Here is a 72,089-nt window from a genome sequence, read left to right on the forward strand (position 1 = left end):
CTCCCATTACTAACATCTGCCTTTTCCTAATGACTGGAGATCCCTCCCCCGGAGAAGTAACCTCAGTGTGAGAGGATACCCCAACATCATCCCCATGTGCCTGGAAAGTCACTGGCACAAAGATGGAGTCTTAGATCCCATGTCCTTACATGCCTGGTTGAGTCCTGGGGCAGCCATTGCCTGAGCACTCTCTGAAATGTCTCCAGGAGGGGCTCACTGGGTGAGCTGATTGTACTTGATGGGCCAGCAAGTGGGCTGGCTAGCCTCCAAGGCAAATCTGTCCAGGGGCATCACCCAAGAAAACATGTTGGAGATACAAACATGTAGCAAATATTCATAACTTCATACACAAAACTACATGGATTTAAACAGGATAATAATACTTAGCAGTCCTACTTTTCCATTGATACCTTACAAGGCATACTTTGTACAAGATTTATCACAATTGTGCAACAGCAGTGATACATCAGGGATTATACATTAGTGTAAACATAGTCACCTTTCTTTTGTGCAGCTTTATACCCTGATAGCAGTAAAAGTTGAAAAAACTGAATTTGATACTGATGTGGAAAGATTCCTTGCACTGATAGGTTCATATTTGTGTGTGTAGAGGCCAGGCCTTACTGGAGACAAAGTCCTTTCCTCCCAGCTTGCAGGTCAAAGGCAGTATGGAGAGGGCTGGTGAACAATATTAACCATTTGATTGTGGCTGAACATTACTTGTCCATCCAGTAGCTATGCTGCTGAGAGCACTGTGATGATATATGTGGGTGCAAGGACCTGGGCAGATACCACAGCTATCATGACAGGTTTCAGAGTAGCAGCCGTGTTAGTCTGTATTCGCAAAAAGAAAAGGAGGACTTGTGGCACCTAAGAGACTAACAAATTTATTTGAGCATAAGCTTTCGTGAGTTACAGCTCACTTCATCGGATGCATTCAGTGGAAAATACAGTGCGGAGATTTATATACATAGAGAACATGAAACAATGAGTGTTACCATACACACTGTAATGAGAGTGATCACTTAAGGTGAGCTATTACCAGCAGGAGAGCGGGGGGGGGACTTTTTGTAGTCATAATCAAGGTGGGCCATTTTCAGCAGTTGAGGAGAACATCTGAGGAACAGTGGGAGGTCGGGGGGGGAGAGAAATAAACATGGGGAAATAGTTTTACTTTATGTAATGACCCATCCATCACATCAGCCACCCTATCAGAGGCTCGTTCACCTGCGCATATACCAATGTGATATATGCCATCATGTGCCAGCAATGCCCCTCTGCCATGTACATTGGTCAAACTGGACAGTCTCTACGTAAAAGAATAAATGGACACAAATCAGATGTCAAGAATTATAACATTCAAAAACCAGTTGGAGAACACTTCAATCTCTTTGGTCACTCAATTACAGACCTAAAAGTTGCAATTCTTCAACAAAAAAACTTCAAAAACAGACTCCAACGAGAGACTGCTGAATTGGAATTAATTTGCAAACTCGATGCAATTAACTTAGGCTTGAATAGAGACTGGGAGTGAATGGGTCATTACACAAAGTAAAACTATTTCCCCATGTTTATCCCCCCTCCACGCCCCCACTGCTCCTCAGACGTTCTTGTCAACTGCTGGAAATGGCCCACCTTGATTATTACTACAAAAAGTCCCCCCCCCGCTCTCCTGCTGGTAATAGCTCACCTTAAGTGATCACTCTGGTTACAGTGTGTATGGTAACACCCATTGTTTCATGTTCTCTATGTATATAAATCTCCCCACTGTATTTTCCACTGAATGCATCCGATGAAGTGAGCTGTAGCTCACGAAAGCTTATGCTCAAATAAATTTGTTAGTCTCTAAGGTCCCACAAGTACTCCTTTTCTTTTCACAGCTATCATGTAATAACATAAATGCCATGTAGCAAAGTCAAAAGTAGAGCTGGTTTGAAAAAGTGTGAGGGTGGTTTGATTTTTCCCTATGGCAAATTTCAGTTTTTTGGGTGGAAAAACTGAAAACCTAAAACCTGAAATTTTTGGATGTAGAGTTTTCTGAAATTTTTCAAGGAAAGCACTATCTTCAAAAAAAAACGTCATTTAGTCCAAGTCCAATTTTTGGTAGAAAGTAATGATGGGAAACTTCCAGCCAGCTCTACTCACAGTCTTTAGCTCCAGAAACATACTCCTCTCTATTGGACTAAAGGACCAGTCCTCTAATAGAATGGATAAGAATGAGTATTTTGCTAGCTGAGGCCCAACAGTATGGCCAGCCTGTCACAGGACATAAGCTAGAGAGTCACTGGGAACATTCTCAGAAGCAAGCACTAAACCTAGTAAAAAAAATGCCTGCAGGTTCCATGCTGTGAATTGTTTATAGTCTATAATAAACTCACTTCATCTCACCAGTGACGTGAGGATGTTCCAGTGAGGGGTAGCTTTGTTCATCTTGTGGGAGAAGTGGGGTTTTGTGAGGGATTTGAATGAGGAGAGTGAACATTTGAGTAGAACTGAGTTTCCATTTAGTAAATACACATAATTAGCTATGTAACCATTCATTATGGATCTGAGCTGGAGCGCACTGAAGTCAGTGGAAAGATTTTCACTGACTTTAGTGGGCTTTGGCTCAAGCTCTATAGTACCGGATGTACCTAATAGTGCATTGACCTCAGTGTAAATGACTAAAGTGAGATCTCCAGCACATTCCTGTGAAGGGGTGGGGGAGGGCGCAGCACTGTATGTTATAAATAAGGACATTAATTTTTAGGATTAACCTGATCTGTGCCTTTATTGGCACTTCATCAACATAGGCCATTTCCCCTATTGGCCCTAAGGGATCTGCAGCTTTTGGTCACTTCAGTGAAGAGTATGAGTACAGAATGTGTGTTTCTGGTCTCTGGTGGGTCTGAAGATGACAATGTAGCACCAGGATGGAATGGGTATTGAAAATGTAACTTCAGAAGCAACACAACTCATCCCAGTAATCAATTGATGTATCTGAAAAAGGCAGTTCAATTTTTCCCCACTGATTATACCCTAAACATTTTGGCCAAGACCATTTAAAAAAACCATTAAGATCCATATTTAGGCACCCAAACAAGATTTTTCAAAAGTCCTAAGCTCGTGTGGGCTTCAATGGGAGCTGTTGTGTTCTCAGCAATTCTGGAATAAGGCCATTTACTTAGGTGCCTAAATAGAGATTGAAGAGATTAAATTTAGGTGCCTTTTTATTTTAATATCAGCATTTAATTGTAATAACAACAGACTTTCCACACACGTTGGCTGAAATACGTTCCCATTCTTACATTTGATTGAAAAACTAAACATTGGGGGTGGGAAATACTATCCTTAGTTGCACCTGATTCTTAATTGTGCTGCTGTGATATAGCTAAAGAGGAACTCAGATTATGGCTTATTTTCTCTGTTTCTCTTGAGGAGCTCACCTTTCCCTAGAGCCAAGGACATGATGCCCTAGTTTTTTATAAATCTGATTGCATTGTCATTCCAGTACGGTACCCCAAACAGCTGGAAACTTGTTACAGAGAGTGTGAACTTGGGCTGTTCACTCGTGCCTTGCATCCATTTCCATGATATTTTATCATTCCATTAATCAGGGTAAAGAAATATTTTCCACACTTCTTAGAGAATGGAAAATGTTGTGATTATAAATGAAGCCAGTAGGAAATCCTCCTGAAGCTTAATGATGATAGTGACATTAGCCCTTTTCTGCTGAGAAGAACATCAAAGGTGGTAATGAAAGAAAACATACCCTTGTATTAGTCAGCATACAAAATAGATTACATCAGAAGATGACAGGTTTCAGAGTAGCAGCCGTGTTAGTCTGTATCTGCAAAAAGAACAGGAGTACTTGTGGCACCTTAGAGACTAACAAATCTATTTGAGCATAAGCTTTCATGGGCTACAGCCCACTTCATTGGATGCATAGAATGGAACATTTCATAAGAAGATATATATATACATACAGAGAACATGAAAAGGTGGAAGTAGCCATACCAACTGTAAGAGGCTAATTAATTTAGATGAGCTATTATCAGCAGGAGAAAAAAACCTCTGGTAGTGATAATCAAGATGGCCCTATCACTACAAAAGTTTCTTTTCTTACTATATCTTCTTACTATATGTTCCATTCTATGCATCTGTCAAGGTTTCTTCCCCACTCTGAACTCTAGGGTACAGATGTGGGGACCTGCATGAAAACCTTCTAAGCTTACTTTTACCAGTTTAGGTTAAAACTTCCCCAAGGTACAAACTATTTTACCCTTTGCCCTTGGACTTCCACTGCCACCACCAAACGTTTATCTGGGTTAATTTTATTAGGAAAGTATTGTTTGGAAATGTCTTTCCCCAAAAAATCCTCCCAACCCTTGCACCCCACTTCCTGGGGAAGGTTTGGTAAAAATACTCACCAATTTGCGTAGGTGACCACAGAACCAAACCCTTGGCTCTTAAGAACAATGAAAAAAGCATTCAGTTCTTGAAAAGAAGAATTTTAATAGAAGAAGCAGTAAAAAAGAATCACCTCTGTAAAATCAGGATGGTAAATACCTTACAGGGTAATTAGATTCAAAACATAGAGAATCCCTCTAGGCAAAACCTTAAGTTACAAAAAGACACAGACAGGAATATCCATTCTATTCAGCACAATTTAATTTCTCAGCCATTTAAAGAAATCATAATCTAACGCATATCTAGCTAGATTACTTACTAAGTTCTAAGACTCCATTCCTGTTCTGTCCCCGGCAAAAGCATCACACAGACAGACATAGACCCTTCGTTTTTCTCCCTCCTCCCAGCTTTTGAAAGTATCTTGTCTCCTCATTGGTCATTTTGGTCAGGTGCCAGTGAGGTTATCCTAGCTTCTTAACCCTTTACAGGTGAAAGGGTTTTTCCTCTGGCCAGGAGGTATTTAAAGGTGTTTACCCTTCCCTTTATATTTATGACCGCATCTGATGAAGTGGGCTGTAGCCAATGAAAGCTTATGCTCAGATAAATTTATCAGAAGATGAAATCTCTAAAGTGTGAAATCAAAATGCTACAACTTGCCTCTTTCTCTGACAAAGACATTCTTAGCATTGCTATGGCACACAAAAGGGCAGCTTCCTCTTGGATAGCAGGAATGTAACAATCTTTACAACAACTGTAAGCATGGCATGCACAGGAAGTAGCCAAACTATTGGTCAATCAGTGCTAAAAGGTTGGGTTGGACACCTGCTCCAAGGCAAAACAATGACTGGCTTCTCAAACATTTCAGTGAGTGACGACCCAAGCATGAGATTGAACAAGTTGTGCTGTCTTTCCTGGGGTTTGGCCTTGAGCCTCCACCCCCTAGCCTCTCTCACACCCATGGTGGGTTATAATTAGACGCATGCTCCTGGGGAAGCATGTGAGGTGCCAGGCACTCAACACACTCCCTGCTGACCAATTCACAGAGCAGCATATCCTGTGATCTTCCAGTCACAGGCAATTCATGCCTCTTGACAAGAGAAAAGTCCTTTTGATTGGCAAGAACTACAAAGGATCAAAGGGGGAGTCTGGGTACAAAGGCAGCCCCCAGATAAAAAGTTGGGCAGTGACCTACATGTGGATGCCAGGGATTTGTCACAATGAAAGAAAAATAGTGAAACAAGAGAGATTCTTGAACTGGCCATGGTATAAAACAGCTATGAGGACATCTAGGGTGTGGGTCCTGATGAATGTGGCCTAGAATAGACTATAACATATCAAAGCTGACCTATAAATTGTATATTGGAAAGATGTATTTGCTTTTTCAAAAAAAATTCTTATAAGATGAAAGGGCCTTGAATTCCCCTTATCTTTGTAAAAGCAGGCCCAGATTGAAACCCGTAGCATGTTTGACATTGGGGCTAACAAAGCAGCCATATCAACTATGGGATTTGCTGTCAGCTTTGGCCATATTATGGGTTAAATGCAGGTTTTCACCCAGTCCAAAGGTGGCTGGCTAAATAAAAAGCCTAAGACTCTAAACCCATTCAAGCAGAGAGAGATGCATTTTCATCCTGGGGAAAGTACATGTCTGACAACCCACAGAGAGATCTGAAGGGTAACACAAGATGTGCAGGTCGATCTCAGGCTGGCTGGCTGGCACTTAAGGCAAGCCAGGGTCAGCCTTGCCTGGGACATTGCAGCTAGCCCCCAGCTGAAGGTGGCATGGCAATTTAAGGATATTTAGTGACCACAGCTGGGAAAGGACTAGGAAAAGACTATACAGAGTGGAGAGCTTGGCTGAAGGGGGAGAGACTGCAGAGAAGGAAGGACTCTCCTACAGGTAGAAGAACCCACAGGGAACAGGGTCAGGCTCCTATGGGTGGAACCCCTGAAGTAGGGCTTAAACAGTCAGGTAGGAGGGTCTACATGAAGCAGCATAAACTCCTGTGGGGGAAGCCCTGAGCTAGGGCCTACCAGGAGCAGAGAGAGCCATAGGGAAGCTTCCAGAGTCCCTGAGGGAAAGGAGGCAGTGAGGGAAAACCTGGCAAGACAAGAAGTGACAGAGGAGGAACTCTGCAGAAGCAGAGTAGGCCCTCTCTCTACATCATGGGTCATTAGAAAAACTCCATTTGAAAAGATTGGCCGCACAACTACCCAAACATTTTCACCAACCAGTGAACACATTTGTAAGAATCATTATCTATTTATAGATAATTCACGAGCAAAAAAAGGTTACATATTCAAAGTATTTATATGGCGCAACTATTATAGTATCTGAGCATCCACAATCCACCTAGCCTCACATCACCCTGTGAGGTAGGACATTGCTGTTATCCCCATTGTCACCAAATGAAATTAATAGGCAGCAGGTTTCAAACAAACACAAGGAAATATTTCTTCACACAATACACAGTCATCCTGTGGAACTCGTTGCCAGGGGATGTTGTGAAGGCCAAGACTATAACTGGGTTCAAAAAAAAACTAGATAAGTTCATGGAGGATAGGTCCATCAATGGCTATTAGTTCTGTTTGCCAGAAGCTGGGAATGGGGGGCTGGCGATGGATCACTTGATGATTACCTGTTCTGTTCATTCCCTCTGGGGCACCTGGCATTGGCCACTGTCGGGAGACAGGATACTGGGCTAGATGGACCCTTGGTCTGACTCAGTATGGCCGCTCTTATGTTCTTATGTACAGATAGGGAACTAAGACACGGGGCCAGATTGTCAAAATTATTTAGACACCTAAAGATGGAGCTAGGTACCGAGGCACTCCTGAAAAGCCAACTGGTGCCTAACTCCCATTGATTTCTGTGGGTGTCTGTGGCAGGGCAAACTTTTGAACCCGGGTCTCCTCAGGCCCAGAACCTAATCATTGGGCCATTGTTCCTTTATGTAGTCACCAAATTAACTATTTGTGGGAATTGTTCACCAACCTATACTCTTTAATCAGTTCAAGGCATGTTTCAGTTGTAAAAAGGAAAGAAATAAGTCATGCTTTTTTATTCCTGCTTCTGTTGTGCTGTTGAAGAATGGAAAGCTTAGCTTCTGAAGCCGAGGAAACCAAATTCAAAGGCTGCCCTCATCTCACCCAAATAAGTATGTTTAAATGAATGTTGTGTGGCTCATAAGCCACTCTGTCAGATTATCTGAATGGCTAGTAAATTACCCTTTATCATCCCACTGGAAGGATCAGCTAGATCCGGGATACAGCAGCCTCACAATCCTTCAACTATGCTGGACAGAATTGGAAAAGCAACAAAGTGTTGGGGAAATGGCACACAGGGACACTAATGTTATATTGGAAATGTTTCTCATCCTAATAGTCATACTTTGTTGTTACGTGTCGCACATGACTGGCAAGATAAAGCTTTGTGAAAATACTTATCTTGGCAATAGATCATTCTAGCATGTAGCATTTTTAGATCTCTCTTAAAGTGTTTATAGATTGACTCATATCTTTTGTCTGGGTCAGCCCATCTGGTTGAACCATATCCATAAATTCTCCAGAAGAATTCTTCTCTCTGATTTGGTTTCAGTTTTTGCTTTTTGACATTTTTCAGAAAAGCAGAAACTAATCCTTTGTCTAAAAAAAAAAAAAGTGTTTCTCCTGTTAGTTAAAATGTAAATTATCTTGTATTTATTGGCATGCAGGTCCTTTTATCCCAAAAGATAATGTGGATTTTAAATAGGAAGAAATATAGCTATTCCATTATTATCTGGCCAGGAGACTGGGGTTAACATTTGACTTTAAAGACACTTAAAGGGAAGTTTAATGATCATGAGTGGTCAAGTTGCTGCATCCTGTAAGGAGAGCACTTTAATAGAACTGTGCTCCCTGGCACTATGCTGGGGTCTTGGTTCTGTAATGACTCACCAGGCAGAATTCCACCTAGCGACTAGGTCTCATGGCCCCATGGGTTTCTCATGCAAGCCTCATGGGAAGTTCTTGGCTCTCAGCAGTTACAGGTTCAAGCCTCTACTCTGTTACAGGCTTCCTGTGTGACCTCAGGTAAGTCATTTGGCTTTAGATCCACAAAGGGGCTTCATCTCAACATGGTAATACCTCACTTTAGGCATCCTGCCACCTACTGGAGTCCACAGACTTGAGTTAGGCACCCAGACTCCCTATATGATGCAGGGGGAGAGTTAGCTACCTAAAAATGGGACTCACCAAAACCAGAAAACTGAGTGGGGAACTGCCTAAAAGATAGCCACAGGAAAGGGTGAGCAGAGGGGTGTGGCCTAAGCACTCAAAAGGAGTGTTAGATGCCTAAGTCTGGACCAAGGGGAGGCAACTCCCTTTGGTTGGGATTCACAGCCATGAGCCTTCTCCTGGAGTTCGACACCTAAACCCTGTCTCACAAAAAAGGAGTAGGCCCTACTATCACCCCCTTCGTAACCTATAGTCCACTGGTTAGCACACTTACCTGGGATATGTGGGAGTCCTGGGTTCAAATCCTCCCCCGGCCTGATGTGGCAGTGGAGCAGCAATGTGAACCCAGGTCTCCCACCTCTCAGGTGAGCGTCCTAACCAGTGGGGCTAAGGCTATTGTGGGCTGGGTCCCTTTGTCTCTCCCATTGAAGCTGTTCCGTTTGGTACAAATAATTAAATAGGAGTAATGTAGGTGTTCTACTGATTACTACTCAAAGCATTAAGCATTTGTCGCCAGCACCTCAGCTTTAGCCTGAGCAAAACTAGGGGGAAGCAACTATGTCTAACATCAAATAGAAAATTCCATTCTACTGTGACAATTTCATCTCTGGCTTAATTTTACCTTCTGTCTGTTATCAGCAGAAGCATGCTCATAGCAAACAACTTGAAAAGAGATGAGGCTGGAGCTGGAACCTGATGAGAAAAAAGCGAGATACTGTCCAAAAAAAAAAAAAATTCTGGCTAAGTGGGGAAAGCTAAAATGGTGTAATTTTCTTGTTTAAGTATTTTTCAGTGGTCTTTTGACCAAAACCTTCTGAGAAGATGCCGGTGTCTTTGTTGAGGAAGACCATGAGTTGGGAAGAAAGAGAGGGGTATGTGGATTGAAGAAGTATTATGACTTTTCGAATAATATTTTGTGGCCAAAAGTAGGGAAGATTCAAAAGGGGATCAGAGCTTTATATGGATTTTGAGAACATTCACAGTTACATTGCCAGAATGATTTTTATAATGGTATAGGGATACAAAATCTAACACCATGCAAAGGGCTGATTTAAAGAGCCACACATAGGAAGCCATTTGCAATGCACAACAACAATTTTTTGTTGGTCTGCTTTTTACCTGCACTTCTATTTTGCTCTCATGTAACTTGACGTGTCCTTTAAATCAACTGGAGCTGCACCAGTGAGATGACACCTATTTTGGCAGATATTCACATGAGACTTGGACAAAAACTGGATGAAAATCAGTAAAACTTTCACAGAATAATTTTTTTTTAATTGTTAGAATTTCACAGTATCAAAATGTTGACTGATTTTTTTCAGTCATTGGAAAAAAAATTCAACCAGCTGTAGAGCTTGGCTTTAAAACAAACAAAACCAAACATTTTCAAGAGGGGGGGTAAGGAGCTTGATCAAAAAAATAAAAATAAACTTTCAACAAAAAATGTCAACATTCAGAACACTTGAAGCATTTTTAATTCTCATATTTTAAGGACATACGTTGTCTCCTGAGCCTTCTCTCCTGCACACCCTGATAAAAAAGATCCACCAAGGTCCATGCAGATAGAGTGGTATAGAACAGATGTAAGTGAGACAAGGATCAGCCTAATTATTTATTTAAACTTTTTTTCCTTGGTCATCTTTATGTCAGCTGTACTCAGAGAAAATGGCTTCCCTCTACAGAGACTCCTACATTGTGATCTAAGGCCTGGTCTATACTGGTGGGGGGATCAATCTAAGATACGCAACTTCAGCTATGAGAATAGCGTAGCTGAAGTCAACGTATCTTAGCTCGACTTAGAATCACTTACTTTGTGTCCTCGCAGCACGGGATCGACGGCTGCTACTGCCCCATTGACTCCGCTTCTGCCTCTCGCCATTGTAGAGTTCCGGAGTCGACGGCAGAGTGATCGGGGATCGATTTATCGCATCTACACTAGACGTGGCCTTAGAATGTGAAACACCGAGACCATCATTTCCCTCAATTGTTGGATTCTTTTTTGTTCCCCTCTTTGTTTTCAGATTTAGCCAACTTCATTCAGAAACTTCTTTGACAAACACACTGAGGAGCCCTATTGCAAGGCACCTCTAATGAACACCTTTCAAACAGCACAGTTATAATCCAAAGAGGAAAAACAGCAACATAGTTGTTTTTTCAGGTCAGTTTTATTGACCCAAATACTTTTTGATTGCCGTTAAGCCTGACTGAATCAGTGCATAGTGCTACAAGATGAACTAAAGTGACGTGTTCTTTCAACTGAGCACAACTTCCAGAGGCCTCAAGACCAATTAAAAAAAGCCTCCCTGCTCTCTTCTTAGCAAAAACCCAAAGAAAGCCAAAGTGCAATACTTCATAGAAGTGACAGTGTTGAAGAAACCTTACTCACTTGCAGTGTTTTAAAGACTTGGGAATACTTTCAAGTCATTAGGTATGTTCATGGGCTTGCAAATTCTCCATTGAAAATGGTTTTCAACACACTACACACTTGAAAAGTTTGTTCTTATGGATGATGTCTAAGAAAACTACTCTGTAGAATATAAACTCAATCAAAAAATTGTCTCCCAAGAAGTAATCAGCTGATGATTTATTTGGTCTATTCTTAATTGCAAAGCCGTAAGACCAGTCACATAGTGGATCAAGCCATCTGATTAATTAAACGTGACTTTTTAGGTGCATTGTTTGCAAAAGACTGTTACTGATTTAGTTTTGCAGCTTAGTAGGCAATATGCCCCAAAGGGCCTTTAATATCAAGAGACAAACTTAATTTGAGAAAGTCCTGTCTATGGCTCATGCAACTTTTGAAATGATGAATATGTTCTCAGAATGGGAGGCTGAACAATAAACCAACATGCACAATTGCAAGAGAAGTGCCAAACCTGCTTTGTTTTTCATTTGTCATCTCTGAGAGCAAATGAAAGTAGGAAAACATTAAGCAAAAAAATTGCACAAAGTTATTGGAGAAAAGATGTGAGAATACTGAAAATACAAGAAAATGACAGCCTGGGTCTCAGGATTTTTTTCCCTGGATAGGTCTTTATACTGGGAGATTCCTAATAAACTGCTACATTGGACTTCTGAGTGCAGAAAGATGTCACAAAGGAGTATGCTGTATTGGTCTCTGGTATCGCTGCATTATTTAGGAAAAGGAACCATTGTAGGAAGTGAATTTTCAAAAATAGATGTCTAAGTTACATCTACAATATATTCACACATCCAAACAGGTGGATGCGCATGGAAACTCCATGTGGCAAACAGGTAAGCTTGGAATAGAAACACGGTGGCACTCTGGAATATGTTCTCAGAGCACTGCAGTAGAATCTCCATGATCGCGGTTTCCATACAGTCATGGCTTTTTGTTTAGAAATGTGATCCGGCAATGCTTGTGCAAGAGAGAATGCAAATGCACGTGAAACAATGGGAACTCTTTGTAGAATTTCACCTTATGTAATTATTTATTCTAATTGGACAGTTATTGGTTTGTATGGAGCAGCATCATAATTAATATACAGGGTTATATGGAATGAGTTGACTGCCTTAGTCCAATTCCCAGTTACCAAGCAGGAAAAAAAATCACCACTACACTTGTGAGCAGTGAACCCATGTGTCATGTTGGGTCCCTCTCGTTGTTGTTGTTGAGTTTGGCAGAAAGAAGCATTGAGTTTACTGAAATATTCAAAGAGCAATTTTAAGAGCTATACGAACAGCTTCTGAAAATGTGCTCCATTTACCCAATGGCCTGCATGATACAGACAGAAAAGGGTTTGGCTCATTAAATTATTGTCAGTCTATTGGCAGACATCCAAAAATTATTCAGCAGGATAATGATTTTTCTTAACCATGAAGACAGCACGTTTTTGATGAAGCTGCTGGGAGACTGAACGTGGTGTAAAAGTCAAACAAGAGATTTCCATTAACAAGTTCCAGTTGTCAGGAAAGATTCTAATAACTCCAGAAGAAGCACGGGGGAGGGAGGGAAGCCACACACATAGCCATTTCCTTAAACAAAACTCATAGGCCGCCATTGAATCTCAAAATCACAATATTTATTTTAAAATATCCTAGCTCAGTATTAAATGGAAGAAACAGAATAATATTCTTGATGTTATTCATTGGAATTATCACACACAACACTGCAGAATCCCAGTTACCACTAGAATAAATGTGAAACAAGGAAAGCTCCTACCAACCTCTCTGGAGTCCCACACTTGAAGCTGGAAACTGACATCTCTGGGTTTGCAAGTAACTAGTGCAGCAGGCTACCATTCTTATTAAATGTTTCTTGGGGCTCAAACTGAATGACTTCACTGGATCAAGCTCCCCTCAGCTTTAAAAATAATGAATCGTTTCTACATCTGAGAGCAGAGCTGGTCTTGCCAGCAAGTTAAAAAAGTATGGTTTGGATGAATGGACTACAAGGTGGATAGAAAACTGGCTAAATCATCAGGCTCAACAGGTAGTGATCAATGGCTCGATGTCTAGTTGGAAGCTGGTATCAAGCGGAGTGCCCCAGGGGTCGGTCCTGGGGCCAGTTTTGTTCAACATGTTCATTAATGATCTGGATGATGGGATGGATTACCCCCTCAGCAAATTCGCAGATTACAGTAAAATAGGGGGAGAGGTAGATACGCTGAGTCTATGCTTTGTCTAGGGTCCAGAGCAACCTAGACAAATTGGAGAATTGGGCCAAAAGAAATCTGATGAGGTTCAACAAGGACAAGTGCAGAGTCCTTCACTTAAGACAGAAAACCCCCATGCAGTGCTACAGGCTGGGGACCGGCTGGGACCTGGGGGTTACAAGGGATGAGAAGATGGATATGAGTCAACATTGTGCCCTTGTTGCCAAGAAGGCTAACAGCATATTGGGCTGCATCAGTAGGAGCATTGCCAGCTGATCAAGGGAAGTGATTAGTCCCCTCTATGTGGCACTGGTAAGGCCACATCTGGAGTACTGTGTCCAATTTTGGGCCCCCCACTACAGAAAGGATGTGGACAAATCGGAGAGGGTGCAGTGAAGGGCAACAAAAATGATCAGGGGGCTGGGACACATGACTTATGAGGAGAGGCTGAGGAACTGGGATTGTTTAGTCTGCAGAAGAGAAGAGTGAGGGGGTATTTGATAGCAGCCTTCAATTACCTGGGGGTTCCAAAGAGGATGGAGCTCGGCTGTTCTCAGTGGTGGCAGATGACGGAACAAGGAGTAATGGTTTCAAGTTGCAGTGGGGCAGATCTAGGTTGGATATTAGGAAACACTGTTTCATTAGGAGGGTGGTGGGATCTCCATCCTTAGAGGTTTTTAAGGCCAGGCTTGACAAAGCCCTGGCTGGGATGATTTAGTTGGGGTTGGTCCTGCTTTGAGCAGGGGGGTTGGATTAGATGACCTCCTGAGGTCTCTTAAAACCCTAATCTTCTATGATTCTATGAAATGGTTACAAAACCCAAAATCCTGATTCCCAAATGTTGTTGTGTCTTTCTAAAGGATGTGTTCTACCTCTAGAAGTCTCGCCCTTGATGTAGGAAACACTGGGTGAAATTCTAGGTCACACTAGGTGGTCATAATGGTCCCTTCTGGCCTTAACATCTTTGACTCTATTAATTTCATCCTTGTGTAGCTGGCCAGCTCAAAGGCTGTGCAGCATTAAAATGCCATTTAAGTGCTTCTTAATAGGGTTTAAGTGGGACTTGAATGGTATTTAGGGCTTGAGCAGGAATTAGGCACCAGGGAGACAATGTAATAAAAGCATGCTGTATGATTTGCTGTGGTTTATGAGATCATATTTGGTTTATGAGATCATATTTGCCATCACAGGGGATGGGGGTGGGGGAAGACCATTGCTGCACACAGGCTAGATGCATAGGGGCCAAGGCAGAAACCACAGGCTTGGAGAAGACCCTGCCTTGATTCCTTGCTTACTCTCAGCAGCGAGATATCTTCCATAAGGATCACCTCCTGTGGAAAGTGTGGGGACAGGAATGATTATCAGGCCCACCCTACAGTGCTGGCTCTCCCCAAGTGCCCAAGAGCCACATGCCCAGTGTATAGCAGGGTCTGGGAACAGTGATTTACCCTGCCACTGCAGCTACACACCATTCTGGGGGTCTTGTGGCTAATCTGTTCTTGCCTGGGGTCAGCCAGGTAGTATCAGGTATGTGAGTACCGGCTGTGCTTTAAAGCACTGAAACAGTGTTGTCTGTGTTGCAAACAATACTGCTTCCGTAAAATGTTGCATTTAAACGTCACAGAGATGACCTTGGGAGCACAGCCTCCCTCTTTGTTATCAGCGGCAGAACGGTTATGAAGAATTAGGAAGCGTCCAAGAAGAACTAAAGAGGACTTTATGCATGAGGTTATGATGTACTCCGCTGCCGAGAAAAAGGAATTGAAGGAGTGGCAGGACAGCGAGAAGAGGGAATGAAAGGAGAACATGGCACACCAGAAAGAAGCCACGGAGTGGCTTTTAATAGTTATAGAGCACTAAGGAGACACGCTCCAGGCGATACTAGCTCTTTAAACTGAGCAGCTCTGCACCCGCCCTCTCCTGCAGCCGCTGTCGCAAAACTCTTTCCCATGCGGCCCCCCCCCACCTATCAACCTCCTCCCTGCAGCATTCCACTCCTCCCTCCTCACAGTCCAGCACTGTGGATTCTCACTACCCACTGCTCTCAATACCCATCTATCTGCAGTTTGGCCCCGCTGAAGTCCCGCACCCGCTGCCTCGTACTCCAAAGGAGAAGGTTGAGTATGATCCCTGGACATACACAAACCTGTAGCCGTCCTGGGACTCCTCCTCCTCTTGATACCTTCCCTTCCCCCATTCCTTCCATTCCCCTGACCCCCTCCCTGCTGATGATTTTTTTCGTTTCATAGAATCATAGAATATCAGGGTTGGAAGGGACCTCAGGAGGTCATCTAGTCCAACCCCCTGCTCAAAGCAGAACCAATCCCCAACTAAATCATCCCAGCCAGGGCTTTGTCAAGCCTGACCTTAAAAACCTCAAAGGCAGGAGATTCCACCACCTCCCTAGATAACACATTCCAGTGCTTCACCACCCTCCTAGTGAAAACGTTTTTCCTAATATCCAACCTAAACCTCCCCCACTGCAACTTGAGACCATTGCTCCTTGTTTTGTCACCTGCTACAACTAAGAACAGTCTAGATCCATCCTCTTTGGATCTCCCTTTCAGGCAGTTGAAAGCAGCTATCAAATCCCCCCCCCCATTCTTCTCTTACGCAGACTAAACAATCCCAGTTCCCTCAGCCTCTCCTCATAAGCCATGTGTTCCAGACCCCTAATCATTTTTGTTGCCCTCCGCTGGACGCTTTCCAATTTTTTTCACATCCTTCTTATAGTGTGGGGCCCAAAACTGGACACAGTACTCCAGATGAGGCCTCACCAATGTTGAATAGAGGGGAACAATCACGTCCCTCGATCTGCTGGCAATGCCCCTACTTATACATCCCAAAATGCCATTGGCCTTCTTGGCAACAAGGACACACTGTTGACTCATATCCAGCTTCTCGTCCACTGTAACCCCTAGGTCCTTTTCTGCAGAACTGCTGCCTAACCATTCGGTCCCTAGTCTGTAGCAGTGCATGGAATTCTTCTGTCCTAAGTACACGACTCTGCACTTGTCCTTGTTGAACCTCATCAGATTTCTTTTGGCCCAATCCTCTAATTTGTCTAGGTCCCTCTGTATCCTATCCCTACCCTCTGTGAGGGGGCTTATTCCTTCACCCACTTACTTCCCTGGTCTTTCACGCATGAACAGAGAGCAACAATACCCGAAGTCCAAAGGTGCAAACAATTCGATGTTTATCGGGGTGAACTTCCAGCAAGCATGATTCCAGTTTCCTTCCTTAGTGTCCCCCTTCCCAGCTCTGACACCACAGAGACTTAGACCTGTGTCCCTGTTCCCATTCCTGCCCTTAGCCAAACATGATTCCAATTTTCCCACCCCCATTCCCTGTTCCCATTTCCCCCACCCACGCACCCATTTCCTGATTGACTGCAGTCTATATAGTAAAACTTGAGTTCTGCTTAGCTATACCTTAACCAATCATTTTACTGAAAGTTAACTAACCAATCCTAACATATTGTAACATGATTATTTAACCAATTATATCCCACCACCTTAATTAGTTTACACCCAGCAAAATTAATTATACAGCAGACAGAAACAATCACAGAACCAGACAGAGATTGTACAGACAAACAATGGGGAAATGGGGACTACAGTGTTAGAACAAACACAGAAATGAGGATTTCACATCCCAGCTATTGATAAGTGAGTTCTTGCCAGACAGGATGCTATCAAACGAAGTTTCCTTTTACATTTTCTAGGCACTTCCCTTTCTCTGGAGGCGATGGGCATTATCAGGACAGGATTGTATTCCTAACAGCCCAATAGCACCTTATTTCAGTGTGACTAGTTTGGAATGTGAGGAGGTGACCGGTCGCTTCCCAGCTTATGGCTGCCTCTGTTGCTTAGCCAAAGGCCTTAGCCTAAGAACAGGGCCTCAGATTGTCACAGTAAGAGAAGGACCTTACACTGGCAGACAGTGATTTTGATTCTTTCTTTTATACCTCTAGAACTAGCTAAGTGATAAGAACACACCTAAATTCTTAGAGTATAGGCCTTTACAGACAGGCCTGAATATCTATATCCTAACACCCTCCAGTGTATCTAGCTCTCTTCCCAGTTTAGTGTAATCTGTAAACTTGCTGAGGGTGCAATCCACGCCATCCTCCAGATCATTAATGAAGATATTGAACAAAACCCCAGGACCAACCCTTGAGGCACTCCGCTTGATACCAGCTGCCAACTAGACATGGAGCCATTGATCACTACCCATTGAGCCCGACAATCTAGCCAGCTTTCTATCCACCTTATAGTCCATTCATCCAGCCCATACTTCTTTAACTTGCTGTCAAGAATACTGTTTAACTCTCTCCTCTGGTTGTTGTCTTTCAATAAAACAATTTTGAATAAAATTCAAAAGAATTGTGTTGGTTTGAAAGCAATCTTTATTCTATTAAGTGAAAGCAAAAAGAGCACTGCAAAGCAACATACAATTATGTTAAGGGCCTTTCTTGCATCAAGTGCACCAATCACCTCCTAGCATTACAAGCAATGCAATCCTGAGCATAGCAACAAATATTAGTGGCTTTCAGCTTCAAATTGCTGCCTCAAAGCATCCCTGATCCTTATGGCCCCGTGCTTTGGCCCTCTAATAGCCCTGGTCTCTGGCTGTACAAACTCAGCCTCCAGGCACTGATCCTCTGCGGTCCAGCCCTGAGTGAAGCTTTCACCCTTCCCTTCACAAATATTATGGAGCGTACAACAAGCGGCTATAAGCTTAGGAATATTGTCATTGGCCATGTCCAGCTTCCCATACAGGCATCACCAGTGGGCTTTTAAATGGCCAAATGCGTACTCCAGTCATTCTGCACTTGCTCAGCCTGTTGTTGATCCGCTCCTTGCTGCTGTCAAGTTGCCCCTTGTATGGCTTCGTGAACCACGGCATTAAGGAGTAGGCAGGGTCTCCCAGGATCACAATGCGCATTTTGACTTCCCCTACAGTGATCTTCTGGTCAGGGAAGAAAGTCCCGGCTTGCAGCTTCTTTGAACCGTTGAAAGATGGCGCCAAATGCGGATGGAAGCACAGGGATTGCTGGGATGTGAAGCAATGCATCATGGGGCATTGGGACAGGACCCAGGAAGCCCCACGACCCCTTCTGCCTTCCCACAAGTCTTAGCGGCAAAAGAGAAAGAGGTGCTCTGTGCGATAGCTGCCCAGAGTGCACCGCTCCGAATAGTGCCACAAGTGTGGACGTGCTATTGTGCAGACAGCTGTCAGTGTGAACACACAACAGTAGTTTTCCTTCGGCACTCTCTGAGTGGCGTTGTAACTGCCGGCGCTGTAACTTTGCAAGTGTAGATGTGCCTTTATAAATTTGTAGTACTCTGGAAACATAATGCTTCCAGAGTACTGCAAATGACTCCAAGATCTCTTTCTTGATGGGTAACCGCTAATTTAGGCACCATCATTTTGTATTGTGACAGGGCAAGGCCAGATGGCTATAGAAAAGTAGTGGGAGATAGATATATTAGCTCCAGGCTAAACAAATCCCTAGTAAGTGAAATGGAAGCTGCTCCAATTAAGACACCTGGGGCCAATTAAGAACTTTCCAGAAGGCAGGGAGAAAGCTAGGTTGATTGGTACACCTGAAGCCAATCAGGGGCTGGCTGAAACCAGTTAAAAGCCTCCCAGCCGGTCAGGTGGGTGTGCATGTCAGGAGCTGTGGGAGGAAGTTGTGCTGTTGGAGAGGCTGAGTAGTACACACCATATCAGACACAAGGAAGGAGGCCCTGAGGTAAGGGTGAAGTGGAGCTTGAGGAAGTGAGGGCTGCTGTGGGGGAAGTAGCCCAGGGAATTGTACATGTCATGCTTATAAAAGGTCAACTACCATAGCTGATACTATTAGGGTCCCTGGTCTGGAGCCTGGAGTAGAGGGTGGGACCAGGCTCCCCCCCACCACCTTTGCCCCCGATTAATCACTGAGACTGGGAGACAACAGAGACTGTGCAAGGAAGGATAACTTCTCCTCACCTCCCTCGCTGGCTTATGATAAAAATGGCTCAGTTGACTGTGACCTTTGTCTCTAGAGAGAGAAGGGTTACGTGGAGGGTCACAGTGAGCCTCTGAGGCTAGCGAAATCCGCCAGGAAACGCGGGACCCATGGAGGCAAGGACAGAGCTTTGTCACAGTATGTATAGTTGGGATTATATTTTGCCTGTGCATTACTTTGCATTTAACACTGAATTTCATCTGCCATTTTGTTGCCAAGTCACCCAGTTTTCTGAGATCCTTTTGTAGCTCTTCGCAGTCTGCTTTGGATTTACAAAATTACTCAAAATAGTTATAATCTGCAAACTTTGCCACCTCCCTGTTTGCCCCTTTTTGCAGATCATTTATGAGTATGTTGAACAGCACTGGCCCCACTATTTACCTCTCTCCATTCTGAAAGTGGATAATTTATTCCTACCCTTTGTTTCCTATCTTTTAAATGGAATGCCTGGCAATGCTTTCAGGATCATCTAACGATCTTTAATTTAATTTAATGACCAGCCTTTCGTTATCTTAAGTGCAGAAGCTGTGAGCAGCACAGAACTCATCATATTCCACACCCAAGCTCTAGGTGCTGAGCACCCGCTATTTTTTCCCGGGGGGTGCTTCAGCCCCAGAGCACCCACGGAGTCAGCGCCTATGACTCTGGGTCAGATTTTCAAAAGAGCTCAGCTTCTATATAGGCACCTAAACAAAGAGGGCAGATTTAGCATCTGGGTGCTGAGCTTTTTGGAAAATCTGACCTTATTTATCCAAACTATTTGGCAAATACAAATAACCAATACATGCAAAGAACATGCGGGTAGTTCATAAGCCATTCCTAAACTGGAAAAGGGGCTAGGGTTGCAAAAATATGTTACCAGTAAGAAATAGCTTATCCAGCTCTGTTACAGAATGAGTGAGTAGTGGAGATGGGTAGACAAGAGTGATGAAGCCAATTGAAAGCCAATAGGAGTCACCCAAACCCTGTGTGACAGTATATAGTGTCTGCATTTAGATACACTCAAACCAGCATCCCAGCTCCAAACTTCATTCCCAGATTGGATCAGATTTAGTTCTGGAGCTGGATCTGAAGGGCCAGATCCTGAGCTGGTGTAAACTGTCATAACTGTATTGACTTCAACTGAGCTATGGCCATTTAAATCAGCTAAGAGTCTGTCCTCAGATCTTGGCTTATCTCTGTCTACAATGAATACTGTTAATTGTGTAGTGCATTACACCTCAGGCAGTGTTTGTGTCCCTCTCCCTTCTTAATGACTGCAGCAAAGGAATATGCTTCACCATTTGACCTTTGTTTGAAATCTGGGGAAACTAAGGCATGCTGCCCAGAAGGTTTCTACCTCTTCAAAGCACAGTTAACAGGATGGCTACCAGAAAAGCATCAAGGTTCACAATCTACAACTTCTACTGTGAATTTTAATTCTTTTTTTTTAAAGAAACCTTGCCGTCAAGATATATTTAAAAGAGGAAAACTTTCTATTTCACTTCAGGTTCAGGGCCTGATATGTGTGCAAATAGAAAATGCTTAGTATTGGTGTAGTGATAAAAATCTCAATTGCAGCAGTTTCATGCTTCATTTGATTGAAACAGCCCCTTCTCTGGCTGTCAGTGTCATTGTCACTATTGCTATTAAAACAACGAGGAGTCTGGTGGCACCTTAAAGGCTAACAGATTTATTTGGACATAAGCTTTCATGGGTAAAAAACCCACTTCTTCAGATGCATGCCCATGAAAGCTTATGCCCAAATAAATCTGTTAGCCTTTAAGGTGCCACTGGACTCCTTGTTGTTTTTGTGGATACAGACTAGCACAGCTACCCCCGATACCATTGCTTTTATAACACCGACAGACCCTGATCGTTGGCGGGCGGGATCGAACCTGGGACTTTTGAAGCTTAATGCATGAATATCTACTGCTTGAGCTAAAAGCCATATGCCTGTTAGCTATGGCTGTAGAGCAGACTCATTAATCTCTCTGTCTCTCTCTCTAAGGGGTCTCGGTGCTAATAGATGGCAGAGAACACCACACCCAGGAGGGATGTGGGTTACACTATGTCCAACTAGGAACCCTGGCCTTGATGTCAGTTTCAGATAGTCTGTGACACAAATTCCCTCATGTAACTTCCTCATTTCTCAGATGCCATAAAATCTGCCCATGTTGCTAATGGCTAAAATTTCCCACAGTGCCTGACTTAGGGCTTAGTGACTTAGTGACTTAGGGCTAGATCTACAGTGCAGTGCCTAACATTCAGCAACCTGCCACCTTGTGGAATCCACACCCCGTGAGGAGAGTGAGGTGCCCAAGAATGGGATTCACAAAAACCAGCCTGCTGAGAGAGCGCAGAAACCAACTAGGCTAGCTGCCTATGCTAGCCAATAGGAAATGCTGAAGAGAGGAGCGTGATCTAAGCCCTGCCCCTTAAAGGGGGCTAGGTGCCTAAGTGTGGGCCAGAGAGAGATGCCTCCCCCATCCAGGATTCCCAGCTGTGAACCCTTTGCTGGAGTTGGGATCTAAGCCAGTTCCGTCCTTCCTTACAAAAAGCAAAGCAGAAGGAGCCCCCCCCCCCATATACATACACTTATGCTTTGCATCCCAGCGGTTAGTGCACTCACCCAGGATGTGGGGGACCCAGATTCAGACCCCCACTCTGCCTGATTAAGAGAATTTTCAGAGCATGCATCCGATGAAGTGAGCTGTAGCTCACGAAAGCTTATACTCAAATAAATTGGTTAGTCTCTAAGGTGCCACAAGTACTCCTTTTCTTTTTGATTAAGAGAAGGGATTTCCACCCATGTTGTATGGAAATGCTATATCCACTGGCTATTAGGTGTTCTGGGATGCTGTGCTCTCAATCTCTCCTGCTGAAGCTGCTCCCCTTTAGAGATACTTAAACAATCATTGGAGCAGGGACGTGAACCTCACTCCTGCACATTGGAGGGGAGTGTCTTAACCACTGGGCTTGAATCATCAGCCAAGCAATGAAGAAATGTTGAAAATTTGGGCCTGAGTGCCTGTGTCACTTAAATCTTTAGAGCAAACATGTAAGTGAACCTCAGAATTAGACCTTTCGTAACTGGATGGCTTCCTGGATGCTCAGATGCTTCCTACACTGATTAGTACATGTATTTCTTTTTGTTGTGGCAGCACCTAGGAGCCCCACTCATGAACCAGGACTCCATTACGCTCAGTGCTGCACAAACACAGAGCCAAACGGTGGCCCTGTGACGCTAAGAGCTGGCAATCTAAGTATGAGACAAGAGGTAAATAAAGACAGATGGGGGAGCCCAGGGAAACATTGAGACCATACTAGTCAGTATGAGAGGTAGTGGTCTCAGTACACCAGCAGCTTAACTGTTGGCAAGTTTTCTGTAGTCACCATGTCAGAGGAAAGTTTTAAGGAGGGATTAGAAGGAAGATAATGAGCTGGCTGTGATGGATGATGTCGATGGTGGTGTCGCCTAGTTGTCAGTGGATTAGGTCTCTGTTCGCCACAACTCTGATCTTGCCCCTGGGCCACCATCACACCATGGGAGGTATTGCCTTTCAATGGGCATCCACCCGACCCCCTGCTCAGGTCACCAATCAGTCATCTCTCCCCAGTGGGACAGGGTGCCAGGGAAGATATGGGGTCCATCTATTGACCCTGCAGGTGTCCAGTCCCAGGTGGGGGTTTTCAAAGGTTGTTACCCTTCCCTCCTTCCCCCAGGGAGAGTCTAGCAGTTGCGTGCTAGTGTCTAGTGTGCATGCTCCTCCTAACAAGAGGGGTTGGTAGGGGAGCCTGGGCCCTCCCACTCCAATGGGCTCCAGCCCAGGGCCCTGTAAGAGGTACCAATGTCCAGCACCTAGGAATGCCTCCCTGACCCACTTCCTACCACCCTCTCTTTTGCCAAAGTTTTACAGTTTTTCTCACAATAGAAAAGGAAAAAATAATAATTGAATGGTCAGCCCCTCTGCCTCAGGGGACAGGCTCTTTATCTCTGGGAGGAGATCTCTGCAGTACCTTTCTCTAGGAGCTCTCAGGGCAGGTCTTTCTCCCTGCCCTGTCAAGCCCCTTCTGGGCTGTCTGGCTCCCTTTAAAGCAATGCCTCCAGCTGGACCATGCTCCGCAGCTCGGCAGGGTCATCTGAGCCCAGAGTTGCTCCTTAACCCTTTCAGTTCCAGTGCAGGGTTTCTACACCCCACAACAGTGGCTTTGTGGCTGTTGACAGGGAGTTCCTTCCACATCAGTCTGACTGTATCTATCTGTTCATAGAATCATAGAATATCAGGATTAGACAGGACCTCAGGAGGTCATCTAGTCCAACCCCCTGCTCAAAGCAGGACCAATCCCCAATTTTTGCCCCAGATCCCTAAATGGATCTCAAGGATTGAACTCACAACCCTGGGTTTAGCAGGCCAATGCTCAAACCACTGAGCTATCTTTTCTCCACGCCTTCCCCCCCCCACCCTTGCCTTACACTTAGATTGTAACCTTCTTGATGTAGGGACCCTCTTTTTGCACAGTGTCTAGCACAATGGGGTCCTGGCCCTTAACTAGCGCTGTTAGGCACTATGGCAATACAAATAATTCATAAATAATATCCTGCTACATATTTTCCTTTGGATTTTCTAACCATCTCTAGTCACATCATTAAGAATCATCAAGCTTTTTTCTGCTGAAAAAAACAAGAAGGTTTTACTCATTAAAGCATGGAGTTAGCTATTTCTAGGGCTCTCCCTTAGACTATACAACACCTACTAAGAACACAAGTGAGCACCAAGACGAAGCTAAAAATGTATGAACTACACTAAAGAAAAAGCAGAACAGCCACTAACCAAGTCAATTTAGATAAGAGAGAACATCACCTGCAGTAATAGGTTAAGACAAGTCTATGCCATGTGATATAAATGCCGATGTTATAGTCTGATTTTCTTTTTTTTCCTTTCATGATAGGTTCCAAGGCTGGAACAGCTGATTTCATTTTTCAGAATCAGTGATGTCAATAAAATGGCATCCAAAAGGCCCAATCCATCCTTGCTTGTTAGCACATTTTCACAGGTTACATTACATGTGCAGTACCTACTGGGAATATTGTAGCAGAACACACACAAGACCATTGGACTTAAGTATCAAATACACTTTTCTGATTTACGATGTTGCTTCTCTTCCTACTCATGCATTATTAACTGGAAAGAAGAGACAACAGAAAGGCATTTTATTGTCCTCGGATTAATTAATGGGCATCCTTCAGTAAACATTTTGATAATCTGCATACCTAGGAGGCACAGTTAGCAAGAACAGTTGCTCTTATGCTCAATGGACTATGCCGCCTGCCCCTCAGTCTTCATTTCATAGAACAATAAGGCCGCAAGGTAAAACAATTATGAGGCAAGCTGCTATTGAAACGGAGATGGTTTTATCTAACGGATGGATTGCAGAGTACGGCTGTGCTGGAAAGGATTGTGTGAGTGCCTGCTTTTGTTCTCATGCTGAAGGCTGTTTGACTTAAAGTCTATTCCAGTGCTCTAATAGTCTGCTCTTGGTTTGGATCAGAGGCCATGCTATATGGGCCAGAGCATGGGAGGAAGTTTAAACTTTGCTCTGCTCCAGTGAACCTTTTCAGTGCTGCCCCTCAGGGGTTCAGAACCCACATTCCTGTAGCTTCCAGTGTTCTGGTATGATTTGAAGCAAAGGCGAGTTCTGCCTCAAAGAGCTCAATTCCACATAGGTTCTGCTCCACTAAAGTTTTCCCTCCAACTCTTGAGCACTTTGCCGTGTGTGTGTTCTCATGTAACAGACTTCAGAGCTCTGGTATGCCTGCCAATGGTAAGGATGTTTGGATCAAAGCCCAAGGTGCTAAGGAAGCTGCATGTAGTGCAAAGGAGAAAGTTAACTGCTGGTAAATTATCAGCAGTGTAGTGTGGTTCATTAATTTCTGTTCGTTACATGCCTGCCTTTATTTCTGGCTTTGGAATGCTGCTAATAAAAAGTAACTCGGCTAATGCTAAGATAATAACAAATTACAGTTCACGAGTATTTAACGGAAAGAAATTCTGCAGCAGAATTATTGCAATTATGTTACTATAGCACTTGCTTTGGTCAAAACACACTGTAGTTAAGGTTGCAAAGATAGTTTCCATTATGGATCTCAGTTTTCACATGCCTATAACTTCTTTAAACATTTATCTTTGGGCTAAAATTCCATATGCTTGGCTTCTCATGAAAGCTGATTTCTTCCTCTTTTTTAATGTTGAGCAAAACCTGTCCAGCCATTGCTGCATTGTGGAGGGCATAGGTTTTTTTCCCCCTGTTAAAAAAACAACAATGCTGCAGCTTTCCAAGATAGTTCACATGACATTTGCATTTTCTCCTGTTCGTTGTTTTCAGTGACAAGTACAATTTTTGCTAAGTTCAACAAAATTTGACTGTCAAGTTGGGGTTATGGATATTTAAAAATGTGCCCCAATATAGGTGAAGTAGAAAAGTCCATCATGCTTTAAACTGTGATGTTTATCATGAATGCTCTATATATGCTGTCACTGTGCCTCAGTGGGTCACAACTGAGAATACTACATTCAGGACAAACTGCTAAGAAATAGGGCAGACTCACCCCCAACCTGATGGGTATTCTTCCATAAGATATACCAAACCAATAACAAAAGTAAACTTCTGTCTCACCACACTGGCTAACAAGAAGTCAGAAATGCAGTCTCCTTAGCATTCCAGCCCTTGTTTCACCACCCAGACACTAGACTTAGTGATTAGTTGTTATTTAAAACCAATTTCATCAACTAAAGGGTCCTTCTAATCCCAAGAGATCAGCCACACAGCCAGGTCAATATATGACTCAGATTTTACCTAATAATCACACTGTTGCCAATCCTTTAGCATCTAATTTCTAAAGGTTTATTTATAAGAGAAAAGCAAGAGGAGAGAGTTAAAACTGTCAAAGGAATCATATAAATACAATCATTGCAAAGTTCTTGGATCAGGTTTGTAGCAGTGATGTTACAGACTGCTGGCTTGTAAAGTCTCCGGTAACTTCCAAAAGATTGGAAGGTCCTCAGTCCGTAGTCAATATGCTCCTTTTAGTGTAAGTCATTGTGTCCAGAGATCAGAGCAGGAAAGAGGCAAAATGGAGATGCATTTAGGGTCTTTTATACCATTTCCCATGTGGAGGGAATGCTCTCAGTTTCAGTTTGTGGAAAATTACAGACACAAGATGGAGTCCAGGGTCACATGGGCAAGTCACATGCCCTTGCATGCTTTGACTCATGGGAGTATCCATTACCCATATTTTGGCTAATGTGTCTAACAGGAAGGCTCACCGGGCAGGGACAAGATTCTTCTATGGTTTATCATAAGAGTTAAGTGTTGTTTAATGGGCCATCAACTTGACTAGTTCATTCACAATGTGCTGGCCAGACTGGATGTAAATTACCCTCTGGGTGTTACCACAGGATAGGCACATTTAAAATACAGTAGAACTTCAGAGTTATGAACACCCCGCTTTTTCAAATTAACCGTTAACTATGTGGTGTTCTATTTTTTTAATTCATGGTGGCTGAATGCACACAATATGGTTGCAGTTAGCATGATCAAAATAGCGTGATCAAAATCAAACCTTTCTAGTTTTGTTCCTTCATACTTGTATTCCTCCTTAGCAATTTCTCCATGTTTCCACTTTTTGTAGGATTCCTTTTTGATTTTCAGGTCAATAAAGAGCTCCTGATGGAGCCATATTGGCCTCTTACTATTCTTCATATCTTCGCTTTGCATTGGAATAATTGACAGGTGCATGTTTAATGTTGCCTCCCTAAGAAACAGCCCACTCTCCTGAACTCTTTTATCCCTTAAATTTGCTTCCCATGGGACCTTTATCTACCAGTTCTCCGTTTGTTGGTTTGCTCTTTTGAAACCCATTGTCCTTATTTTGCTGCTCTCACTTCTTCCTTTTCTTAGAATCCTAAAGCGATCCTTTCATGATCACTTTCACCCAAGTTGCCTTCCACCTTCAGATTCACAACCAATTCCTTCCTGTTGGTCAGAATCAAGTGTAATATGGGTGTCCCTCTGGTTTCCCTCCACTTTCTGGAACAAAAATTGTTCCCAATACATTGCAAGAATTTATTTGAACTTTTCTATTTTGCCATATTACATGTCCAACAGATATCTGGATAGTTAAAATCCCCCATTACTACCAGATCTTGTGGTTTTGGATATCCCTGTTGTTTATTCTAGAAATGCATCATCCTTCACCTCTTCCTGACTTAATGACCTGTATTAGACCTACCATGATGTCAGCCCTATCTTTTCCCCTATTACCTTTACTCAGATATTTTCAACTGGTCTGCCTTGCACCTTCTGCTGGACCTCAGAATAAGTGTGTTCTTGATGTATATGCAACACCTCCTCCGCTTTTCCATTTGTCCTTCCTGAAGAAGCTATACTCTCTGTGAATATCAATATTCATGAGATTTACCCCATGAAGCCATGAGACTTATCCCACCAAGTCTCTGTGATGCCAATTAAATTATAATTTAACTTATGTACTAATACGTCCAGTTTTCCTGTTTATTCCCCATACTCCTTCCAGTTGTGTATAGCTGTCTAAGATGTTGATCAGATTGCCCCACTGATTTCCCTCTTGTTGCTCCTATAATCTTATTGGAATTTTCCATGTCCCCTCCCACCCCTAAGATCTAACCCTCTGTTAGAGTCGCCTTTTTTTATACTTATGTGTCAGCTTTTGTCATCTGCCCCTTTTGAACCTAGTTTAAAGCCCTCTTCACGAGGTTGGTGAGTCAGCGTGTGAAGATGCTCTTCCCCTTCTTCGTCGGCAGAACATCTTTGCAGAACAGCATCCTGTGGTTGAGGAAGCCAAGCCTTCCCATCAACACCTTCTGCACAGCAGTGCATTCATCTCCAAGACGTGCATGTCCCTGCCTGGGCCTTTACTCTCACCTGGGAGGGTGGACAAGAACACAACCTGTGCCCTGATCCCTTCATCCTAGCTCCCACAGCCCTGTAACGATTACTGATCTGCGCTGAGTCATAGCTGGAAGTATTGTTAGTGTCCATGTGGGTGAGCAGTGTTGGGTGATGATCAGAGAGATAGATAAGCCTCAGCAATGTCAGTAATGTCTTTCAGTAATGTCTCAGATCTGGGCTCCAGACAGGCACCACACTTCCTGGGACATCATGTCAGGTTGGCAGAGAGATCTCCCCATCCCCCTTGGAAGGGAGTCACTGACTACCAGCATCCTATGGCTCCTCTTGGGAACGGTGCCAATGAGACTCCAGCCATGAGGGCAGGTGGCTCGTCCTCCCGAGCCATTGAGGTCTGCTCCTCTCCTCCTGTTACCTGTACAGCATATGGGTTCTTAACCTCAATTGATGGGGGAATTGGGGGGAGGGGGTGCTTGTTGAGGGACTCCACCAATATAAACCTCGCACAGTGAGTAATTCCCCCCAGCGTGGCTTTCATTGGCAGTGATATGCAGGCTGCATTTCCACCAAGTCAAGATCAGGGCCCAGGTGTAAACCTCCAGGGTCAGGATGCCTATGAGGCAGGGTCCCACACAGGTGCAGACAGAGGAAGAGCTAGCAGTGGGGTTAGCAACACCTCGCTTTCCCATTGCAGGCTCTTCCTTGTAGAGTACCTGCAAGTTAAGGAAAGGAGAGTAAAAAAACCCACAACACAACCCTAACTCCCTGTTGTCATCTGTTGGTGAACTCAGCGGGCTAGCTGCTTTAGTCTTGCAGTTCCCTTCATCTCGCCAACTACATGTCATATCTTCCATCTTTTTACCTTCCTCTTTTGTTATTGGTTTAATGCCCTCCTGACTATTCCAGCCAGCCTGTCCCTGAGAAGGTTGGTCCCCCTTCTATTGAGTAGGCCATCCAAACTATACAGCCCCCTATCCCCATAGAAGATGGATCAATGTTCCACAAAACCTTCAAACCTACACCACTTACCTTGCCAGCTGTTCACTTCCAGAGTCTTCTGCCTTCTTTCTTCGTTTGCTCATGGGACAGGAAGGATCTCAGAGAAGATGGTTTGGACATTATTCTTCTTCAGCACACTTCCGAGTTCTCTGAAGTCATCTCCTACCTATGAGTTATCCCACAATGCAGTGTCATTAGTGCCAATATGAACCATCACTAATGAATTCTTGCCTCATTGACTTCAACAGCTTATCCAATCTTAGAGTAAAGTCTTGTGCCTTCGCGCCAGGAAGACAGCACTCCATCCTGTTGTCCATGGTCCCTTGCAGAATGGTTTTTCAATTCTTCTGAGTACTGAATCTCCAACAAGGATCATCTGTATTCCTTGGATAGTTGAAGAACTCTTTGTGGGGAAACCTGATTTTCTTACAGGTTGGGCTGAGCTGCCATCTACAGGTGTGTCCCGTACATCACTCTGTTCCCTTGGACCAGCTGGATCTTGAGAGGTAACTTCCAGCTTCCACACTGAGAACCTGGTATCAATCGGAAACTTCTAGCTGTGTGGAATTCCTCCTGGTCCTCTTCTCTCTGCTGGACACATACTATCCTTGCCTTTCTTTATCCCACCGTGACATCTGGCCTCTGGCAGTTACAAACTGCCAGGCCTCTTCTCTGACTTCCCCTCTCTCTGACTCTTTGGTGGCCAGCTCCCTTTCTTCCTTGAACATGCAGTACTGATCAGGGCCGGTTCTAGGATTTTTGCTGCCCCAAGCAAAAAAATTTTTGGCCACCTCCGCTTTTTTTTTCTGTTCCCCTCCCCTCCTGGCTCTGACCCAACTCCACCCCTTCCCAACCCCTTCCCCAAATCCCCGGCCCTGCCTCCTCCCCCAGGTGTGCCGCATTTCTCCCCCCCCACAACTCCCCGCCCTAGCTCACCTCTGCTCCGCCTGCTCCCCTGAACACGCCGCCTCTCCGCTTCTCCCCCCTCCCTCCCAGGCGAGGGAGAGGCAGCGCGTTCAGGGGAGCAGGCGGAGCGGAGGGGAGCGAGGGTGGGGGGAGAGCAGGAAGTAACGGGGGGGGAGGGGTAGAGGAACCGCTCCCTGCCCCAGCTCACCTCCGCTCCACCACTGCCGCCTCCCCCGAGCGTGCCGCAACTAGGCTTCTCCTCCCTCCCTCCCCCCAGGCAAGAAACAGCTGTTTGGCACGTGGCAAGCCTGGGAGGGAGGGAGGAGAAGTGGAGTGGCAGTGGCGCACTCAGGGGAGCAGGCGGGGCGGAGGCAAGCTGGGGCACGTTTCTAGGGGCGGCATGGCCGGCGCCGGAATGCCGCCCCTAGAAATGTGCCACCCGAAGCACCTGCTTGTTTTCCTGGTGCCTAGAGCCGGCCCTGGTACTGATGTTTCCTGGACTGGATGTTTCCTAGCTGTCTAGGATCTCCCCAGCCTCTCTGATTCTCAATAGCATCTCTGTTTGCTGCTCCAGTCCAAGAATCTTCTCCTACAGAGCAACCACCAGCTTGCACTCCATGCACAGGAAGTCCCTTCTGGCTTCAGTCAGGGAAGAAAACATGGCACATCCATTGCAGGTCATCTCCACTCTTCCCTTGCTAACCATCTGGAAATTGAACACAGAACTGGATCTTAAATGAAAGTCTCTCATAATCCCTCTCTCAACTCCCTCCAAAATTCTCCCATTAGCTGCCTCTCACCTCTCACCAAATCCTGCTACCTCCAAGCACAGAATCTACAGACACAGTCTCTGAAGCTCTCCTGTTAGCTGTCTCTCTTCACATTTCCCATTAAAGCCAACTGGACTCGTGATTAAAAATCCACTCCAGGCAACTCTTTGAAAACTAAGAATCTGGAGTCTACATTTAATTAAATTACATTTTAATTGAGAAAACTGTATTCCACCTGCTCTTAAGCACTAAAACAGCTGACAGGACTTTGAGTTGCTGCAGAAAATCCCCTGCCTCTAAATGTTTGAACAAAGAAAATAGGGTTGTTTCAGCTGAAGACAGCTACACTAAAGGACACATTTCCCAGTATGTGTTTATCTATTCAGAGAGCTACATTCAGTTCAAATACATTCATTCTGCCAGCACTGCAGAAATTCCAGGCAACTCTTCTTTGCAGCATTAGCGTTTAAAGTTTCACTCTGTCCATTGACTCGTTCCAGGATTAGCTCTGTAAGTATGTTTGAGTTGTGAGGCATTGTGTTGCAGTAAAAGTCAGCCTGCTTAAGCCTCATCAGGAGTTGCTGTTGCAGTTTATTTACAGTTCAAAAGGTCAAACAGTTCCACTTAATTGGAAAATACCACTCACCAGTCTCTCTGCCTATTGATGTACTGTACGTTTGATTAGATTAGTTACAAGGGTGAGTTTCTAATATGACCTTTGTTAATAAGGTACATTCTACATCACAGGCTGTTTAGGCTGTTTGCCGTTTCTAAGCGCCATTTACATGATGCACTTGGCAATCAGTTATGCAGAGCAAATCCCGTAGTGAAGAGAAATATCTGCCTTAATCGGACTTGTGGGCAGGACTCAAATCTGCAAACAATAGCTTGGTACCAGCTGAGCCCCAGATACATGCAGATGTGTTGGAAGGTGTGGGACTGCATTTCAGATTATAGCTCTGAAATCGGAAAGCTATAGTCAGGGTGTGGTGAATAAGGAGACTTGAGCTGTAGCTCACGAAAGCTTGTGCTCAAATAAATTTGTTAGTCTCTAAGGTGCCACAAGTCCTCCTTTTCTTTTTGCGGATACAGACTAACACGGCTGCTACTCTGAAACTTATTTCAGTAATCAGAATATGGTGTTAAGACATGTGCTTCTTGTGTATATTTGTCCATTACAATTAATGCATAGGATGGTGCATGGATCTAGAGTAAACAAACACTACAGTTTATGAGCCATAGTATGTCTGCTTTGCCAGCTTGTGTAGTGGAGAGAAGGTGCAGGGAGCCTTTCCCCTCCCAAGTAGGTGCTGCCATACAATGTCTTGCAGGTTTCAGAGTAGCAGCTGTGTTAGTCTGTATCTGCAAAAAGAACAGGAGTGCTTGTGGCACCTTAGAGACTAACAAATTTATTTGAGCATAAGCTTTCGTGGGCTACAGCCCACTTCATCGGATGCATAGAATGGAACATTTCGTAAGAATATATATATATATATATACATACATACATACAGAGAACATGAAAAGGTGGAAGTAGCCATACCAACTGTAAGAGGCTAATTAATTAAGATGAGCTATTATCAACAGGAGAAAAAAACTTTTGTAGTGATAATCAAGATGGCCCATTTAGACAGTTGACAAGAAGGTGTGAGGATACTTAACATGGGGAAATAGATTCAGTATGTGTAATGACCCAGCCACTCCCAGTCTCTATTCAAACCCAAGTTAATGGTATCTAGTTTGCATATTAATTCAAGCTCAGCGGTTTCTCGCTGGAGTCTGTTTTTGAAGCTTTTCTGTTGCAAAATTGCCACCTTTAAGTCTGTTAGTGAGTGACCAGAGAGGTTGAAGTGTTCTCCTACGGGTTTTTGAATGTTATGATTCCTGATGTCAGATTTGTGTCCATTTATTCTTTTGCATAGAGACTGTCCAGTTTGGCCAATGTACATGGCAGAGGGGCATTGCTGGCACATGATGGCATATATCACATTGGTAGATGTGCAGGTGAATGAGCCCCTGATGGTGTGGCTAATGTGATTAGGTCCTATGATGGTGTCACTTGAATAAGTATGTGGACAGATTTGGCATTGGGCTTTGTTGCACGGATAGGTTCCTAGATTAGTGTTTTTGTTGTGTGGTGTGTGATTGCTGGAGAGTATTTGCTTCAGGCTGGGGGGCTGTCTGTAAGCGAGGACTAGCCTGTCTTCCAAGATCTGTGAGAGTGAGGGATCATTTTTCAGGATAGGTTGTAGATCTTTGATGATGCTCTGGAGAGGTTTTAATTGGGGGCTGAAGGTGACAGCAAGCGGCGTTCTGTTATTTTCTTTGTTGGGCCTGTCCTGTAGTTGGTGACTTCTGGGTACTCTTCTGGCTCTGTCAATCTGTTTCTTCACTTCACTAGGTGGGTACTGTAGTTTTAAGAATGCTTGATAGAGATCTTGTCAGTGTTTGTCTCTGTCTGAGGGATTGGAGAAAATGCGGCTGTATCTTAGAGCTTGGCTGTTAGTCAATGGATTGTGTGGTGTGTCCTGGATGGAAGCTGGAGGCATGTAGGTAAGTATAGTGGTCAGTAGGTTTCTGGTATAGTGTGGTGTTTATGTGACCATCGCTTATTAGCACAGTAGTGTCCAGGAAATGGACCGCTTGTGTGGACTGGTCCAGGCTGAGGTTGATAGTGGGATGGAAATTGTTGAAATCATGGTGGAATTCCTCAAGGGCTTCTTTTCCATGGGTCCAGATGATGAAGATGTCATCAATGTAGTGCAAGTAGAGTAGGGGCATTAGGGGACGAGAGCTAAGGAAGCGTTGTTCTAAGTTAGCCATAAAAATGTTGGCATACTGTGGGGCCATGCGGGTACCCATAGCAGTGCCGCTGACTTGAAGGTATATATTGTCCCCAAATGTGAAATAGTTATGGGTGAGGACAAAGTCACAAAGTTCAGCCACCAGGTTTGCCGTGACATTATCGGTGATACTGTTCCTGATGGCTTGTAGTCCATCTTTGTGTGGAATGTTGGTGTAGAGGGCTTCTACATCCATAGTGGCCAGGATGGTGTTTTCTGGAAGATCACCGATGGATTGTAGTTTCCTCAGGAATCAGTGGTGTCTCGAAGAAAGCTAGGAGTGCTGGTAGCGTAGAGCCTGAAGAGAGAGTCCACATAGCCAGACAATCCTGGTGTTAGGGTGCAAATACCAGGATTCCCAGGTTTATGGATCTTGGGTAGCAAATAGAATACCCCTGATCGGCATGAATACCCCTGGTCGGTTCTAGGCATGTGTCTGCACAGATCTGTTCCTGTGCTTTTTCAGGGAGTTTCTTGAGCAGATGGTGTAGTTTGTTTTGGTAACCCTCAGTGGGATCAGAGGGGAATGGGCTGGAGAATGTGGAGTTGGAGAGCTGCCTAGCAGCCTCTTGTTCATATTCCAATTTATTCATGATGACGACAGCACCTCTTTTGTCAGCCTTTTTGATTATGATCTCAGAGTTGTTCCTGAGGCTATTGTAGGGCTCAGTATGCAGTGATAGCCCATACCCCCTACAGTAGGAAGAGACCATTTCTTTAGGGGGTTACCTGCCGGGAGGCAGGTGTTTTGTCCATTTTTACCTGTACCAACTTGTGCTGCAATCCTGTCAAAGGGCCCCATGATCCATTCTTTTTGGGTGTAAAATTCCCTGTGGATTTGCCTGGAAAATTTTCCTTGGAAAGGTCTTCAAGTGCAGGCAAAGATCTCCCCACCTAACCAAGTCGAGTAAGTTATCTCTATTCCCCCTCTAATTTCTGTTCTGTCTCTGATTTATCTCTTCTCTTTGCAGTTGAAAACTCTCCCATGTCTTTGCAATCTGCACCACTGTTCATGGATTGCTGCCCATCATGATAGTTTCTGACTGTTCCCCTCTATGTTGTCTTCCCGTTGTCCAAACACACAGTTCTCTCACACCTCCAGTTCTTCAGGATGTTCCCCCCGGGTCCTTTTGATGCAGATAGTGTGGGCCCCCTGCTAGAAATAGGCTGCTTCTCCACTTGGCTCCTAGATTCTCCATTACCATCCCTGTCCCAGCTTTCACAATGCCTGCCACCTGGCGGGAGGGATAGCCCAGTGGTTTGAGCATTGGCCTCCTAAACCCCAGGGTTGTGAGCTCAATCCTTGAGGGGGGCATTTAGGGATCTGGGGCAAAAATTGGGGATGGTCCTGCTTTGAGCAGGGGGTTGGACTAGATGACCTCCTGCGGTCCCTTCCAACCCTGAGATTCTATGATTCTATGATACCTGGCTTTCCTTCTCAGCCAGTTCATAGGCTTGACATGCATTGTTATCCCGGATTCCTTCAGTCCTCTGAGTGTCTCTGCTTTCTCCATGTTACTCAGGGTGGAATCCTGGTCCCACTGAAGTTAATGGGTGTTCTACCATAGACTTTGATGGGGCTAGGATTTCACCCTTGGTGTCATAGAGCTCTCTATTGGCTAGATGCTGCACTGGGCATATGACCCTCCCAGAATGACCTAGGGCCCAGTTCTTTCCCTTCAGCTCATTCAGTGGGGAACTCTGGAAGCAGGAGTAGTATTGTCATGAGTCAGCAGGATCATTACAGCATAATTATGATATTCATATTGTAATGTAAATATCCAACAAATGGGAAGAGAAGGAAACAAACCAAAATAGGTTCTCAAACCACAGAAAATTGTTTGTAAAATCATTTTAAAACCCCTTTTGGCATTTCCCCCTGCCCCCAGTGGTGGTGTCTTTGTATTTCTCCCCATCCTTTCTTTCTTGTCTCCTTTCCAACATGCAATTGCAAGTTCAGTCAGGCCAGTGGTTGAATTATGGGGGAAAAAATAAGGGGTCCTGACTGTTAAGGGGCTTGTTTTAATTTAAACAGTAGTGAGAAGTAAGGGGGGGACATAAGGCAGAAATGAGGTAGCCCATAAAAGTGGTAACAGGGCCTACTCCCTCCCCTAAGCCCTCCTGTAATTCGAGCACTGAGTCAGGCCTGCAGCTGTGTGCATATGAATTCTTTGTTTCCACTTCAGTTTCTCTAAATGTTTGTGGCACATTCCTGACGAACTTTGTTATACCATCACTAAAGCATAGCTCTGCAATTTATGTAGAGGCTTTGCTTGGATTTTTTCTACAGTTAATCCAAATTATAACCAAAAACATTGACAGAACAGAAAATGCAAATCCTAAATTGCATTCTTATCATTTACTTAATGTGTTAAATAAACATTTTTTTTCTGAATTACATTCAGTGAAATATGGAAACTAATTATTGTTAGCCAACATATATAGAGAATATTTGTAAACAGAGTATGGTAAACAATGAAATATCTTTCAGCACATAACAGCATCTGCAAGGCAGAGTGTATTTTAAAAAGTGTGATAGAGCTTCATACATAGTTCCAGTAGGAGAAAATTACATGGGTAATGCTGTTTCTTTAGGGCCTACTCAATTTCCTCGCAGGCATGGCAGGTGGGGTTCATGGTGTTCCTCAAGCATTGGGTTGCAAGCCTGGGGGTGGGGGGAGAGTCACAAAGGGCAATTGGCGGGGGGAGGGGGGGAGGCAATGTGCTGAAAAGTTCATTACACTCTTAAGCAAAGATCTTATTCGCCACTTCCCTGCACAACCTGACCCTTCCAGGTCGAGTATCCTCTGTCAGCCTCTCAAAACACACACACAAATCAATTATATAGGCTTAGCATTGTTATCATTCATATGTTTATTTACTCTTTCTTTTATAGTAAATGTGAGGGGTGGGGGTTGAACATTTTTTACTTTGAATAAGGAATTGCCAACCTGAAAACATTGAGAACACTGGCCTACAGACTACGTGGCTGATTTTGCTATTGAAAACAATGTTCTTTGTTTTTGTTTTTCTTTGATTTTTTTTTAAATAGCATATTCTCATATAACTTAAGTGAAACACAAGTAGGAAGGGAGGTGGGAGGGTAGGAAGGTGAGAGGATATTTCAGTCTCCTTGACCTCTCAGAGGAGACTTACTATGCAGGATACAAATAAATGCCAGTATGATGGTAGGTTTTGTGATTCAAATATATGCCCAAGAAAATTTGGACTAAGACTGCTAACTCATTTCACAAAAGCCACCAAACAACCATAAAGTGGTAAAATGTTTCAGTTCAGCCTGCTGTAGATTGAATGAATGATTCTAGAGATGAATGGCCCATCCCTTCAGACACCTGTTCTCTTTGGATCCAGTGGTCCTAAGGAAGTAGTTCTAGGATTCTTGTATAAAATTATAGGAATAGGCAAGAGACTATGAGCTATAGCTGACCTGTAGAAAATAAGAAGCCTTTACTGTTCTGCTGTGAACAAGACAAGTAACTTTGTCTTAAATCTTGACTTGCATTTCCCTTCTCTAGGTTGAAATATACCGATGAGATTGCAATGGGAAGACATTTCTTCGTAGCTTTCTTCAATACACAATTGTAGCTCTCTAATGCTAAACTGTATCCAGCTATCATAAATTCTGGTTAGGAATAAATTTGAAGTAATCAGTCATCCAAGTAATGGTAGATGTGCAGTCCCCTCATACCAAAGAGCCTTTATGAAAACAAATATTTTGGGTGAAGCCCAAGAAACAGGGCCAGCCTGGTGACAAAAGCTGAAAATAATGATCTAGGGTTGAAATGGGAAACAATATCCCTAATTCAGGATAAATAGGAATATGCATCTCAAGGAACCCAAAGGTCCATAATTCCATCAATGCATGCAATTCAAGCATGCAGTGAGCGCCTGATTTTCCAAAGAGCTCTGCATGTTGGGAGCTGTGGGGTACTGAGCACTCTTGAATATCTGACTAAATCAGAAGTCAGCTCTTTTGAAAACCAGTCGTGGGTGCTGAGCTCTTGAGAATCTGACCTGGATCTGGGTGAATGGAAAGTTCCAATAAATGTTTATCTGGAAGCATTGAAACATTCCATTTCAAAGTGGTATGACACTGAATTGCCTCTGCCAGAGCTGACCTAGTGCCTCATGGATGTTGTAGTTCAGATCCTTATGCTCTATGGGCTCGGCTCCCTGGCCAGACTACATCTCCCATGAAGTCCCTTGGTCATGACGCAGCATGACAGTTCAGCCACATGGGAGTCTGTGGTGCATCATGGGAGATGTAGTCCAGCCAGGAAGCCAAGCCCATAGGGAGAATGGAGGTGCAAGGCTCCTAAACTACACCTCCTCTGAGGCACTGCAGCAGTGTAGGTGGACACAGATTAATGTTAACTGATCCAAAATGAAATGCTTTGATTCAGTTCAACATACCAAAATGTTTCCATTTGGAATATTTCCTGAAGGAACATTGAAAAAATCTGGAGAAATTAACATTGTCCTGTAGGTATTTGATGGAAAATTCCTGACCAGGTCTGAACTTCCCCAGAGTTCTTGTGAAAGACTGGCATTCATTGCACAAGCAGTCTAATCTGGTAAGAAACTGCAGGGATAACAAGGAGCCAGAGACATGCTCATGATATTGCAGCTCAAGGCAAAAACATGACATGTATTCAGGTAAAAGCTGAGAAAAGAGATCCTGTAGTTAGTGATGATAGATTTCAAGATGAAAGGAACAGACTGTGTTGTTTTAAGCAGTCTAGGCAATGGTTGGTGGAAGTTAAACTACTCCTCAAACTGCAATTTCAATGGGATAAAAAGTGCACTTTTAAATAAAAAGGATATTTTTATACCAATGTCTTGGAAACAGTCTTTAAGGAACTTGGAGATTATCTAGCAAATGAAGCTCAAAACACTGCCCTTTCACTTCAGTTACCCTCACTCTCTAGCTAACTTTTTGCCAACTCTGCAAACAGAGTTGCTTCCATCTGCTGGAGGTCAAAAATACCTTAAGACCTGCTGTCAAAGATCACAGATGATGGTATCATGGGGTGACCCCATGTCTTCTGTCTCCAGACAGCTGGAAGATTAGCTTCAGAATCCTATCCCTAAATCAGGGTAGGTGAACAAGGAAGAGGATAGAATGTAATCAGGTCAGGATGATGGTACCTGCAATGTGATAGCACAGCAATTGCCACAGTGCAATAGAGCGATAGTCCATTGAGTCTCGTGCCCTCTGCTTGATAGTGATCAGCGATAAACATTTCAGAAGAAGGAATAAAGCCCTTTTGTAATATATCTGATTGTACAATGCTAAGCATGGATACTCTTCTGAGGCTGTTTAAGACTTCTGAAAATCTTAGTGAGTTATTTGTCGCAGTGATGATAGTACATGAGAGGCTCTCAAAGCACTTTACGAACTTTAATGAATTAATTCATTCAAAATCCTTGTGAGGGATGTACATTTTATACCAATATAATCAGGGGTGAAAGTAACATTGAAAACTTACCGGTACGGGGGCCGGCTCCGGCCCCGCCGCCCCCCCCACCCGGAAGGGGCGGGGCCTCGGGCAGAAAGGGCAGGGCTGGGGGGGTCAGTGGCCCAGCCAGCCCGTCCACACTGACTGACCCGCGCCGCCCAGGGCTCCAGCAGCGGTTGAAAGGGCCTGGGGCTCCAGCCGCTGCTGCTGCCACTACCGCAGTGGCGTCCGGAGCCCCGGGCCCTTTCAACCGTACCAGCCTGGCCCGCCTCACTGTCACCCCTGGATATAATATAGATCGTGCGCACACTTTCCCCATTACACACTAGCTTCCACATTGCGGGTCAAAGACCCTGAAGCCCCAGTGCAGACTCCTGCTATAGGTCCCACATTGTAATTCATTCACTTCCCCAATAATGAGTATTGAAAATATCCTTTCCCTACAGAGCGAGCACAAACATTCCTGTACTTTGTCCACCTAGGCACTGAATAGTGTCATCACAACACTGGTAAAGCTACACTGACCCTCATTAAAGCCTCAGTGGAAGAAGAAAAGGAAATTATGAAAAAGCATGATGCTCCTGAGACACCGGTGTGCAGGAATTCATGCACACACAAGGGCAGACCTCTGCCATTTCATGCAGCTATGGCGTATATGTGGAGGGAGGGCAGAGTTCAAATGGAGGCAGGGAATCGGAGAGATCGATCCATGCTGTCAGGTGAGGAAGGGAGCTTGAACTAAACCTCTAAGCATCAGGGAGGCCCGGAGATCCAGAGTGTGAATAAGCACTAGCCACGGTAGGCTTGTGCCTGGAATCCCTGTTTGCCAGGAAGCCCCACCCACATCTACAATGGATCCACCCCTGGGAATTAGCCACACCCTTGGCAGCCACAGGGCTCTGGTGGGTCAGCCTTAGTGGCTGCACTAGGTTGTGCTGCTGCTGGAGTTTTCTGCAGAGTGATGTCTGTGCTCATGCGGAGAAGTAGGGACAGGAAGTAGGGACAACTGCAGGCAGCAGAGAGAGAGCCCACCGCAGGGACCCCATGTTCCCTGCTAGACACCCCAGGTATGCGGGTTCTCTGATGAGGGGATTCGGGGGCTTGGTGGGGAGGCCAGGCAGGAAAGAGGGTTAGGGGTTGGGGGGCACACCTGAAGTGGGGAGGTGGATTGGGAGAGGACCTCAAGGATCAGAATGGTGACTGAGTAAGAAAGGGTTTGAAGCAGCTTGTGGGGTCGGAATGGGGAGGGCAAGGAACCTGGGCAGGAACAGGGATTGTGGGAACCTTACTTGTTAGAATGGGGGCCTCAGGGTAATAGGGCTTGTTGGCAAAGACCTCCCTCTCCCAGCACCATGGGCTCCATGAGGTGCTCGTCAGGGCAGGCTTGGTAGGGATAGCACTTTCCACACACTCCCTTCCCTGCTCAGTGGAGCTCCTAGTGCTCCCCTCATGCTCCCTGGAAAAGGGCTGGACTTTGCAGCCCGAGGAGCAGGGTGCTAGCCTGGCTTCACAGGAGTGTGCTCTGCTCATGGCCTGGCTGTACTTAAAGCTGTAACTAAGGTCCTGTTGTCAGGCTAATTTTCCCCCTTAATGAAACTCTGATAAATAAAAAAACAAAACAAGTCTCAAATAATCCAGCTGCTTTGAAGAGTTAGGGCCTGTTTCCGTGGGTGGCCGGTGAACTGGCTGTAGGGGGAGGCTAGCCCCCAGTCCCTCCCCTTCTGCCTGGGCTACTATGGAAGAGCAGGAAGGAACTGCACTGTGGGAAGGAGCCTGGGGGCGGAGCATGGGCAGGGTTTTGGGGAGGCACAGCCTCCCCTGGTCTATGGTCTATGATATCTGCCACCCATGCCTGTCTCATTGACAGCTGGGATGTGTGCCAATCATCTGAGCAATTTCACTGACTGGTTTTTGAAATTGAAGGTTTTCAAATGAAACTCCGTTGAAATTTTTGAAACAGATTTTTTTTTTCATTTCAAATTCCCCCTTTTTCAACCTCAGAAATTTTCTAAAGATTTTTTAGGGGGATAAAATTTGTGGCTATTTTGACTAAATTGAAAAACAATAAATGCAGCTGTGTTTTGGGTTTCCCCCCTGATTTTTTTCATTCCTTTCTCCCCATTTCCCTCTTTTATTTCCCCCTTCTTTTATGGCAAAATAGAAAGACCAAAAAAAAAAAAAAGGGTGAATGGGGAAAAAACATACATTTCAAAAATGAATGTTTTTATTAAAAATATCATGAAAATTTCACATAAATGAAAAGTCTTTACTTTTCAAAACATATGGAATAAAACAAATTATTTTTTGCAAAAAAAGTTTTCTATTTTTAACCAGCTCTGCTTAAATTATTTACTATTTACATTTTAAGAAACCATCGAAATTTCCTTTGTGTCCCTATGTCTGCACAATACAATCATGTTATGCCAGAAAACTTTATGTTATTTGGAAATTAGACTGACTCATAAATAAGCTGATGGAGAAAAAAATAAAACAGGGCCACGGAGAATATTTTCATTGATCACCTCAAAAATTGCCAGGCCGACTTTTCAGACAAATGAAATGAAGCTCCAGAATCTTGTGAATTCTCTGCCAAAATCTTCCTTTGATATTAGGGTGGGCACATCATTAAACTCTGTGTTAATTTCAAAACACTTACAAAAGGTTATATACAAGGCTTGTGGGAACTCAAGGAACTCTGAGGTGCTGGCCCCCCAGATTTCATATCCACAAAACCACAATCATTCTCATACAGATTGCTATGATTTTCTGCACTTAGGCCATATGTAGTATGGGGCCTGATCCAAAGCCCATTAAGTCAATAGAAAGGTTCCTCTTGTTTTCATTCGGCTTGGGATCTCTCCCACAGAGTGAATTGGCCAAGTTTCCTGCAGCTGTAAATAGACATGGTTCTGCTGAAGTCAGCTGAGCTCTGCTAATGCATACCAGATAAGAGTTTGGCCCAAAATGCTTACCCCACCTTTGTGCAGTGCTTGGAGAGCCTTTGAAAATATCCCATTTCTCTTATTGGGTAAGTGAGGCACAGATCGAGTCCATGACTTAGCTGGAAGAGTCTTGACTGGGCTATCAGTGTCTGAGTCTTGGGGCTGAAGCTTAATTGGCTATACACTTTTTTAGCATTATTTATTGAAATTTGGCATGAGTTTATGCTCTGCTGAACGTGTGTTCAAGGCTAGCTTAGTCTCCGCACCCTTCAGACTCTTAGTGTGGGATTCAGTAAAGTAGTTAGGCTTCTTCAGTTTCAGTGGAAGTTAGGCACTTAGGTAACTTTGTGAGTCCCACACTTAGACACACATGTAATGTTATACTCAGTGGGCCAGATTCACAAAAGGATTTAGCTGCCTATCTGCTACTTTAGGCACCTAAATCCCAGAATCAGGCCCCCCTGGGATTCACAAAACCCCCGCTCAGTGCTGCTGAACCCCGTGGGTGCCTAAACTCACTCAGTGCCTAAATTTTTGCAGGTGTGCATTGCACAAGGTAGGACTCAGGTGCTACTGACTCCTTCCATGTTCTAATCTGGTGAGCCACCCATCCATCCTGTTTATTTACCCTCTGAAAATCTGTGTATTCATTTACCTCAAGAAAAGGAAAACTTGGGGTTGAAAAAAACCATGGGAAATTCCAAGAAACTACATTCAAAAAAATCAATGAAGGTTGCTAAGTGACATCAAATGTAGTTACCAATCACATCATTTACATAGCACAAACTCTTGAAAGCAGGGAAATGAATAAAATTCAGGGAATCATAAATTTTACATTCCCTGCACAATAATAAAACACATTGCTATTAAGAATAAAGAAATACATATTTTAAGTGTGTCGTAATGAAAAATGCATTTATTTATATTTGTTAAGAATAATGTGTTTATTATTTTAATAGCTATGTGAGATTTATGAGGCCCTTAACTAATCTTTTTCTTTCTTTTAGGTGCTTAGATTTTGGTAACACTGTGATAGGTAATCATTCACTTGTCGCTTAGCGGCCTTGACTGGTTTTTTGAAAAAATAAATTGTTTTATTTTGTTTTTCCTTTGGAATAATGATGATGACTAGAATCAAGTGAATAATTCATAATGTGTAATTTACTCAAACACTGTATCATCTTTTTGATAACATCTGTTAGTCTATAAGGTGCCACAGGACTCTTCACTGCTTTTACAGATCCAGACTAACACGGCTACCCCTCTGATACTTGACACCATGCAAGGCACTGCATTTAGCCATATGGAGTGGAAATCCATCAACCTCATGAAGAGACTTGCACAAGTACAGACAGATATCATCTTCCTTTCCAAATGCAAACAGATGGACATCATGCCTAATGGACTGAAGGTGAAAAATCCATTGCTATCTACATACTGCACAGACCACAGTGAGAGATTATGCCACACACTATCAAAGAAACTGCGGAACCACCTGATGAGCATCCTACACAGCAAACAGGAAAACATCAAAAAGAACTCTCCAACTGGAGGCTCTCATAAATAACCAACCTTCCATACAAACGGACTTTACTAAAATCAGACAGGAGATCTACATTACATACTTCACCTCTCTACAAAGGAAAAAGGACTGTAAGCTGTCTAAAAATCCTACCTGCCACATGGGGCCACAACAGTGGTACCCCTAACTCACCCAGCAGTATCGTCAATCTATCCAGCTACACACTTAGCCTGGCAGAAGAGTCTGTCCTATCTCGGAGACTCTCTTTCTGCCCCGCCACCCCCACAAACGTGATACATTTCTGCAGTGATCTGGAAGCCTACTTTCACCGTCCAGTGGCGGATTAATGATTTTGCCTCCCCTAAGCACTGAAATAATTGCCGCCCGCCCCCCAGCTCCCCGCCCCAGCCCACCTCCGCTCCACCTCTGCCTCCTCCCGTGAGCACGCCGCCAGGTCCTGCTTCTCTCCTCTCCCTGCCAGTGCTTGTGCGCAAAACTGGTTCGTGAAGGAGGCGGAAGAGAGGGGAACGCAGCACGCTCAGGAGAGGAGGCGGGGCCGGGGCGGGGATTTGGGGAAGGGGACCAATAGGGGCAGGGAGGGGCCGGGGAAGGAGTGGAGTTGGGGCGGGGCCAGGGGCGGAGGATGCAAACTGGCGCCGGGGGAAGCAGCCTCTGACTGCTATTATAAATTTGCCGCCCCTGCAAATTTGTCGGCCTAGGCATTAATACGCCGCTGTCTCCGACTCAAAGAATACTTTCAAGATAACACTGAACAACACACTGATACACAGATACCCACCCACCAACAGCACAAGAAGAAGAACTCCACATGGACTCCTCCTGAGGGTCGAAATGACAGTCTGGACCTATACATAGGATGCTTCCGCCGACGTGCACAGGCAGAAATAGTGGAAAAACAACATTGCTTGTCTCATAACCTAAGTCATGCAGAACGCAATGTCATCCACAGCCTCAGAAACAACCCTGACATCATAATCAAAGAGGCTGATAAAGGAGGTGCTGTTGTCATCATGAACAGGTCTGACTACCAAAAGGAGGCTGCAAGACAACTCTCCAATACCAAATTCTACAGGCCACTTTCCTCAGATCCCTCTGAGGAATACACTAAGAAACTGCACCATCTACTCAGGACACTCCCTACACTAACACAGGAACAAATCAACATACCCTTAGAGCCCCGACCGGGGTTCTTTCATCTACTACCTAAGATCCACAAACCCGGAAATCCTGGACGCCCCATCATCTCGGGCATTGGCACTCTCACGGAAGGACTGTCCAGATATGTGGACTCTCTACTCAGACCCTATGCCACCAGCACTCCCAGCTGTCTCCGTGACACCACTGATTTCCTGAGAAAACATTCAATGCATTGGTGATCTTCCAGCAAACACCATCCTAGCCACCATGGATGCAGAGGCTCTCTACACAAACATCCCACACACAGATGGAATACAAGCTGTCACGAACAGTATACCTGATGATGCCACAGCACAACTGGTTGCTGAGCTCTGTGACTTTATCCTCGTGCACAATTATTTCAAATGTGGTGACAATATATACCTCCAGACCAGTGGCACCTGCATGGCCCCACAATATGCCAACATTTTTATGGCTGACCTGGAACAACGCTTCCTCAGCTCTCATCCACTCACGCCCCTTCTCTACCAACGCTACATTAATGACACTTTCATCATCTGGATCCATGGGAAGGAAACCCTGGAAGAATTCCACCACAATTTCAATAGCTTCCACCCCACCATCAATCTCAGCCTGGACCAATCTACACAGGAGGTCCACTTCCTAGACACAACGGTGCAAATAAGTGATGGTCACGTTAACACCACCCTTTTCTGAACACCCACCGACCACTATGCCTACCTTCATGCCTCCAGCTTCCATCCAGGATACCCCACACGATCCATTGTCTACAGTCAAGCACTGACGTACAACCGCATTTGCTCCAGCCCCTCAGACAGAGACCAACCCCTACAGGATCTTCACCAAGCATTCTCAAAACTACAATACCCACATGAGGAAATAAGGAAACAGATCAACAGAGCCAGATGTGTACCCAGAAGCCTCCTGCTACAAGACAAGCTCAAGAAAGAAACCAACAGAACTCCACTGGCCATCACATACAGTCCTCAGCTAAAACCTCTCCAATGCATCATTAGTGATCTACAACCCACCCTGGACAATGATCCCTCACTTTCACAGGCCTTGGGAGGCAGGCCAACAGACAACCCGCACAGACAACCCGCCAACCTGAAGCATATTCTCACCAGCAACTACACACCACACCATAGTAACTCTAACTCAGGAACCAATCCATGCAACAAACCTTGATGCCAACTCTGCCCACATATCTACACCAGCGACACCATCACAGGACCTAACCAGATCAGCCACACCGTCACCGGTTCATTCACCTGCACGTCCACCAATGTAATATACGCCATCATGTGCCAGCAATGCCCCTCTGCTATGTACATCAGCCAAACTGGACAGTCCCTCCATAAAAGGATAAATGGACACAAATCAGATATTAGGAATGGCAATATACAAAAACCTGTAGGAGAATGCTTCAACATCCCTGGACACACAATAGCAGATGTAAAGGTCGCCATCCTGCAGCAAAAAAACTTCAGGACCAGATTTCAAAGAGAAACTGCTGAGCTTCAATTTATTTTCAAATTTGACACCAGCAGCTCAGGATGAAACAAGGACTGTGACTGGCTAGCCAATTACAAAAGCGGTTTCTCCTCCCTTGGTGTTCACACCTCAACTGCTAGAAGAGGGCCTCATCCTCCCTGATTGAACTAACCTCATTATCCCTAGCCTGATTCTTGCTTGCATGTTTATACCTGCCTCTGGAAATTTCCACTACATGCATCTGACGAAGTGGCTATTCACCCACGAAAGCTTATGATCCAATACGTCTGTTAGTCTATAAGGTGCCACAGGACTCTTTGCCACTTCTGCAAATCCAGACTAACATGACTACCCCTCTGATACTTGACATCTTTTTTCTGTGGCTTGTATGGCAGCAAATTTGCAGTTTTCTTAAAATCTGTTTTCTATTCAAAATATTTGACAACTTTTTTTCATAAACTTCATCTATCCTCTGGCTTGCTATTTGAAATCTGAAACTGAGCCCCCTTGCTTTAGTCTGACTTGATCACATGGCAATGTTTTGGTTCTCTGATTGAATGAGCTTGATTCACAATCAGGTTTCTGGTGTCAACACTTACTGAAACAGAAATTGCTGTGTGCACATATTCAGATGTGGAAGCATTACAGTTACTTTTGCTGAGTATTTGTGCTGGTAGAACTCAAATCACCTGAATGGTAGCAGAAAGGAAAACACGAAGGCATGAATGTAGCCAAAGTTCAAATGACTATTAATGAAAATCTTTTTCAATATTTACCAGTTCTAATAATCATTTGCTTTTCCAATGAGGCTTTCAACTGGAAGTATCTCAAAGGGCTTTGAAAGCCAGTTTACAAATTATAGGCCATTTCCTGCTGTCTCAGCTCCAGCAATACTATGAGGCTTATATGTGAAACTCATTTTATCTAGATTCATAGATTTTTTTTCATTCATAGATTTTAAGCCCAGAAAGAACTATTAAACCACGAGTCTGACCTCCTTTCAGGACAGAGAATCTTACTCAGTTACCCCTATATTGAGCCTAATCTACAGTTGAAATGTTTCATCTCTGGGGTGAAATACATCACATGATTAACAGAACACAACAACACTATAAGGATCCCTAGATTTAAGCACATGAGTAGTTCCACTGAGGTCAAATGAATTAATGACACATTTAAGGTTAAGCTCATACCTAAGCACCTTGCTTAATTGGTACCTAGGACGAGGAAATAATTAATTCTGTATTTAACTGAAATGGTGTGGCTGGATTTTTACTTATTTGTGTTGGTTTATTAAAATTCCAGGCACAAGTACAAGCTTAGATCCATGTTTAAAATTTAGGCTGAATGTTGTTACTCAAATTGGAGTTTGGTAATTGCCCCATTCTTACGCAAAGTACCACAGGAACTTTAATAACTTTCAGCATGCAAGATCTCAGAGTTGTGTGTCCTGCCAAAAGTGTTTTCGCTAGCAACACAGCAGCACCTTCTAACCTAGGAAAGGAAGAAGGAGCTACCCTGGTTGATTGACCAACACAACTGCTTGAAAGATCATGGATTTCTTCACCCAGAAATAATAAAAGGTGGCAAAAGTCAAATCAGATCAACTTTTCACAGGCACTGAGAGAAGCTGTGCTGACATGAGATGTGATGTTAAATAAAACCTCCAAGGAATTTGAACTCTCCATCTTGTGAGGCTGGACAATCTAAAACAATGAGGTAAAAGAAATACAGTAACTTCTTTGGAGACTGCTGGGATAGAGAAAATCAAGATTTATCCATCAAGAATTACTAAAATAAAGGGCTCTGAAATAAACCTGCAGTGCGCTTCACCCCATTCTGCTTGTAATTAAAGATGGAAATAATTTAGCAAAGGGTTTTTATCGAATATGAAATCAGGGTAAACCAATTATGCATGGTTCCTCTGTGCAATAAATGTGGACATCTCACTTGGTGGTGGACGGAGACCTCAGATTCAGATGAGTGCAGCTAGCACCCCAGCAATTTATTTCCCTCCTGGCTGTATTCAATGCAGCTGAATTTATTGACATTTACTCCCAGGTTACATAATTAGTTCTCGGGGTCAATTTTGCAAATAGCAGAAAACAGTTTATTTTCAACTCAGGTTGAACCATTTGCATCCTTGGCTTAATTTGTCAACTCCACTGATTACATTTGCTTTTGTTGTAGACCAAGCCTAATAACTCTTCTGGTTGCTTATGTGTAGTATTTTATTTTATGATTTTTTTTCTGGCAGGCAAGAAATGGTCAAAGACGACACCTGCAATAATTTCCAGAGAGCGATCTTTTCAAATGCTATCACAATTTCACACATTAGAATAAATCCCAGGAGTGATATTTGAGGGGAAAGATTGTTGTTTGCCAGTTTGCTGCACATTGTGTATTTCAGAGCTATTATTAATATTTATTATATTTATTCTGGTAATGCCGAGGGTCCAACTAAGTTCAGGTCACTATTGTACTAGGCAGTGCACAAATATAAAGTAACAGGTAGAGAAATTTAAATGAGAAATAAGGCACCCATTTTTAACGGTGAGGTTGATTAACCATAACTAAGGGAAGTGGTGGATTCGCCATCTCTTGTCTTCAGATCATGTCTGGATGCCTTTCTGTAAGAGATGCTTCAGACAATGAAAGTTATTGGGATCCATATAGTGGTAACTGGGTGAAATATTATGGCCTGTGATGTGCAGGGGGTTAGACTTGATGACCTAATGGTCCCTTCTGGTCTTAAAATCTACAAATCTATGAATCTGAGCCAAACTCAGAACTATTTGAGGTTTGGCCCAAGTGTTAGCAATATAGTTTTGCTAAATTGAGGCTGGAGTAATCTGTGCTTTTCCATGTGTTCTCTCAATGGTGTTTCTGTTTTATATATATATATATGTATTCTTTTCTCTGTAGGCTTTTTACACAGAGGTTGGGGTTTCTGTTATTTTTAAAGTTCTATTCCTCTCCTAGTCATGACAAGAGTCACAGTAGCACCTCCAAGTTACAAACAGTTCAGGAACAGAGGTTGTTTGCGACTCTGAAATGTTCGTAACTCTGAACAAAACATTATGGTTCTTTCAAAAGTGTACAACTAAACCTTGGCTTAATACAGTGTCAAGGTTCCTTCCCCACTCTGAACTCTAGGGTACAGATTTGGGGACCTGCATGAAAAACCCCCTGAGCTTATTTTTACCAGCTTAGGTTAAAATTTCCCCAAGGTACAAACTATTTTACCTTTTGTCCCTGGACTTTATTGCTGCCACCACCAAGCGTCTAACAAATATAACAGGGAAAGAGTCCACTTGGAAACCTCTTCTCCCCCCAAATCCCCCCAAGCCCTACACCCCCTTTCCTGGGGAAGGCTTGATAAAAATCCTCACCAATTTGCATAGGTGAACACAGACCCAAACCCTTGGATCTTAAGAACAATGAAAAAGCAATCTGTTTCTTAAAAGAAGAATTTTAATTAAAGAAAAAGTAAAGAATCACCTCTGTAAAATCAGGATGGTAAATACCTTACAGGGTAATCAGATTCAAAACATAGAGAATCCCTCTAGGCAAAACCTTAAGTTACAAAAAGACACAGAAACAGGAATATCCATTCCATTCAGCACAACTTATTTTATCAGCCATTTAAACAAAACAGAATCTAGCACATATCTAACTAGATTGCTTATTAACCCTTTACAGGAGTTCTGACCTGCATTCCTGCTCTGGTCCCGGCAAAAGCAACACACAGACAGAGAGAATCCTTTGTTTTTGCGCCCCCCGCCCCCCCAGCTTTGAAAGTATCTTGTCTCCTCTTTGGTCATTTTGGTCAGGTGCCAGCGAGGTTATCTTAGCTTCTTAACCCTTTACAGGTGAAAGGGTTTTTCCTCTGGCCAGGAGGGATTTAAAGGTGTTTACCCTTCCCTTTATATTTATGACATACAGCTTTAAAACTTTACTATGCAGAAGAAAAATGCTGCTTTTAACCATCTTAATTTAAATAAAACAAGCACAGAAACAGTTTCCTTACCTTGACAAATCTTTCTTTAAACTTTCCTTCTTTTTTTAAGTCATTTATGTTTAACACAGTATTGTGCTGTATTTGCTGCTGCTTCTTCTTTTGTCTCTGCTGCTGCCTGATTGTGTACTTCTGGTTCCAATAAGGTATGTGGTTGACCAGTCAGTTCATAACTCTGGTGTTTGTAACTCTGAGGTTCTACTGTATTTAAAGGTGGCATGTTATGTTTTACTATAAACTAAGTGCAAGAGTCTTCTTTCAGGACTAGATGATCCGCAGCTGGTGTAAAGTAACACCGTGTCACTGATTCCAGTGGTGTTCCATCAGTTTATACCTGCTGAAGTAAGGGGGACTCAGAGTAAAGGAAACAAAAAAGAGATAATAAAAGAGAATCCTGTGATTGGCTCTATAGCTGCAACTGTCTTGAGCTAACTCCCAGACAGCACCCCTGCAGACAAGCTAGGGAACCCACTGTGCTCTCAAAGGTGCAGTAGTACCTTACATGTACATAGCTGTGCGTACCACCGCAAAGAGGAGCTTATTTAGATGATGGGTTTGTGGCAGTGCACTCACGTGTTTCAAACACCAAAGGCACCTCACTGTCGTAGGTCTTCCCCACAGGTTTTTTCTCACTCCCCTGGAAGGTTCTCTCGCTAGAGAACACCCTTAGTTCTTCAGGGAATGCTCCAGCCAGAGTCAGAGTCCCACAACAGGCTACGGTCGCAGGGGCAGCGAGTTGTATGGGCCCGTGGTGCCCGGGCTCCAGCAATATTCAGGGCCTGGGGGCTCAGCTCCTCCAATGTTTGGGGTCAAGTTTCTCCCCCGGCCCCACCTGCCGTCCCCCTGCACCTCCTCCGAGTGTCCCCCAGCCCCCACTTACTGCCCCTGCACACCTCCCCAAGGCCCCAGAGGGTCCCTGCCTCTCCCCTGCAGCTCCACGCTGGCTCCCGGCATCAACTGCCGCCGCAGGGTCCTAGTGCCCCCCAGCCTCACCCTGAGCCTGCCCTTCCCCCTCAGACCCTTTCATTTTCCAGCGGGACCCTCCACCAGCACAGGGGCCCCCCTCCCACCCACAGTCACCGCTCCTGCCCCACACTGGACAAGGGGCAGCCCCATCCCTCACCCTCAGTGAGGCTACAGTGAGGGGCAGCAGGAGGGGAGGAGGCGCACATGTGATGGCAGCTGTCTCCCCCCCAGCACCCACCACAGGGGAGGCGAGGGAGCTTCCTGGACCCGAGAGGGGGCCCTAGGAGCAAGTGCAGTGACAGTGGTGGGGGTAAGTGTGGTGCTGGCGCTTGGAGGGGGGGGGGTCCTCCCCGAGAGCTTGCTGCTGCCGACGCGGAGAGAGCTGAGGGGAGTCCTCCTCTCTGGTCCCTGTCCCAGAGCAGCCTGCCTGCACCCCAAACTCATCCCCAGCCCTACCCCACCCCAGAGCCCGCACCCCCAGCCAGAGCCCTCACCCTCCAGCCCTGAGCCCCTCCCAAACCCCTCATCCCCCGCCAGAGCCCTCATCCCCTTACACCCTAACCCTCTGCCCCAGCCCTGAGCCCCCTCCTGCATCATGAACCCCTCAGCCCCACCCCACAACCCTCAGTCCTGCAACCCCTCCCTCCGCACCCCCTCCCACCCCCAAACTCCCTCCCAGAGCCTGCACCCCCACCTCCTTCCCACACACCCTCTCCTGCCCCCAAACTCCGTCCCAGAGCCTGCACCCCAGACCTCCTCCCCCCACCCAAACTCCTTCCCAGAGCCTTAGGCAGGTGGGGGGTGGGTTCTGGGCACCACCAAAATTTCTACAAAGCTACCACCCCTGGGTCAGAGCCCATTTCCCTCCACTGTTCAGTGCTGAGCATATTGGCAGCATCCTCTCTGCCTCTGGTCCAGCCTGAGCGTTCTGCTTTCCGGGAGCAGGGACCTCAATCCTGCCCCAGCACTTCCTTTCCAAGGCCCAGCCAACCATCCGTGAGCTGTAACTCACGAAAGCTTATGCTCAAATAAATTTGTTAGTCTCTAAGATGCCACAAGTCCTCCTTTTCTTTTTGCGAATACAGACTAACACGGCTGCTACTCTGAAAGCTCCCTCCAGGGTGGGACAGTTGTATCTTAATCCCTTAGGGTGGCTGCAGATATTTTTCCTCCCTGCCAAGGAAGCTTATTAACCCCTTCCTCCTCTTGGCTTTTGCCTACTACAATAAATGCTTTCCTTGATGTTACTGATAAATTCTATTTCCTTATATATAAAAAAAAACACTCTGGACAATGTATCTCAAATGGATTATTGTGTTTCCATGGTTGTTAAAGTCACTCAACCTTGTGCCTTTTCTAACACCACCCAAGCCTTGTGCTGAGAAATACACCCCAATCGCATTCTGAAGTGCCGGTTTTCACAGTCTTGCTCTTGCAGAATCATTAATGACTGGTTGTTGGAAGCACGTGTGGCTAAAGGAGAGTTCCTGGAGGGAAGGGTTTGCATAATCTGTTCGTAGTTGTCACCGCTGTTTTGTGGGAAATCACGAATCTCGGCATAGTTAGGTCAAATCCTGCTCAGTTACACCAGTGTAAATGCAGCAATAGCGCCATTGACTTCAATAGCTATTCTGGATTTACTTTCAATAATTCTGCTTAACGATCATATTCTGTGCTGTGATTCATCCTCATTCGCTGTTTTCAAGGGCAGGACCATTGTTTCTTACGGGCTCATTTGGTCCTGCTGCTTATTCCCCTACTTGAGGTCAATCTGCAAAATCGCAGTTGGTTGCTGTGGAAACAATTATGATGTCAAAAATACAGTATTATGACTTCAGTTATGGGAATAAGTAGCTGAAGCAGATGAGCCCTTAATAAATAAAGTTGGCCTTATAATGTAAGTGTCCTAGAAAATAAAAGAGAGGGAATGAATGCAGAGAATGAAATAAGATCTAGAAGCCAGAATTGTTTTACAATAAATGGGTTTTCAAAATTGTATAAGCAGCTCTAGGTTACCGCTACGCCTGACCCTTTTGCTTAATAGGAAGACATTCCTTGAAGGCAGGAGTCCTTGGTGTAATTCTTTTAAATGTAATATTAAAACAACAAAGAGGAAGTAAAATGGAAAAAATGGTTAATAGAGCATTTTCACTGAGCCTTGTAACTTTTCTCTCAATCCCCAGAGCAGAATGAATGTATTCAGCATCAAATCATATTCACTTTATTCAGATAAGTAGCATCTGTGAGTTGAATGTGGCTACACACCTGACAAGGCCAAGGATTTGGCCCTCCATTGCTTTAGAATCTGTTAATATCATGTCATTGTCAATAACTCATGAAAACTGCATCTCAGAATATTTTACAGTACATCTGGTGTGTAACTGGCCCCTGCATGTTATTAATCCTGAATTTGACATTGTAATAATCATTAGGAACAGCCTTCTTAGCAATGAAATGTCGTGTTATTTAAACAGGGAGCTATTGATTCAATGTGCAGCACTGTAATAGCATTGAAATGCAAATCTTTATACAATAGTGACTGTTTAACATTGTGTATTGGCTGTACTCTGCAAAATATATTTCTGCCTCATTTTTTCCAGTCACATACATAATAGAATGTAGCTTCTCAATGAGCATTTATGTTACTTGTGAATAAGTCATGTCACTCTAACCAAATGTTAAAACAGTGATAAATTCTTTAGCTCCTAACTCACTAATTAATTCATTGATCTCTTTGCTAAGTTGTCAATTTCATGTGACATCATAAATTATGTGTTACCTGAAAGATGAATGGTCTTTCATTGCCTTAGGCATGCATGCTTTCTTTCAGCTATCTCTCACTACCGGTTAACTCAATTTCCTGCTAAAGAGATGCCCTGCTAAAGCAAGGTATGGATGAATAAAGGGCATGACCAGGGTTTCCCAATCCCTTACTGATCCCAGCTGTGGTATCCACCTCTTTGACCCACTGGCAGCTGGTCCAAGTAAGAGCAGTCTTCATGGTGCTCTAATTTAGCCAGGGGATTGGCGAAGGTTCTCAGCTGGTGTCAGATGTCGTAGATGCATCGACTGCTGTGGATCTCTGACAGTTTACTCCTGCTGAGGATCTGTCCCCGGAAGCTCAAAGGTGACCGAGGGTTCATCTACACAGCAGCTGGGAGGCGTCATTCCTAGCTCGGACAGACATACACGCATTAGCTCTGCTTGAGCTAGCACCTAAAAATAGCAGTGTGACCACAGTGGCAGGGGCAGCAGCTTGGGCTAGTTGCCCAAATACAACACTCCCCCGCCCCTTGATCCCCTGAGCAGGTACTTGGATGGCTAGCCTGAGCTGCTGCCTCTGCGGCCACAGCCACGCTTGCTGGTTTTAGGTGCTAGCTCAAGCAGAGCTTGTGTGTGCCATCTACATGATGGGAATTACATCTCCCGGCTGCTTGGTAGGCATGCCAAGTTTTGTATTTTAAACCTCACTAAGCCCAGTAGCTGGAAGACCAATGAATTAAGAAGCATGTTTAACAAGGAATTCTGCTACCCGGTCAGCAATCACATAAATGCCAAAAACGTGTGGTGTGATAAACTCGCTAATGACAAACATAGATTAAACATCCTGCAAGACTGTCTTGAGGACATAGTGGACATCAATCCAGGTGATGCTCAACCTGCAAGGAGGCTATGTCTTTTCAGGATTTGCCATGATGATAATGCAGAAGCACAGTAGTTGGTGCTCAAATAAGAATCATCACCCCAGTGGTTTTCCTAGAGACCTAACTTTGAGCAAGGAAGCTTTCTGTTGAAGTGTCCGCTCTTTTCCCTGCATTGTTTTGTAACTGTAATTAATTTATTGTTATTGTGGTGTTACCTCACCCTTCGTGGTTATAGTCTTTCAACACCAAACTGCTTTGTAACCTGACCATTGCCATTCAGGGGAATCTCTGTAAAGCTCACATTGCCACTATATAAAGTGACTTTAAAACTTTTCATCAATCAATAACTCCTGTTATAAAGTCGATTGGTTATTTCAGTAATATCTCCCCTAACTAGTGCGTGAAATGAATATTTTATGCGTGACTGTGTATATGTGTATAATCATGATAGCTATACAAATAAATTATATGTATACCTATTTGTATTGCCCTCTCCAGGACCCCATTGTGCTAGGCGCTGCACAAACACAGAACAAAAAGACAATTCCTGCCCCTAAGAGCTTACACTCAAAATACACACACACAAAATATGGATTTAAAGGTTTTCTGTTTCTGTACTTAATTGTAAGCCAGATGACAGAAAGGAAAGTGGGAAATTGTCTCTGTCACAGAAATGCAGTGTGGCTGATGGTTTGATGAGCTGTTTTTCAAGCATCCTTAAGACCAGGTGCCCTGAAGAAAACTCCTGGAAACTGCCTTTCTGTAGTTCTGCTCTCAAGGGTTGATCCCTAAGTCTTTTGTCATTGATGTTATTAGGAGTAGGAGCAGAACCTATTGAGTCATGTATGTATAACCATCATTGATACACAGAATCGTTTTTATTAAAATCCAGATTGTCTAGGTGGCCTCCTCACATAATACGTCCATAAATTTTAGTGCTGCTGCCCTTTCCTGCTTTAAGTCCCTTCTCCAGATGACCTAGTCCCACTGCAATGCCGATAAACAATGAGCTAAGCACAACAAGGGAGAAGTGTGGCAGTTGGTGAGAGCTGGCAGTGGCTATTTTTTAAATAATTAATACTGACTGTATGTTTATTTCTCTCTCCCACCATTGATCTGCTGCTTGTCTTGTAAAATGGTGCATCTGTGCAGCAGCACCTGGCATATTTGGGGCACTCCTGCAATGCAATTAATTCATCATCATAATAATAGAAAAGAGTAGGACGTCAACTAGAGCATTGTGAAGTTGAGATTGATTAATTACTTCATTTGTGTGGTATAATAATGTGTGCAAGGTGAAAAATAAGCAGCCAGGATAGGTGAACTAAAAGAGAAGATAAACACGAGAGAGAAGACAGACTTATTGTTAAGGCACGGAACGGGGACTCAGGAGATGTAGGGTCGGTACATGGCTCTGGCACAGGTTTGCTGTATTACCTTGAGCAAGTCACCAAAACTCTCTTGGTGAAATTTGGGCCCCGTTGAAATTCACGTGAGTTTTGCCATTGACTTCAATGTCTCCAGCATTTCACCCACTCAGCTTCATATTCCTGCCTGTCAAATGAGAATAATGGTACTTCCTTTCTTTGCCTGCGTTGTCTATTTAGATTGTAAACTGTTTGAGGTGGAGACTCTCTCTTGCTAGGAAAGGTTTCAGAGTAGCAGCCGTGTTAGTCTGTATTCGCAAAAAGAAAGGAGGACTTGTGGCACCTTAGAGACTAACCAATTTATTTGAGCATAAGCTTTCGTGAGCTACAGCTCACTTCATCTGATGCATAAAAGTGCATCCACTTTTATGCATCAGATGAAGTGAGCTGTAGCTCATGAAAGCTTATGCTCAAATAAATTGGTTAGTCTCTAAGGTGCCACAAATACTCCTTTTCTTCTTGCTAGGAAGTTTGCGTGCAACTCCCTCCAAAAGCACCCATCTTGGATCTTGGCTGGGGCTGTAAGGGCTATTGCAATACAAATAATAATAATCAAAGAATGTGTCCAACTAAATGGCCTTCACAATCTTTAACAAGCGATTTTCCTGTGGAAGCAGATTTGATTTATAATTAGAATGTTTTTCCAAATTTTCCCGAAAGCATCAGGTGATCTTCGTGCAAACACCCACACACTCTTTTGAAAGATCTGCTCCTGCATATACTGTCCGCAATAAATCATGAAAGCTTCCAAATGCCAGAAATGGAAGCAGCTAGTGCCATCTGTGGTGCCCTCTACTGGTGATGTAAACTTTCGGAATGTCTCCTCTCTCCCCTGACTGATCTATATAATGCATGATCGCCATAGAGGTAAATGGAAATTAAAGGAACAGCTGGAAGCCAATCCTTCTCTTCTTTAATATTGTAGATAGATTTATTATCTTCCAACTTGTTCATTTGTCATTTTAATAAGTACCTGAAAAGTTAATTCATTAATAGAAGCAGCTTGAAAATTTCAGCTTCTTCATTTATTAGCCAGGCTGCAATTGTTATTCAGATAGCATTAAAGGGATTGATGAAGAAAGGGTAAATGGCTGAATGGTACAGTAAATGTTGTTGAACTCATTTTATCTGTGGGTTTTAAGGTAATTAATCTTGCATGGTTAATAACTAGCGATGGATTGATCAAGCTTAGTGATCTTTGCACACTTCAGCACAGGGCTATTTACTATTTATAAACGCAGAAGGGACGTGCATGGTTGGCAGGAGGAGATATGCTTCTACCTGCTCGCTGAAGTTGGTCAGAAAAAGGTAAGTATACTTTGTGAAAATCTTAGAAAGAAATTAATAGTTTTCATTTTGTTCAGAATTTTCCATTACATTTTTGATGTTTTGATGAAACACTATGTTGGGTATGGCGGGGAGGAATCTCTCTCACTTTCTTACCCTAGAAAAAGTGGGGGGAGGAGGAAAGTGAGACATTTTCCCCCAGAAGATGAAATTTTACAACAACAAAAAACTGAAATATTTCATTTCCCAATTTTTCATTGGAAAAAGAAAAAAAAAATGGATCACCCTGAAGATGTCCCTGGTCAAAAAGGCAAGCGCCTCTGAAAAAAAAAACATTGTCGGAAATTTTTTGACCAGCTGTGCTGCTTATCATCTACCCACCAAGGAGGGGCAATAGAGGCAGAATAAGTAGCCCACAACTTCAACAGTGCCCAGCTTCCACAAGTGGAGCTGGATTTTCAGAAGAGCTCAGTTCCCATTTAGGCACTTAAATGAAGGGACGGCCCTATGTGACGTGCAGGGCTTGCACCCAACTGTTTCCTTCCTCCAACCAGATTCTCACAGTCTCTGCATCCCCTGAGGGCTAAATGCATTTCTGGCCTCCTGTGTGCTGGTCCCCACCCCCAGGCATGTGCCATTAGCTCCTTCTGCTTTTGGACCCTCCCCACTTGTATAGGCCCTCCCAATAGTGCACACAAGCCTCAGGCCTTGTCTACACAAGTCTTTTCCCCTCGCAAATTTCCCACCACGGCTAGCCCTGGTTCAGTTCTATTGTTTACACCAGCATAGTTATTCCCCTTCCCATACAGGACTAAGCAATGCTGGGGAAAACACTTTTCTATCACTAGAACCACATCCACACTAGAAGTGTTGTACCACTTCAGTGTAGTTAAAGCAGTAACACTTTTTATGTATAAGCTAGCCCTTAATCATGCTGTGACTCAGTTTCCTCATCTGTAAAATGGGGATAATAATATTCACCACAGTTCCTCCCAAGGGTGTTTTGAGACCTGTCTAATCCCATGAGGGGAAATGTGAAGGTGGTACCAATTATAGAAAAACTGAGAGAATCCAGGCTTAGGTGGTTTGGGCATGTGAAAAGAAGATTGGAAGAGTATACAGGAAACAGGGTGCTAAATGTAGAAATAGGGGGTAAGAGAAGGATTGGAAGACCCAAAGCTAGCTGGATGGATGTTATACAAAAGGATTCGATTAGCTGCAGAATTCTGAGGAACTGCTTCAAGACAGACTGGAATGGCGAACAAGGACCCAAAGAGAAAACCCCATTTTGTTGTGATTAAGGCTAAAAGAAAAAGAAGTGTGTGTGTGTGTGTGTGGTCCAGATCCAATTCTCCCTCCCCTGCCAGGGCTGATTAGTGAGGGCAAACTGTGTGCACCCCATGCCAATCAAACCAGACTCACACAGGTGTTCTGTCTTGTAAGACAGCAGGAAGGGATCCCATCACCTTTCAAGGGGTCACTTATCACTTTATGTGAAGCTGTGAAGGAGCAGAAATAGAGACCGTTTTAGCCATTGCTTGTCCCAACAAAGGTGAATAGTCTCAATGCACTACCTCTGAACAGTGTGACTCATCAGTGATGTGTGTAGCACATTTCTCCAGGCAAAACCACACAAATGCCATCACTAAGATAAAGAAAAAAAATGGTTTCAGTAAATGGGGACAGATGTTCTTTGTTGGTCCATAAAGCTTTATGGGTGCAGTGTTGCCAACTCTCCTGAGTATATCCAGTGTTTTTCTTAAAGCACTGACTCCTGTAGTCATGTGATTAAGTGAGAATCTCAGCTTTCATTTTTAGAAAGGTTAAGTTTCTAGTACCTGTGGTTGTGGAGAAAAGCTGGAAAATCTGACCCTTAAAGGCTCAAAAACCAGAAGGCAAGTAAAAAGAACCCAACATTTATTATATTTAAAAATCTCATGATTTTAAAACAATCTAATAATTTTGGGGCATGATTTCTGAATTCATGGAGTTGGCAATGCCAAGTACTTTTTAACAAAATTTCTAAATCTATCCTTCCATTGTAGGATTTTGTACTGGCAACCATCACTGGAACATCCATACTGTGACAAAGTTCCTCCTCTGCCTTGGTGGTTCCTGTGCTTATTGGAGGATTTGCTCACCTCAGAGGTTCACGGCAGCCCTCAGTTTGGCCACTTTCATGGCTCAAATCTGCCATTCACTCAGTTAGCCTCATCACTGGTCAGCAGGGGAAAAAGAAGAACAATCCCCGCAGTCTCTGCTGATGCACCTAGTGGATCAGGGAACAGGCCAGAGACTTTCCCCTCTGGTGGAACCCACAGTCCAGGTCAACTCCTCCGGTATCAAGTAGGGAGTTGGGGGAATGGAGGGATGGGGGGGAACCCAGGCCCACCCTCTACTCCAGCTTCCAGCCCACGGCCCTGTGGATTGCAGCTGTCTACAGTGGCTCCTGTAACAGCTGTGTGACAGCTACAACTCCCTGGGCTACTTCCCCATGGCCTCCTCCCAGCACCTTCTTTATTCTCACCACAGGACCTTTCTCCTCATGTCTCATAATGCTTGTACTTCTCAGTCTTCTAGTAGTACTCCTTCTCACTCTCAGCTTCTTGCACCTCTTGCTCCCAGCTCCTCACACGTCCACCACAAACTGAAGTGAGCTCCTTTTTAAACCCAGGTGCCCTGATTAGCCTGCCTTAATTGATTCTAGCAGCTTCTTGATTAGCTGCAGGTGTTCTAATCAGCCTATCTGCCTTAATTGTTTCCAGAAAGTTCCTGCTTGTTCTGGAACCTTCCCTATTACCTTACCCAGGGAAAAGGGACCTACTTAACCTGGGGCTAATATATCTGCCTTCTATCACTCTCCTGTAGCCCTCTGGCCTGGAGGGAGAAGGAGGGAGAGGGCTGCTGCTCCTACTCCTGCTGCTAGGCCCTGGGCTCTCACTGCTGTTGCTGCTCCAGCTGCTCCCCTATTGCCGAAGAAGGGGGACCTCCGCAATTTACAACATTGGCATCCCGTCTCGCTCCTCAGGACGGACTGCATGGTCTTAGAGCTGGAGAGGCATCTGGCCGCCACCCCCGAGGATCCGCCCCTCTGTGAAGCATGCCGGGAGAAGCGGGAGGAGCTCCGGGCCCTCGAAGATCATCGGACCCGGGGCACCTTTGTTCGATCCCGCATCTGTCTCCTTCGGGAGATGGATCACGTCTCCCGCTTCTTCTACACCCTGGAGAAAAGGAGGGGGGCCAACAAACACGTCACCTGCTTTCTGGCAGAAGACAGCACCCCCCTCACAGATCCCGTGGAGATGTGCGGGAGGGCGAGAGCCTTCTACGCAAGCCTTTTCTCCCCGGATGCAACTGATCCAAACGCTTGCAGAGTGCTCTGGGAGGAGCTCCCTACAGTCAGCATGGGCAACCGAGACCAGCTAGAATTGCCTCTCACTCTCGCCAAGTTCTCAGAAGCCCTCCGCCGCATGCCCACCCATAAATCTCCAGGCATGGACGGGCTGACCGTGGAGTTCTACCGCATGTTTTGGGACGTCCTCGGCCCAGACCTTGTCACCGTCTGAGCCGAGTCTTTGCAGAGCAGAAGAAGGGGGACCTCCATGATTTACGATATTGGCGTCCCGTCTCACTCCTCAGCACGGAGTACAAAGTCGTAGCAAAAGCCATCTCACTGTGGCTAGGGTCCGTGCTGGCAGACGTGGTCCACCCAGACCAGACCTACACCGTCCTGGGCTGCAGCATTCTTGACAACCTATATCTGGTCTGGGACCTTTTGGAACTCGGGTGTAGGGATGGTCTGTCATTCGCCCTCCTGTTCTTGGATCAGGAGAAGGCGTTCGACAGGGTGGACCACGGGTATCTCCTGAGCACTCTGCAAGCGTTTGGCTTCTGACCCCAGTTTGTGGGTTTTCTCCTGGTGCTGTACGCCTCCGCAGAGTGTCTGGTCAGGCTCAACTGGACCCTGACCGAACCGGTCAGCTTCAGGCAACGACTACAGCAGGGGTGCCCCCTCTCGGGCCAGCTGTATGTTCTGGCATTGAGCCTCTGTCTGCAGCTGGTCCTGTTGGCGTATGCCGACAATGTGCTCCACATGGTCCAGGACCCAGGTGACTTGGCATGGGTGGAGGCTTGCCAGGCGATCTACTCGGCAGCCTCTTCCACCCGGGTCAACTGGGCCAAAAGCTCTGGCCTGGTGGTCGGGGACAGCTGGCAGGCGAGTTCCCTCCCACCTCCATTTCAGGCCATCCGGTGGAGCACGGGTCTGCTGCTCTATCTCGGCGTTTACCTTTCTGCCATGCATCCCTCTCCGCCGGAGAACTGGCACGATTTAGAGGGCAGAGTGATAGACCGGCTCTGGAAATGGACAGAACTACTCCAGTGCCCCTCCCTTCAAGGGATAGCGCTGGTGCTTAACCAACTAGTCCTGTCCATGCTCTGGTACCGGCTCAACACCCTCGTCCCGGCCCTGGGTTTCCTGGCCAACCTCCAGACATCAATTCTGGAGTTCTTTTGGTCAGGACAGCACTGGGTCCCTGCAGGGGTTCTCCATCTACCCCGTTGGAGGGAGGGCAGGGCCTGAAGTGTCTGCACATTCAGGTCCATGTCTTCCACCTCCAGGCCCTGCAGAGGCTCCTTTATGGTGCAGGTAGTCCAGCGTGGAGCATACTGGCACACATCTTCCTGCACTGCTTCCGAGGGCTCTGATATGACCGGCAGCTCCTTTATCTCCATCCGAGAGGTCTTCTGCGAGACCTCTCCGGGCTGCCGGTCTTCTACCGGCACCTCCTCTGGACCTGGAAACTGCTTTCAATGACCAGGTCTGTGGCGGCCACCGAGGGGGCAGATCTCCTCGCGGAGCCCCTGCTACACAACCTCCAGCTCCGGGTGCAGGTGGCAGAGTCCCCCTCGGTGCGCCAGAGGTTGGTCTTGGAAGAAGTCACCAGAGTTGGAGATCTCCTGGACTACAATGGGGGAGACTGGCTGGATCCCCTGATGCTCACTCAGCAGATGGAGCTCTCCAGACCTCCTACTCCCTGGCGTGTACTGCAGGAGGTGAGGGCCGCTTTGCCGCCCACTGCTCGGGTTTACCTCGACCAGGTCCTGCACGAGGGCACACCATGCCCACCCTCCACCCCAGGCCCGCCGGACCTTTTCATCGGACCTCTGCCCCATGGACTCAACTGACCCGCCCCCCGCCCCTTCACCATGAACCAGCTGCACAAGCTGCAGATGATCTGCTTCCAGACCTAACCAAGGAAACATCTATACATGCTCGTGCTCCACACCCTTCACGTCCTCACCCTCGTGTCCCGCCCCAATACAAAATGGCGGGACCTCCTGTCACCTTTGGAGGGTGAGGAGCCCCAGTGGGCCAGCCTATACTCCACCTTGGTCCCAAGGCCTGCCGGGGATATCAGTTGGTGGCTCCTTCATGGAGCTGTGAGCATGGGCGTGTACTTGGCGCGGTTCACCCCATCTAAGACACCTGCCCCTTTTGAGGCATGAGGGAAACCCTGGCACACATATACTTCGAGTGTGCCAGGCTGCAGCCCCTATTCCAGCTCCTCACAAATATTTTGATATGCTTTTGGCTGCACTTTTACCCTCACATTTTTATTTATGCACTCCCTATCCGTGACCCCACTAAGTCATAGTATCTCCTCGTCAACCTCCTCCTGGCCCTAGCTAAAGTGGCCATCTATAAAACCAGAGTGAGGAGGTTGGCCGATGGAGTCTCCTGTGACTGTGGGACCTATTTCCGATCCTCCGTCCATTCATGTATCCGGGCAGAGTTCCTCTGGGCAGTGTCCACTGACTCCCTTGATGCCTTTGAGAAGCAGTGGGCGCTGTCCAGGGTTCTCTGCTCAGTATCCCCATTGGGTTCCCTTCGTTTGACCCTTTGACCACACTCCTATCCTTGTTATTTCATTAGTTGTCCCCCGTATTTATTTGGTGTCAAGGTCCTGTGGATCCCCCTCTTAGGCTGGGGGGGGATCCTTTAGCTTTGCCCACCCACTTCCCAGATCCTAATAGGATCACTGTCCTGTAGTCATCTGGCCTGAGCCTGGCACAGCACACTTTCAATTATATATATATAATATGAAGCCTGTTCTGCTTAGCTCTGTGTGTTTTGTAAGCGTTATGGGTGGGATCTTTTTCTTTTGTTTTAAACACATTAAGGATTCAATTTATTCATTGATCTAAGCAGTTGCTAAAACTCACATGGCTGGTTCAAGAGAGTTCAAAACAGAGCAGGTCAAATGTTGCAATCTTTCGAGGATAGCCCATAGTTTTTTATTTTTGAAACAAAATGCATTTTCATAGCCTGGTGGTTAGGTCACTAGATTGCAGTGAGGGCATCTCTAGTTCAAACACCTGCTCTGTCTGATTCAGTGTAATCTAGGATTAAATCAATCAACCCAATCACACAGAATAGCAACTTTGGCCCTCCACTGCCCTAGCACCAAGCGAAAGAGAATCCATCTGTCTCTGATCCAGCAAGTAGCTGAAGACCGGTCTCCCAGACCGGTGCTCTAACCACTGATCTGCTGTTAATTTGCTGGCTTTATTGACCACTTTTATCATAGCCTTCTTTAAGACGGCAGTCCATTTTATTCACTCACTCGGGAGGAGCTCTAAGATGCAGTTATTGCAAGGCTGAGTTAGTTTTCCTCCCTGAGCTGTCCGCTGAGTGCCATGCTTGGGAAAGTAGCCAAGTTCTTAGCGTCTGCCTGTCCTTTGAGACCCAAGAGACAAAAAGAGTAGTTGCTCACGTTTCAAGTTGCGGTGCTGATTTGGGTTGTTACACACTAACAGCAAACAGCAGCATTCTTGTCTTGACAGCCTGGTCCAATAAATGGGCCACTGGAGCAGGATTAAAGAGATGTAGGTTCAGTTCTTGGCTTTATTACTAACTTGCAGTGTGACCTTCAGCAATTCATTTCACCTCCCTCTGCCCCTGTTTCTTGTCCCGCCCTTTGCCTGTCTTGTCTAGTTTGACCTTGAGCTCTTTGGAGCAGGGAACATCTCTCACTATGTTTGTAGAGCACCTAGCACTCTGAGCTCTGATCTTACTTGGATCCTTGGGTGCTACTGGAATGCAAACAGAATAGTAATAACTCCATTTGTATACTGCAAAAACTTTAGTCTATGTCTGTAGTATTATTATTTATTATCTGAATATTTACTATCTGCTCATCAGGTCTCTTGCTGTAACTGAGGATTAATTGTTGGTGGTATATACACCTTTGTATATGCACATGCCACCCCGGAGACAAATGTGAAGCTAATGGGATTCCAAGCAGGCATAAGGATTCATTAATAATGGAGTGGCAGTCTTTGCTTATTGACTAAGGGTGCATATGAATTACCATGACTAGCCCTCTCATAAATTTAAAGGGAAGGGTAAACCCCTTTAAAATCCCTCCTGGCCAGAGGAAAAACCCTTTCACCTGTAAAGGGTTAAGAAACTAGGATAACCTCGCTGGCACCTGACCAAAATGACCAATGCGGAGACAAGATATTTTCAAAAGTTGGGGGGAGGGAAAAACAAAGCCTTGCTCTCTGTCTGTGTGGTGCTTTTGCTGGGGACAGAAGAGGAATGGAGCACTTAGTAAGTAATCTAGCTAGATATGTGTTAGATTCTGATTTCTTTAAATGGCTGAGAAAATAAGCTGTGCTGAATGGACTGGCTATTCCTGTTTTTGTGTCTTTTTGTAACTTAAGGTTTAGAGGGATTCTCTATGTTTTGAATCTAATTACCCTGTAAGGTATTTACCATCCTGAGTTTACAGAGGTGATTCTTTTTACTTTTTCTTCTATTAAAATTCTTCTTTTAAGAAACTGAATGCTTTTTCATTGTTCTTAAGAGCCAAGGGTTTGGATCTGTGTTCACTTACGCAAATTGGTGAGGATTTTTATCAAGCCTTCCCCAGGAAAAGGGGTGTAAGATTTGGGAGGATTTGGGGGGGAAAGACGTTTCCAAACGGACTCATTCCCAGTAACCGGTATTAGACATTTGGTGGTGGCAGCGAAAGTCCAAGGGCAAAAGGTAAAATAGTTTGTACCATGGGGAAGTTTTAACCGAAGCTGGTAAAAGTAAGCTTAGGAGGTTTTCATGCAGGTCCCCACAGCTGTACCTTAGAGATCAGAGTGGGGAAGGAACAAGCCCCATTTTGGTCTCCTTGTAAAATCCAGCATCAATGATCTTAGGCTTCCAATCTGGTAGTGTAGAACTAGGGCTAAATCTATAGATCTAGATGAGTAGAATTTTCACAACATTCAAAGTAAATCAGATAAGGGCTCCCCTAATTATGGCAACTTAAAAATAGAGGTGTTCAGAGTTCATAACATCTTCTAATTTTATTTATTTACTTTTTAGCAAAAGAACAGAAAGAAAGGGAGAGAAAAAGAGCATTTACTGGGCTGCCCTAAGTGAGACCTAGTCCATGTTGACAAGATTTGGTTGATTCAACTCCAGTTGCGGGACGTATTGACTGGAATTTAGAATGTGGCTATGGCTCATTGTGCTGTCTTCAGATGCCTACCAAATACCCAAGCTTTCATTTATAAAGTGAAAGTTTCTAGCCCTTTTCCTTGGGGAGATAGGCCCCTGAATGTACATTCATCTCTGTGTAGAGGGCCTCTCTATACACTACTCATCTCTCACTGACCCCTTGGAGTCACTGGTATCCAACACAAGTTAGAATAGCACTCAGGTGACTCTAATTTAAGCTTGGGAGCCAGCCTGTTTCACAACTGGATTTAGAACAAAGGAAACCCAGTGGTGGCTTAAAGTTACCTTTGCACACCATCTTCTCTGTTGCACTACAGCTGAGGATTTGGTCCATGATATTAATCTGATCAATATATCTCTTCCAATAGGGCCAATTTTCTTTGTAGTTTGTTCCAAGGGAGATTAACCCCCTGGAACAATCTATCAAGGGGAGTGATGCAATCTCCATTTCAGATAAAGGCTGTATGCTGTTCTGGAAGATCTGATTTTACCAGACACAAGTTACTGGGCTCAGTACAGAAATAACTGGGTGACATTCTATGGCCTGTCTGCTACAGATATCAGACTATGATCTAATGGTCCCTTCTGGCCTTAATATCTGTGAACCCTATGAAAAAGCAGAGAGTTGTTTCCAGTCTGCTGTAACAGGGGACCTCTTCCTTCCAGGCTCAGTGCACTATCGAGCAAGTGATATCAAGCATACAACTATTCTCCAGCGACCCTTTCTGAAGGAAAACAGCCTCTGAAAAATGACTAAAAGTAATGAAGCTCATACATCAACATTAACTTCCAGGGTTTCAGATACATTTACCAGATTGGAACTCTGTGTCTGCTGCATACAAATATCTTTGGGACATTTGTACTTGGGTCATAACCATTCCACTGAAATTTGTATCTGCTGGAAATTACATGAATGAAACTGGCCAACCAGCAGGTTACACTGGGTCCTGAGCTAATTTTAATCTCCAGACCTCTACTAACTTCAAAGATTACGATACTGATGATTCGGATACTTCCCCTGTGCAAAGCAGGCATTGTCCTGTCTGCCTATGTATTAACTAGTGACGAGCAAATCCTGAAGAGCCAGATTCTGCCACCCTTACTCACACTGAGAGCACCTTACTCTAAGAATAGGCCCAATTTATTTAAATCAGTGGGACTGCTTCTACTAATCAACCCAAGCAAAGATTAAAGAATTGTGCCGCTTAATATATGTCTTACTAACCTACATACTCTAAATAGTGTTAAATACGTTAGAGTCTCCTTTTACTCTTATAGTGTGCATGTGATTTGATTTACTATTTGACTATTTACACTCTAAGTCTAAACTCTGGGAGTTTCGCCTGAGTAAGAGCTGCCATATTTTGTCCATTTAGAATAGAACAAGCTTAGATTTTTGTCCCCCAAAGTGCTTGTGGTTTTCCCTCTTGCCATTCTCTCTATGTAAGTGATTGCACAGCCTTCTGTATGAGTACCTCTAGAGGTGTAATTTGCCGCTCAGGTAGATGTACACGCACTAGATTGCTCAAGGTAGTGCTGTAAAAATAGCTGTGTACCCATAGTGGATGGAAGTGTACTCAGGTGGCTAGCCGGAACTATTACCCATGGTGCTGTGGCCACAGAAGCTATTTTTAGGCACTAGGTTGATGAAAGCGAGTGCAAATTACACCTCCAGCTGTACTGTAAAGGTACCCTGTGTTGGGAGGAGAGGGGGGACAGCATGTGCAGTGTTTGCACATGTGTGAAGAATGGATGGAGGGAGAGTTAACGTGAAAAAAAGCTTTGCCCACAGTTCTGAAAATGGCAAGGTCCATGTTCATTCTTATCTCCTGCAAGAGGCTATTCCTTGTCCTGGGATAGTTCCTGAGTTGGAGTCAATCAGCATAGTTCCACTGATGTCAGTTTATACCAGCTGAGGATCTGGCTCTCCCAGTGCAGCCCCTGTGACAGTTCTGTCTCCCGCAACTCATGTTCTTCCCACCACTGGTGGACAGTTCTGTGATTCTGGTGGAACGTAGTTAATGCTGGAGATAAGGGTTGTGGAGGGATGGCAATATCTCAAGAAGCTGGATACAGTTCCATGGACAGGTTGGCATACCAGCGCTTGATTCTGTGATCCATGAGGAGCCAGTGCTAAGGGGATGTTCACGGCAGACTGTTGCTGGGCAGGCAAGATTCTGTGTTTTATATCAGCTAGAGCCTTCTCGGGTTTGGTAGGTTCAAGTGATCACCAAGTGATTTAGACAAAGAATCAGGGAAAGGACCACTTGGAGTTCCTGTTCCCCCAAAATATCCCCCCAAGCCCTTATGCCCCCCCTTTCCTGGGGAGGCTTGAGACGAATGGATATTGGTTACAATTGGTTACAAAGTGAACACAGACCCAAATCCCCGGATCTTTGGACACTGAAAAAAAAATCAATCCGTTCTTAAAAGAAGAATTTTATTTATTAAAAAAGGAGAAAAGGTTAAAAATCCCCTCTGTAAAATCAGGTTGGAAGATAACTTTACAGGGTAACAAAAGCTGCACGAAACACAGAGGAACCCCTTCCAGCCTTAGTTTCAAAGTTACAACAAAACAGGGATATACCTCCCTCCAGCAAAGGGAAAATTCACAAGTTGGGAAAACAGATAAACTAATACGCCTTGCCTGGCTGTACTTACAATTTCTGTAATACAAGAGACTGGTTCAGAAGGGTTTGGAGGACATGGATTGATGTCCGGTCCCTCTTAGTGCCAAGAGCGAATGAACTCAGAAACAAAGAATCCAAAAGGAGTGCTTTCTGTGGATCCACTGATTTTTGCAGAAGTATTTTTAAGGTATGCACTGCTCTACCCAGCTCCGCATTACTCTGGGGATAATGTGGACTACTCGTACAGTGTTTCAAGTCAAAGGCCTGTGTAAATTCTAGGGAGGTTTCAGAGGTAAATTGAAACCCATTATCAGCTTAAGGTCTTGCAAATATTGACTTTAGTTTCTGAATGACCTTTGCCAATGACATCTGTGAAAGTATAGCCAAGTCAATATATATGGAGAAGTAATGAACTACAGTAAGGCATGTGTGTCCTTTCCAGGAACAGGCCATCTACCGGGGAAGGTCGTTTTGGTTCTGCAGTATGGTGGTAGGTTTTTTTGGAAGTTGACTCCTCCTTTAGAGAGATTCATGCACTTTTGACACCATGTAGTGTGAGGACATAACACTGACAGCCGTGCTTTAAGTCACAGCTAGAGAACAACCTAGACAGGAAGTTTCCTCTTTTCTTAAGAATCCCATTACAACCCATCCTGGGCCTCTCTAGTAATGGTGGAATACCAGCAACTCTATATCTACTCTGCAGTGGCGCTTTTATTTACCAAAAGAGAAAACAATAACCTTTGAAGTAGTTAAAATAACTTGCTCTGTTGATTTCCAATAAAAGGAAAACAACAAAAATGAGAAAAGACTTTCTTAAACAATTGTCACATATGTCTCCTTTTATCTCACTGTTGCTGATGTGAAACCTGTTGGTAAGATTTCCATTAACCTGCTAAGAGAACCCTGCGGTGTTTGATTTGTTCTTGAGTTTGAGTCAGAAAGCATAGAGGGTTGGGGTTTAATGATCCAGTTTTATTTATTCTGCCTACAATAGTGATGGATTTGTTTACAATTTCCTAACTTGTGTGCAATATGAAAATTTTGCAATGTGAAAGAAAAAAGGATGCAGTATATAAGTGGGGGTCTTTCTCATGTTTGCGTGGTATAGAAGATAACTGTATTGTGTTTGGTTTATTTGCATCCTTAGAGATCAACGCTTATTTCATTTTTGTAAGTGGGCTGGCAGTTGGCTTCTTTGTATTGTCAGCTCGCCTTACAGGTATGTACTAAAACATCCATTACTTGTGAATAGTGTTACAATCTCAAAACAGTTATCCTTATCACCTTCTGTCTTCAGCTGACTGTACATTTTCAAAGAAGTCTCCTTGTGACATTAAACTTTCCATGCTTCGTCTAAGCCCAAAGGTGATTTAAAAGAGAGAGAGAGGGGATTGCTTTGCCTCATTTTTAGTTATCAGACCACGCAGAAAGACACAATATTTCCTATTCTGGCCACCCATTTTATTATATGCACAAAAGAGACTCTAAAAAAGACCGTTAAGGGTGAGATTTGAGCCCTATTGAAGTCAATGGCAAAGCTTCCATTGACTTCCGTGGGACTAGGATTTTGCCCTAAAGTCTGATTCAGAGCCTGATCCTGTTTGGGGCTGAGCTTCTTTTGTTCCCACTGAACTCAATCAGAGCTGAGCGTGTTCTGCACCTCAGAAGATCATGCTCAGAGTATGAAATTTATCCCCACTGAAAATGCCACCTGGCAGATACAAGGTCAAAAAATGTGTTTGAAGTCTAGTGGTGCTCACTTGTCCAGTCAAATTGAGCCCTGGCTCATCTCCATGCAATCCCACTGACGACACTGTGCAAAATTTAGATGAGGTGTAAAAGCCAGTGTCACCACTGAAGTCAATAGAGTTACAACCATCTGAATTTAGCCTGTAATGTGTAAGTGTCAGTCAGCAGGATGTGGGCAGATGGGCCAAGTAAGAGCAGGAGTCAGGAATCAGAGCCGAGGGTCAGGACTGGGTTATCTGGAGTGAGGCAGAACAGGAGCAGTGCTGAATCCCAAGCAGCAACAGGGTTGGAAACAAGTAGGCACAGGAGCTCTCACAGCAGTGGGAAAACGCTTGGAGCAGCTACTGGGCTTAAGACCCAGTCTGCTGATCCTTCTACCCTGCGAGGCAGTCTGGCCAATCAGGTGATTCTGCTGCAAGCCAGCTGTGATTCAGCTGCCAGTCCTGTGTTGCTCACTAGGGAGGTGGAGCCAGCTGGTCTCAGGCTCAGCTGTCAAGCCTAACGCTGGACAATAAATGTGCACTTTACAAACTGTAGGGGATAAAACAGGCCATTTGAGCTTCGCTGCAGTTTAATTAGCTCTGAGCAAATAATTGATTATTCATTCGGGGGCTGACTGAAAAATCTGGAAAAATATTTGGTGTGAAGCAGAACCGATTTTTTGTTCATTTTTTTCTCACCAAACCAAAAAAGGAAAAGGAAAAATTATTGTCTTGAGACCTATAACCTCAAGTGCTTTCTGAGGGGTTGATAGGGGAGCCCAGGTCTGCCCACTCCACTGCTTTCTAACTCAGGGCCCTTCAACCAGGCAGGTGCAAGCAGGGCCCCAACTGCTCCTCCTGCTGGGCCCTGTGCTCCTTCCTACCTCTCCGGGCCCCGTGGCCTTCTCCAGCCTGTTGATATGGTCGTCCATGATCTGGAGCAGCTTTGAACCAGAAGCTTCAGTTCCCAGCGAGCTTGCCCCTCTGGCAGCCACCCTGCCCCTCTGCTTCCCAGATCCTTTATTCTCCCAGCTTGTGTGAGGCTGCCCATCAGCGCTGGCCAGCAGTTCTTGCGTTCACGCCTTGGTTGCCATTCCATTGTGGGGTATATACCCGCCATGACAGTGGGGAAGTTGTGAAAGAAGAAAACTGCCACAAACTCCTCCTCTGTGAGATGGAGGAGCTACCCAAAATGTGGCGGTGTTGGGTGGGAAGGAAGCAGAGCCCCGGCGTCTGGACAATGTGCTGATTGTGCCGTTAGGGATCTTCTGGAGCACTGTACCTCTGGCAGAATGCCTTGAACTGTGATTGCTTGTTCTTCCTCCTGCACTGCAGGGCTCGCCGGTGATGAAGGGAGAGCTCAGGGCACATCCTGGGCTAGGTTCAATAACATCTACCTCTGGGAAACTCCACAGTTCAACAAATCTGCTTTGAAACACCACAGCTGCCTTTAGGCTGTGTCCATTCCTGCGCTCCCAAATGATGCACTCACATGCATGTAGGTGCGTACATACTCCCCAGCCTGCCTGCTCCACCATGCACCCCAATGACTCCTGCAGACCCTGATACA

Source organism: Natator depressus, chromosome 4 (genome assembly GCF_965152275.1).
Source record: "Natator depressus isolate rNatDep1 chromosome 4, rNatDep2.hap1, whole genome shotgun sequence".
Lineage (NCBI taxonomy): Eukaryota > Metazoa > Chordata > Testudines > Cheloniidae > Natator > Natator depressus.